The 60,948-nt window shown below is 40.4% G+C and overlaps 4 protein-coding genes across 6 annotated transcripts; 3 read left to right on the forward strand and 1 right to left on the reverse strand.

The window, feature by feature from the left end:
• Window positions 1-18,448: 18,448 nt before the first annotated feature.
• gemin7 (gem (nuclear organelle) associated protein 7) lies at window positions 18,449-20,607 on the reverse strand. Of its 2 annotated transcripts, none has more exons than XM_070829618.1 (2): window positions 20,541-20,607; window positions 18,449-19,503 (listed from the first exon to the last, which is right to left on the reverse strand). In XM_070829618.1, the coding sequence occupies exon 2, from the start codon at window positions 19,480-19,482 to the stop codon at window positions 19,096-19,098; it is 387 nt and encodes a 128-aa protein (XP_070685719.1). In that variant the 5' UTR covers window positions 19,483-19,503; window positions 20,541-20,607; the 3' UTR covers window positions 18,449-19,095. The 2 variants fall into 2 exon arrangements, with proteins under 2 accessions (XP_070685719.1, XP_070685718.1); XM_070829617.1 differs by having other exon boundaries at window positions 20,537-20,603.
• A 19,621-nt stretch (window positions 20,608-40,228) lies between these two features.
• Window positions 40,229-48,236, forward strand: LOC139200151 (galaxin-like). The gene is made up of 8 exons (XM_070829386.1): window positions 40,229-40,304; window positions 42,976-43,110; window positions 44,472-44,660; window positions 45,347-45,445; window positions 46,011-46,199; window positions 47,042-47,230; window positions 47,947-47,960; window positions 48,210-48,236. Exons 3-8 carry the CDS (start codon window positions 44,495-44,497, stop codon window positions 48,234-48,236), a joined length of 684 nt encoding a protein of 227 aa, XP_070685487.1. The 5' UTR covers window positions 40,229-40,304; window positions 42,976-43,110; window positions 44,472-44,494.
• LOC139200439 (galaxin-2-like) lies at window positions 48,145-53,046 on the forward strand. 2 transcript variants are annotated; one of them, XM_070829735.1, is made up of 8 exons: window positions 48,145-48,232; window positions 48,684-48,787; window positions 49,441-49,532; window positions 49,926-50,152; window positions 51,716-51,905; window positions 52,319-52,475; window positions 52,566-52,619; window positions 52,749-53,046. In XM_070829735.1, exons 4-8 carry the CDS (start codon window positions 49,938-49,940, stop codon window positions 53,003-53,005), a joined length of 873 nt encoding a protein of 290 aa, XP_070685836.1. In that variant the 5' UTR covers window positions 48,145-48,232; window positions 48,684-48,787; window positions 49,441-49,532; window positions 49,926-49,937; the 3' UTR covers window positions 53,006-53,046. The 2 variants fall into 2 exon arrangements, with proteins under 2 accessions (XP_070685836.1, XP_070685837.1); XM_070829736.1 differs by having other exon boundaries at window positions 51,716-51,839.
• Window positions 53,047-57,020: 3,974 nt separating this feature from the next.
• On the forward strand, window positions 57,021-60,727 carry LOC139200152 (potassium channel subfamily K member 13). The gene is made up of 2 exons (XM_070829387.1): window positions 57,021-57,357; window positions 59,961-60,727. Exons 1-2 carry the CDS (start codon window positions 57,021-57,023, stop codon window positions 60,725-60,727), a joined length of 1,104 nt encoding a protein of 367 aa, XP_070685488.1.
• Window positions 60,728-60,948: the final 221 nt, after the last annotated feature.

The raw sequence follows: 60,948 nt of genomic DNA on the forward strand, positions 1-60,948 counted from the left end.
ATTAAAAAGAAAGTACAGATAATTTTTGATGATATTTTTATGCTTGGTCCTGATTTGTTGCCAAGTCTGTTTTACACTGCTGGTATTGCAGCTAATATAACTTATGAACTGATAAGTCTTTTGCTAACACATATGATATTCAATCAATAAAATGTATTTCACTTTGATTTGGCCAAAAACTAAAGTGATTTACATGCATTTTTCATTATGGGCCAGTGTCAGACCTAAATGCAGTGCTTGAGTATAATGTTTAAATATGAGAGCTCAACAATGTGCGGTTGTCACGTTTAAACAAATGGTAGGCACTGAGCACCAAGTGATGAAATAATATAATAACTTACAAATGTACATGATTAGCAATTTTCTGCCAGCACTCCTCTCTTGCTTTCATAGCACTCTATTGTAGCGACATGTTCCACATGACTGAAACAGGAAGTGATCACTCCATTTTGTGCAGAGGTTGACTCAAAAGTCGAGCCAAATTCCACCTTTTATGGGAACGCATGTTGCGATACTTATATATGTGTACGATTGAGGTTTTAGGTGTTTTGGAGTCAAAACAAAGGAACCCTGGCCTCATAATACATCCTCTGCTCAGGTACGGTGGCAGGTCAAAACACAGGTACAGGCAACAGACAAGCAGGAACAGATACAGATCAGAGTTCGAGGTCAAATGGTTGGAAAGCAAAGACATAAGCAACTAGCTACGATCTGGCAAGTGACTGAAGAGGCTGGTATAAATATTGACAGGTCATTGGGGAATGAGGAACAGGTGGGCAGGCCGATGTGGGGGTCAGAAGATTGGGACAGGTGGAAAAGACTGAGGGCACCTGGTGGACAGGTAGAGAATGGCAATGAAGGGACAGAGAGGCAGAAAGTAACATAACTGTTTGCTTACATGTTTGCCATATTAACTTCATAAGGACAACCACAGTTTTTCAGTCAAATGCCAACGACCACATGGATTTGTAAAGACCACGCTGTAAAAACTTTTGTTCTTTACAGAGAGCAGCAGCTTTGGTTCCATAGTAATTTATCAGATGCATTTTTTGTCCTCAAGTTATTACGTCAGTACACAACCCTAAATGATAAAATGTTTAAATCTTCCTAAGTTTAAATGAATTAAAGCACATTCACTGCAGCTGGAAACTGTTGTCAAGTCACAAGTTCAAGTTCTCTGAATAATCAACTCCAGCTATTAAATCACCTAATGTAAATGTGTGTGAAAGGTTAAATGTCTGTGCTTTAAACCACAGAAACAGTTCAAATCAATTATTTGCAGTACCACTAAGTGTTTTGAGCATGTAAAGACTTTGAGTTACGGATGAGTTGGAAATACAACGTGGGCCATCACTGTTACAAAAATGAAACCAGTGACGTGACTCTGATAAATATCAACCTACTGTGAAGTGTTGTTTTGGAACTTGCGGACACAATGGGGCCTAATGACTTGGTCGTCTGCAGTCTTTTTCCAAAATCAAATTTTCCCGAGAAGAGCACGTAGCAGAGTGAGTCATGAGCATCAAGCTTCACGGCCCCCAAAATAAGCAAAGATTGATGTTCAAACACTTAACGTGATCGATGCCTCACCAGGAAGCAGCCTGAATGACAAACATCAAGTGCTGGGGAGTCATTTCTGCGATGACCTTACATTTACCTTCATTGTGTGGCTGTAATGAAGTTATACTGTTTTGCTTTTTCTAGATGCCTCTGATATGCAGCTATGAAAATGTTGGAGACTTCACAGAGAAAAAGATGTAAATTGTTCGTTGCTCATACCTTTTACATCAAGTTTGGATCTACTCCATTTTGTTTGCAGTAAATGCAACACAGTTTGGATTTTTACAAGGTTACATGGTTTGGATGAATTACCTTTGTGCAAACTTCCATTTCAAATTCAGATTTATTGAGTCTAAGACCAAACACAATTACAGAACAACGTTGTTTGTGAAGGGCCCTAATTTAGATTAAAATTTTGGCTCATCCGGCTATATTGGAAAGTGGTTGGTAGAATCATCACAAGTCTTGATTTGTAACTCATCTGCATTCAGGACAGATTAGTTAAGTATTAAGAATAAAGCTGCCGGTAGCTTCTGATTCTTCAGAGGTGCTTGTGGGATTGTTGAATAGCTTCAGAAAAAAGGTTTGCCTGTCTGATGTCAGAGACAGACACACACACTGACGTGATTTCTGACATGATCAGACAACACGTTTTACAAACCACTTCTATTCAAGCATAACCTACCACTGAGTTTATTAAGATGACCAACAGTCCCACTCCACTCATTTCACCACTGCAGACCTTTGGTTGCCATCTTGCCTTTCTGAGTCTTTCTGAGGTGATTCACATAAAACACAGGTGTCATAAACCACGAAAACATCACAAATACAATTTTTGCCTATCTGCTTTTTCTATGCTTGTTCACCCATCCAGTCCAAAGTGCTGAACTCTGTAAAGGTTAAAGGTCATGCATAGGTCAACTTTAATACACTGAAGGTGAATGATGTTTAAAATGATGAGAAAATGAGGAAACAGGATCTCTGCCAAAAATAAACAAAATTGTTGGCAGCAAACTTACTGTGATGGTTACTTGGCATTTTACTGACTTTTGTAGACTTTATTGGCCTACAAGAGTGAAGGGCAGCAGGTGACGTCCACTGAAGGTCGGAAAACCTACTTGGAGTTGCAACCTGTATAACTGTTGAAAAAAAACAGAACCAACCAACAAAAAACACTTTCACATGTATTGATTTTTTTTTTTATGTGTGCATGATGGTATTGTTATGGAGAATGATATTTTTCAATGATTGGTTTCCAGACACTGAATGACTCTGATCATATTTAACTATACATAGTGTCTTCTTTCACACTTTCACATACACATTATATACAGTATATACTGTCTATATATTCATTCTACTGTATATCATGTTTTTTTGTATTCCTCTATCACTACCTCACTGGTTCTGTACATTGGGCACTTTTGTGTTGCTAAACTGTTGTATGGGTATGCGCAATTACATAAAAACCCTAATGTAGAATTGAAAAATGCTGTTCCCACCTGGCTAATACGTGTAAAGACCTGCTATTACCCCAAATCTACTCTAGGTAATAATTTTGGTGCCAATTTGACCCAGACTGAAAGATTTCGATTTCAAGAGACAATGGATAAAGAACAAATTCAAGATAAATAGAAATCTTCTCTCTAAATTAAGGAACTCAACCACAGTTATGGTAATGACTGAACACCAACGAGACAAAAGTTGCTGACTACACTGTTATATTGCTCTGTCAAACACCAGAGTTTGTAGTAATGAGGTGAACACAGGCTGATAATAAATATAAGCAGATACTGTATATCTGCAACAGCTGAACCAGTAAGCACTGAGTGCATAAGTAAAAGACACAACAACATGATGAGAGAAGTGTTTAGATAGCTGGCTAGACGCTTCCAGTAAATACTTAGACACTTTTTGCTGTTTATAGACATTGAGTGGGCCTTAGAGGGGAATGACACTGCAAAAAAAGGTGGATGATTTGTGAGTGTTGTGTGCTGGGAAGGACAAGTGGATGTCAGAGCGAGCAGAGCAGAGAAACGAGAGGGAGACAGAGATGAGATTTCACTAGTTGTTCAAATGAAGGAGTCGACTCTACTGAAATGGCCACACATCCTGTACAAATGGACAGACAGACAGAACACACACACACACACACACTTACAGACAATACACACATACGGTCACACAAACAGGGCCTGACATTTTTCATTCACCGGCGAGGAATTCCAGCACGAGTTTTTGCAGCGATAAGATTTCATTCCTTCATCTTGAGGTCACTGTTTCTGGAGAGAGAGACTTGGGGAAGAAACATCTGTGTGTGTGTGTGTGTGTGTGTGTGTGTGTGTGTGTTTCATACCTCATGCCCCCTCTGCTGCCCACTGAGTCACTCAAACACATTCCTCCAGAAAGACAACATGGGACCGAGCTTTTCAAACTGCTAAAAAGAAAATTTAGATGTAGCTACTCGCAAACCAAAGAATAAAAGCTATTTATCAAATTTGTTTTGACTTTCCGCAGAGGTCTAATAAGCTGGTTAGAAGTGCCTGCTGTGTCTTAGATGGCTGCAGTACAGAGACATAGCACATTCTGTTTTGTGCTTTGGAGTAATCTTCATTGTTGCTTTTGGCTAAATTATATTTTGTATGTTTTTTTTTTTTAAATCTAAAGCACCTGTTCTACCAGGAGTAGACATTCATCCGGTTTGATTTTGTTTCAATCTCACAGAGATGAAAGCTAAAACAAAATCAATATTTTCTTTTTAAATGGACAGAAACAGGAATGATAATATACAGATAATCATTGACATATCACAGCATCACAGCAGCATAACAATGAATCAGAAATAAAAAGCAAACACAAGGTTAATGTGTATAAATGCAAATAAAATGAGGAATGAAAAGCACATGGAAACAGGAAGTTTCATGGTCACACTCCTCCTACAGAGCACATTTCAGTCATATTGTGTTTGCAGATGCTTAAGACAAGGTCATTGAAGAGGCAGTGATGGATCCATTGTGTGTGTGTGTGTGTGTGTGAGTGTGAGAGAGAGAGGGAGAGGGAGACAGAGAGAGAGAGAGAGAGAGAGAGAGAGAGAGAGAGAGAGAGAGAGAGCATCCTATAATCTGTTATGCATTCATTATCTCGCTCAAGGACATTCAAACAGGGATGGACTCGTCTTTCATTCAAACACCCACCTACACACTCCAGAAACTACTACTGCTGCTGCACAGATTCATTCAGTAATTCAGCGCCCACAGGGAGACGTGTACAAGTGCACACACACACACACACACACACACACACATACTGGTAGATCACACCTGTCAGAAAAAACTACATCTTAACTGGTGTAGACTGTACAAAGGTAACCTTGTGGATTCATGGGTGGGTAAACTCTCTTTTCTCTCTCTGTCCTCTTATTAACATTCATTTAAGAGCAACCTGTATATAAATAACCTGTATATAAATAGAGGAACTCACCTGAAACATACAGTAAACACAAACCAAGCCCTGTGCAGCAGTGGATGTTTACACTTCCTGCAGTCACAGCAGCAGCTGTGATTAAGGAAAACATTTAATTAGGGTGAATCATTTATAATTTCAGAGCTGTGTTCTCACGCGTGCTCCTGTGCAGTCTAAACCACATGCATCAGCTGCGCTGGTTTGCAGTGTATCATTTGCTAACTGTTATATTATTCCCAGCTGTCAAAACACAACCTTGTAGGTCATGTACCAAAGTAACCAAGATAACATTTGTGTCCTGTTTCGAATGTTTCAAAGGGTAATTTGAAGCATTTTTGTAATGTTCATAAATACTGTAAACTGATTAGATGATAACCAACATAAACCAAGTAAAAATGTTGGTACAAAACTGTTAAAGGCATCAAATGTGAGAGACTGACCACCGACCCCAGACAACAAATGTATTTAAACGGATAATGTTCTGATTCCAGTGTGATCATCATCAGTTCAAAATATTTTTTGTTTAGTTTATTAAGGGATTGCTTTTTGTACAATGACAATAAAGATTCTATTATATTCTACTTAAGAATCGCTACTTCAATCAGTTGTTAGACTCAGTCAGAAGTAAACCCTAATCCTAACCCTACACCTAAGGGCAATATATCACATGTCAAATATATCAAAAATACTGTTAATATCAACACAAAAACTACAAAAATGCCCACATAAGTAAAATATTTCACAGAAAATAGCAGTTAATAGATGGTTTAAATGCATTTTGAGTTTAGGAAATTAGTTTTAGTGAACAGTGGGACACTCAATTTTTCTTGAAAGTAAAAAAAAATAATAACGGCAAAAGTCTGAACCATCTGTTTCCAACTCTGTCTGGTACAGGTGAGCACTGTTGGCCCTCTGAGTACTGAGCAGCTGTTAAAAGACGTCCAACCCCTGTACCAGCGGATACACTATTAATATACTCAGTGTATGTTTTAGAAACCAGGTGCCAGCAAACACAGATGCCAGACCTGGTCTTCACTGGCATATTCAGGGTCACATACAGTTTAACACAGATGGCTTTGATCAGTAACGTTCACCTTATCCTGGAGCATACAACACAGTTATATTGTATCATGGAGACAAAAGTTAAACATCAACATTATGGAAGGGAAATAAGATGTTTTCTCTCTTTCTGATTGTCTCTTGAAGGTGGAGTTCATAAATGTGCGTAATGCACTGCAATCAATTACATAACTGACCTTAACACGACTAAAAAATGGTAATTTTATTTTTATTTCTCATTCAGTCTCAAACTTTTCACTGTTGACTTTTGCACGGCCTTATTATCAGCTTTGAATTGCACTAACCTGATTTAAGATCAGCTAATTGTACCATAAATATTTTTTTGTTACATGAGCTGTGCTGTGTAGAGAAACACACTTAAGGAGAGAATCTTTGTGGATGCGTCTTGCAGTCTGTTCCCCACTTTGTGCACATTTCTGCAAGTATATGCTTTCGTGTTCTTTGTCTAGGAGTGGAGCCGCATGTGTCTGTATGCACACGTACAGTACATATAGTACAGGTTTGTGTATGCATGTGTGTGTGAGTATGTGGTCAGTAATAACAGGAAGCTGGCCCTCTATGTTGACACAAACCTGCCCGGGTGATTGGCCATTTGATATAAATAAACAAACAAGTGAGTGGTCCACTCAACCCACATGCAGCAGAGCTCTCCCTGAGACTAAAAATAAGAAACGCTGAGTGCTCCGCGCTGTAAAACCCAAACAGGAACACCTGCAGCTCACTGTCGGCATGACAACCAATTGAACTGCATGCAAACAGTTTATAGTAGGATAAGGATGAGTGGGAGAGATTTCACAGATGCCAGAAGGCTTGAGTGAAGATAGCGGACGAGGTGCAGCTGAACACAGACTATAACATTAGAGGACAGGCGGAGGTTAAAATAAAGTCAAGGAGAGTGAGGAATGTGGTGAGAGGGACTCGCTGAGATAAAGGAGTGCAGAGAGAGAATGTGTGGTGACCAAAAACTGGGCATTTTAAAGAGAGAGACAGAGGTCCAGTCTGGGATGTGGTTTGAGTGGGAGTTGGTACTGGTTTCAGAGTCAGCTAGTGGCCACAAGACTGACAGAAGGAATGCGTGTGTATATGAACAGCAATCCTCCCTCAAATGTAAATATATAGCTGTGGGGTAAACGATGGCACGCCCTCTCGTCTGACTGGGAGAGAGATGATAACAAAGAGAATTAAAGGAAGAGGATAATGTTAGAGAAGAAGGATGGACTCCTGCACTCGTCGCCAAATGTCAGAACTATGATGCGTGTATCATTTGATATGATTGACCAAAGCATCAGCTGACATTTGCTAAACCCTCTCCCTGTCCAATCAAAGCTTAGCAGCCGTTACCAGGCATGGTGGGCCTGTCATGCCGCTCTCAGAGCACGTAGTAAGAAGAATGGGCTGCTCTGCATCTTGAGTTTGGACCAAAAAATAAAAGAGTGTGAGGAACGATGTGTTTGTCTGATCTATCATAAACTGCAAGTATTTGCAAGCCTGGCTAACTGGGATACGCAAACATGTACCTACAACAAGGTTACAGGTTACGTTCCCTGTTCAGGACAAACTCATCCACTGTTTGCAGGTCTCTCCTGCTCTTTATTTCAACTTCAGCCAACACTCTAACAGTGGTTTTGTGTTATTCTTAGCTCATGCTAGTTAGCTGACAGTTGTCATCGTTGGCTGGAAATAAGAGGCCTACTTTTTCACTGTCATGGTCAAAATGAGCAAACTCAGTCAGAGTCAGACACAGCGCTACCCCATTTAGCCTGCATGGTCTCATGTGCAAACCAGTACACAAGAATTTTGAGAGGATATGTAGATATTTACCTTTTTTAGCACTCATTTCAAAAAACGCCTCTAAGAAACACTTGACAGTTTCCAATTATGGTCTCAAATTTGCATCCTCACTGGACACGTACTGTTTCATCTGATGCCCAGTTATTCATTTAAAGCATTTCACATTACAGATGATTTTGCATCTATGAGTCGTCCCGGAGGGAGGCTCTGAGCTTTAATGTGGGATGTCTTGTCCTGCACCGCTAGTGGGCTCTTCTGGGAGGTTAAAATGCCCCTCAAACAGCTGCAGCACCTGCTCATATTTCTCTCAGAGGCAGTGTGATAAAACACAAGTCTCCTTTCATACATAAAATAAAAACGCAGGCTCACAACTCACGAGATGACAGGCTGCATCTGGCCCAAGTGTGTGTGTGATTAAATGATTTAACATAAATTTTGTCTTTCTGCATACGTGTGCTTTTAAAAACATGCATGAGAACGTATGCTTGTCCTTTGGTGCAGAAGCGTTTGCCTGTCTGCGTTTGCGTATTTCCCATGAAGAACATATTGTACATATGTGTGAGTGTTATTTATGCATCTCTCCGCTGTCTCTGAGTGTGTCAGCTCCAGATGTGCTGGGGTCAGAGCAGGGCTGCCCTCCCCGGTCCAGATGTGTTCAGGTGTGGCCTGCAGTGTCATGTCATGCATGCAGCCCAGACTCTTCTTAGACCCCGAAACAGGTTGTAAGGCCAGACACATTTCCAGATTCTCTGAATGTTTGAGAAGAACAAAATGTGAAAAATGAAAGAAAGTGAAAAAAAATTTCAAACATGTAATAAGCAACTGCATGTACTTCTGTGTGTCCAGTAAATTGATATGTCCTGTTGATGCACAGCTCTGTGGAGGTTTGTACCAAAATGAATGAACAGCTCTGGCTTCAATAAAGTAATCAAGTGATTCATCTTTCTGTTACTATCTTTGGCAGGATGTAGCTGTCTGTCCAGTCGGGACAGCTGTGTCCGTTGATATCTTCAGCAAGGAGAAAAGGACTGAGCTTAAGGACAGAGATCTGGCAATTTTACAACAGGAAAAGGGCACTCGAGCCTTACATTCTCTGGCACAGAGAAATGAGACGGCAGCAGAGAGAGAGAGAGAGAGAGAGAGAGACAGATAGAGATAGGTCTATGGGTTTAAAGAGACTTTAAATAAAGCTATTTCAGGGGGGAGATGTGAAAGAAGTGGAGGGAGGCATCAGAAGTTTGTGGTGGAGAACAGAAGAAGAGGAAGGAGGAGAAGAAGAAGGTGGATGTGCTCTCCTTGTTATCTTGCCACACTGTTTACTCAGATTCCCGCTCACAGATAGCATCAGCAAATAAGCTGCGGCCGAGTCAACGCATCGTTGGACCAAGCCAAAGCTGACCTTCTGCCCCTGTGAACACACACACACACACAACATATACACACACAATCCTGCTGTTCTCTACATTCTGCCCAGATGTAAACACCGAGCATTGAGGCTGAAGAAAACAAGACCCAGCTTCTCAGCAAGTTTAGTTTAATTGAGGAACATTAAGTTTCCATTTTGTTTTGTGAATCACTGTGGAAGTTTTCCTTGCCATTTTATTAAAGATGACAAACATGAATCCTTATGTATAGTCTAGAACTATAGGTCTTATATAGTCTTCAGAGTATAATATTTTTCTATATAAGTGGTATCTATCTATGAAGATCGTTTTGAGAAGAAGAGAAATAGTCTATTATTATCTATCTATCATTATCATTATTATTGTTATGTGGATCTCTGGGACATAGAATCGGGAAGGAGAAGATGCTGAATTTTTTACATATGAATGCGATTTTCAACCCAGTCATTCCCAGGAATTATGTTCATTGTAATCATGTTGCCAATTATGTCCAATAACATAAAGTGCCAATGCATTGTGGACTTTATGTAGCAAAGCAGAAAGAGATGGGACTGTAGATGAGTGTGGCGCATCTTACTTTCATGCAGGAGAATGGAGTTTATAAGACAAGTATGTTTTTTTGTTTTTGTTTTTTTTATTGTCTCTATGATTTTATTGTCACTATGATCTAGTTGCCTGACTGTAGAGGCCTTGCACAACCTTCAGTTCACCCAGACTGTTAATTTCAGTTACTTTTGCGGATCAGAGCCTATCCTACGACTGTGTGGGCTCATACAGACTTGAGTGACTCTCCAGTTAGCTTTGCTGCATCTGATAGGAATGGACGCTCTCTATTAAAGCATCTTCACGAGTCCTCATGTAATTCCAGCTCGGCCCCGCCTGCTAGTAAACCAGAAAATCTGAAAACAGCTATCAGGGTGTGTAAGACCACTAACCACACAGTGACCATAGTTTATTTGCAATAATCACGATTTTTCCGTAATCCTAACCATACTGTGGTTGCTATATGCGGATATAAGGAGGAACATAATCAGGGGATTTGCTGAATCTGCCAATATCATTGCTGTGCCACGGTTGGACTTTCCAAAGCTGTGAGCGCCACAAACAAAATTCCATTCATCTCCATTGTATTGGGGTGGCAGGAGAAGTCTTGAGAGCTTGAAAAAAATTGAGAGCTTGTGCACTGCTTTAAATATCTTGCTGTGGTTATGAATTGTAATGGCTCATTTACGACCGCCATTGAGGAACTGCATAAGTAAGCCTCCCGTGCTATGTTAGCCCTTTTTTATGAATATAAATAAGTTGACTTGCAGTAATATGGTCTATGGGTAGCTGGGAAGATGCCCACTCTGTGTCTCAGTTAAAAAGAGATTACGTGGGGAGGCTGTTAGAAGGTAAACTAAAGGAGCTGCAATATTTGTACTGACAACCGTTTGGGAGACGAGTGTCATATTTGGTTTGAATGTAAGAATATAAGCATAATGGATTATAAAGTATTTGCCAAACCGCCCATCTATGTTTAAATTCATTTTGTTATTACAACCAGATAAGTCGAAGGTTATTTGTAAATTAGGTTCCTTTTTAAAGAATATCCTTTGCTTAAGTAACACTTGTACTGTAGCCATGCCACATGCTATCATTTTGTTATTATTGTATGTTCTGTTTGTGCTCCATGCCATGTGATCATGGTGTTGAGCCACACAAAGCTTTGCCATAAACCATGGCAAAGGTATGGTTAGGGTTAAAAGTTAAACTAAGCACTAATTGCAGGTCTGTGATCAGACAAACTCCTGCATGATAGACATTGCTACATGTGCTGGATACTAAACATTAGCATTGGATGTGACTGTGAGATGCAGAATTGTCCAGTATGATCCCGGGGTGCCAATAGAGGCAAGTGAAGAACTCTACTATTTTGAAATTTAGGTGAATCCTTCAAACTGTTGCTCTTTGGACTTCACATTGAGAACTATTATGGTAGCCAATGCTTTACGTTAGAAACATGACAACATGTAGGAAAACAGCAAAAACGCTGCTGTAATATTAGGGTATAAGCTGCCCATCTCTCGTCTCCTTTCTGTCCTCCCTGTTCATGCAGTGAATGATAAGCCTACTAATGGAGAGAGTATATTATAACACTACGATGGCTGTTTGATGAAGAAAGAAAAAGATGATATTACTATGAACACATTGTACTGTATCTTTCGCAAGTCCCCGCTGCCCATAAAGCGCTACCTCCCTCATTCATATTCCACATCTCCCTCTATTTCTTTATTCCTCTCTTTGTGCGACAGAGTGATGTGACAGTAGAGAGCAGACAATGTCGGGTTACCCTGGTAATTTGGGAAGGAGGACGGAAGTATCCTGGGCGGGCAGCGTCCCTCCTCCCGGTGCGGCGCGAGTCCCACTGATGATTCACCAGCCTGCACGATGGAGGTTGGTGACCCCAATTTGAGTAAGGCAGGAGGAGGAGCGGCAGAAGAAGGCGGATGAGGAAGGGGGATAATAAGGAGGAGGGGATGGCGATGCCTACGTCAGTGGCACTTGCTAATAGGCAGATGTCCTTGTCCCTGACACAAGTAAATCATGTCTCTTGGGGGAAAGAATGAAAGAAAGAGAGGAGGAGAGGAAGGGAGGAAACAAGCACAAGTAAGGCAGAGATTGAGATTGGTGTCTGGAGGAGCGAGGCGGTGGGTTGGACGTGAGTGCGTGTCTAAATGAAATTATAAGCAATCAGTTCAGCCTCTGAGTCCACTGTAGAAACACTACTTTGATGAAGACAGAAAACAAGAGGTAGGGAAGCCGGAGAAGGTGAAATGACTCAGTTTAAGTGTTTTAAGCTGTTTAGGGTGAGTGGGCTGTATTTAAACCAGGGAGGGAAACAGGTGCTTTGAAGAGATGGAGAGGGAGCGGAAGAAAATGAACAAGGGAGAGAAGATGAGAGGTAGAGGTTGAGGCGGCGGCAGCTCAGGGAGTTGTCTTGGGAAATGGACCATGAGCGTGGATTGGTAGTTGGCCTATCACTATACCATCGCTCTCCACTTCCCATGTTAACAGGGCCTGTGTGTGTGTATGTGTTTTTGTATTTTGGCCTATGTGTGTACAGAAAAACTGAGTGAGAAAAGAATTTCCCTATTAGAGATTTAACAAACTAATTCTCCTGCCTATAAATATATAAAATGAATCAAATATGATACATTATAGTCCAGTCCTGCCTCTTGCCTTAATTCAGCGTGGATTGGCTCCAGCCCCCCTGTGATCCTTAACGATAAGCAGTACAGACAATAGATGGATGGATGGGAGATACACAGTAAAAATACTCAATTAGTAAGTTAAGTAAGATAAGTAACATTTTCTAAAGAGGTACAAGAGTATCACCAGAAAAAAAACATCTTAAAGTTTCACAAATAAAAATACTCATGCGCCCCATCAGATTATATAATTTGGCATTCAGCAACATCCCTTCATCCTTGTGGGAAGCACCTAAACTTTGCTGCAGTTGCGCTGTCCGCCAGACTCAGCTAATGGCCACAGGAAGATAAACTTTCACAAGTATGTGATCTTCCTCCTGATTAAATAGCTCTCGAGCAGACAACCGCCCCCTCTGCCAGGGCAGCTTCCCCTCTACAAACACCATCATCCAACCACCCTCACAAACACCACGAGCACATATCTTTAAAAGCAACATAGTCATTTAAGGTCAGCAAAACATTTCGACAGGAATGTCTGCTCACTGGAGCGCTACCATATGTTTTCCCACATAAGATGCTGATAATAATAATATGATCCGTTTTGAGAGTGGGCACACACTGCAGAAGTCGGGATTGGGTCTGTGCCTGCAGACAGTTCCAACGGGAAACCACTTCTCAAATACCACAGGACTACTTCCTATTTTTGTCTAATTAAAGGATAGTTGCACTGAAATGGAAACTGCTTCGATGGCAGGCACTGGCTGACCAGCATCTGTGCAACCTGTGATTCAAATCATTTTTGAGAAATGAGGCAGGAAGTGATTTGATGTTGAAGTTACTGCCTGGTCATTCAAAATATGAAGTGGCTTTTAATGAGCTGGACTCACCGCTGGACTTGAGATGAAACGAGATGAAATTTTAATGGTCCACTTGTGGGAAAACTGAACAGGATGGAGAAAAAGTGAATAACAATAGACCATGAACAAATATAAAGTGGGGCGCAGATTTCATATATACAGGTATATATATATATATATATGAGAATATGGGATTATTTAGAACAGCAACAGAATTAACCTGAGCCAACAAATATGAGCACAATCAGTGCATAACAAATATATGAATTAATTGGCCACATGTGTATAAACTGCATCAACAATGAGGCAGGTTATATATTGGGCATTTTTAAGGCATTGCAAAACCAAATTGAGTCTGTGAGTCTGTACTCAGACACAGGGTGCGTTGAGTTTAATGCTAACATAAGCATGCTAGCACGCTCACACTGACAAAGCTAACTTTTTAATGTTTAGCAGATGTGGTGTTTGCCATGTTCACCATCTTAGTTCACTGTGTTAGCATGCTAAAGTTTGCAGCTGAAGCTGATTTGAATGTTATTAGCTCTGAAGATATCAGGTCATAAACAAAAGTACTGACCTAATGATGGCACCACATAACAGGTAAAGGGAACTCAAACACTTCATCCTGAGGGGAACATGAATGTCTAAACCAAATATAATGGCAATGAGTCCAATAGTTTATATATTTTTCTCAAAACCACAATGATCAACCTCATGGTGGCACAAGAGGAAAAGTCAGGGTTCACCAAAGTCAATCCATCTACTTATTGTTGAAGTAGTGTTGGACCAATACCCAGTCTAAAACCATTAATGACTTATAAACTTATAAACTATAGATTATTCACTAGTCTTACATTTGCATGTGTAAAATACAAAACCTAAAGATAAGTATCTGCCACACTTTCACACAGTACTCGGTCTCACAAACCAGCCGGCAAAATGTCCACACTGCCACCTCTGATTGGCCAGGATTAATGGTCTCAGATGGTGAAGCTGTCCAATCAGTGCTCACATCAGTGGGTCCTCAGCATCACAGACACTAATTAGCAGCATCTTCCTGTGTTTACTCCTGTGGGAAAGGGAGTGGACCAAGATAGAGTGTACAGACTTATAGATAAATGAAGATAACTTTAATCTCCCTCTAATGAGCACTTCCCTTTCCTCCCACCTCCTCATATGTCTTCCTGTCTAGACTTTAGTTGAGCATATGTGTCCCCCTTTTCCCTACAGTGCTTTGGAAACATCTTGATCACATACAGAACTCCTGTGTCTCTTCATATTGGACATTTACAGCAGCATTAACTGACTTCACAGGGTTGCAGGTGATAATGTCTGGACTGACATATATGGTATTTGACAAAGAAGAGCAAACCATTGGTTTGATTTCTCTCATATGCCTAAAAGGACTCAAATGTAAAACCTGTTTTCAATTTAAACAACTGACAGCATCGTGTGAAAGCCAGCCAGCTGAACATGAAGCTGCATTCACCTTATATTCACCCTAAATGCTAATAAAATCAAATACTTCATAGCCTAAGGGTTTGTTTATGTTTGGGGCACAGGCAGCTGCTCAGTGGGGTCCAGCTGGCATGTTCCCCTGCCGGCTTCTTTATCTCCCTGGCCACTTGAGCCTGGGAAGTGAGGCTACCACACAGCGCCTGGCCTCACAATCATTGGAGCTCCTCCAACATTCCCCCACAGTGGCAACTTAAACAAACCTGCGACTGACTGTGACTCAGCCATTCCTCCTGTCTGGCTGCCTCCACAACAGCCCCAGGAGCACTTAATAGCACACATAACCATGTAGTCACACTCTGAGCAATGTATTCATCCACTTTGTACTGTAGGCTATGTGTTAATGCAGATGGAGTGTGGACTTATTGTGGTAACTGATGGCTATCAATAATGATTTTTAAGAAAAATAAGTGTTGTTACTGCCTATTGAAATGATAATAATAAAACAAAAATAAATTGTGGGGCTGTTAGTGGTTGTTTTTTCATAGTGCATAGATTCTGCACTTCAGGCAGCTAACTTCTGTTATGGATTTCTGTCGGGCTGTTATGAGAATTTCAACAATATCACAAAAACAGTTTCTAAAATAAGTTGCATATCCTAACTTTAAAACTGTGAATAACTCAATACACACACACACACGTTTACAAAAATATTGTTTAAAAGTGAAGTTAAAAAGAGTGAAATGATCAGTAGACAACCATACTGAGCCTTACAGTCACTGTTTTACTTTTGCTTTGTAATGAGCCAACAGAGACGAATGAGAGGCCGTCTCATCAGCCCGTCAGCTGGCTGTTAAATTATCTCCTGACTCATGTTTTGTGACAACGCACATGAGGCAAGTATGACACAATTAAACCTGAGCTGATACTTTTTGATGTTATCACGTCAATCATCCTCATCTTCATCTCCTCAGAAATGTTCGTAATGAAACATTAATTATTTTAGTCTGCTGGCTGAAGTTTTGGGCAAAAGAGTGATTAAGTGGTTTTGTAAGTTATCAGACACTTACCAGGAAGTGAGAGAGGACCACAAACAGGAAGGAGCGGAATGTACTTCCTGTTGGCCAGCAGCGGTATACAGTACAGGGCAGATTCCTCGTACCATCATAACTGACTGACACACACACACACACACACACACACACACACACACACACACACACACACACACACACACACACACACACACACACACACACACACACACACACACACACACACACACACACATGCATACTAAGAGGCAGGAATGTTTTTCCACTGAAATCAGGGAGAAGCAGACTGTCAGGAAAGACAAACAGTGAGAGTAGATAACATTGAGACAGCGTGTCCCTGTGCGCTGCTACCAATTCAAACTCCTATTCTTCAGAAGTGATCACCCTTATGGCCAAATCACTTTTGAAAAGTCACATATTCTCGTTCATATGTCAATGATGTGGTTTCTCATCGGTAATGACACAAAAGACACCCTTGATAGACTGCTTGACACCCACCAAATGGCCCATAAAAGCGGTCAGTAGTATTACATCTCTAGGAGTTGATTTTACAGGAAATACTGACTATATTTTAATACAGTCCATATAATCCATGCACACAAATTTGGTACAAATTAAATCCTTAATTAACTAATCTTGGCAGAAACAAGCCACTTTCTATACTGTTGGGCAACTTAATATTAACAATTAATCAAATTCTATTAGCTGGCCACGTGCTGTGTACATAAAATCTGCAAACTGACTAACTGTACAGATAATTGTAACGCAGTAAGAGCATAAAGTGGCATAAAATGGAAATGCATGTGTTTCTGTGGTGTGTGTGTGCGTGTGTGTGTGTGTGTTCCTGCCGATGTTATGGACACTCGTCACAGAGGTGAGTGAGAACTGACGGAGCTGAGGGCTGCTGGTCATAGAACAGCATGCCTGTGTATATAAAATTAACATTGGTTGTCCTTGAGGGCTTCCTGATTGAATCACGCAGGCTCGATGACGTCATGCGAGGTTTTAAGCCATATTTCAGATTAGGGAGGGCGAGTGAGGGAGAAAGAAAGGGAGAGAGAGAGGGAGGATGAGTCACTGCCTCATTGATGACTGTCTCCACTGAGTGGTCAGATAATTCAGGTACAAAAAGAGACACAGGCACAGCACGACCGCCTAATGGCACTCAAATAAAATGACTTATTGAGAACTCGCAAAATACACCTTTTAGGAAGATTAAATGGTATTGATGCCCCCTTCCTCCCTCTCCCCCGTGAGGCTGGTGCTAAACAACGACGAATCCTGCTCTTCTGTATCATAGTTATGACCAAATGACTAATTAATATCCGTGCAGCCATCAGACATGAGCTCAGTGTTGGCTATGTTTACTGAACCATTCAGAAAATCTGATACGCACCTGAACCATCCAAGACCTCAAGATATTTGAGGGCCTATTACTTTGCTTCAGGTTAATATCCCTCTATAAAGGTTTTGGATCTCTGTCTGAAAGCAACAAAATTAAATTACAGCTCATTTCAGTGTTTTTATGGTGTTTACTGGTTCAGATTTTACTGAAGTTTGCTATTCAAGGAGATTTATTGGTCGTTAGCATATATAAGGATTTCTTAAGTGTTTACTGATGTATAAAATATGTCAATTACAACATCTCATCCACTGAGACATATTTGGTATCATTAGGATGGTGTCATTCATTATCAGTTTATGTCCACTTATGTTGTAGATGCCTGCAGGAGGAGTTGGAGTTGTTAAATACATTAATGAGCATTTATATCAGCTTACTATTACAGTACCTCATCATCAATTCACTGTTTATTTAGTGTTAATACATGCTAAATAGGGGGACGTAAAGTGTCACCCAGCTGACTATATGCACAACAAGAGCTTCATTCACCTTTTAAGAAACACATTGTGAATTTCTTTCTCTATGGAATAATCTGCATAATCATAATTTAATCATTTAGGCTGTAAAACACAATATAACTGGGAAAAAAGTCAATTCAATTTCCTACAGTCCAAGGTTTTACCAACTATTTCAATGAGATTAAATTTGCTAAAATGGACGAGAAGCAGCAAATTCTCAGATTTGCAAACTTAAATCAAATATTTGCCCGTGCTTGAAAAGTGACTAAACGATTAATCAGTTATCAAAATAGTAGCATAATGTTCCATCAACTGACTTATCAATTAACCGCTGCAGCTGTAACTTTGAACCTGAGTGAGTTTGATGAAACAGACATAACGCTGTTGAAGTACTCCATCAGAGTTAAGGACAACTGTCTCCAAGAAGTGCACAGAGGAAAACTGGTAAACACCATTTGCTGTGGAAGTTAACTCCTGTTCTTTTTTTCATGTTTTTGAAATGAATATGAAATATGACAGTTTAAATGGGTGTGATGATGGGGGGGGGTTTCACACATCAATTATATATTAACATAATTATTCTTAAGAGGCATCCTTTTTTGTTTTATCAGAGATAAATCATTTCAGGTGGTATAATTTGCAAAAAACAAGTATATTTGTAACAAAGCCTTGGTCGTTTTTCCAAACAGAATACGAAATAGACATTCAAATACAAATGCTGTCAATTCAAAAGAACTGTTAAAGTGCAATGTTTCTGTTCCCTCAGTTAATAAAGAACCCTGATCGTCAGTACAGTGAAAAGCCCTTTTTACAGCTCATAAAAGGACGATGGCAGTGCTGATAGACTACAGAAAGTCTCATGTTGTAGAGCAGAAACTGAAAATCTTTGATTTCCTGGTCTTAAAGGCTGTGTTAACATTGGGTGTTATAATTGTCTGAACTAATAAGACTGTTCTAAACACGTTCTTGAGGGTAAACATATTCTGAAAGCACGAGCAGTCATCAGCAAAATATCACCATATTACCAATACTTTGCTCAAAATTAATCTGATATTTGATTCTCCATCATCTGCTCCAACCTCAAGTGCAAACATTAACAAGCTCACACATCAGGTTTTGGCATCTCTTGTGAAACAAAGGCGTATGACTCCCCCTTCTGCTGAAAAAGGGGCACTGCTTGTCAGGGCTGGATATTAAATGCAGTCCAACACGGCAATCTGATCAGCTCAGCAATGCAGTCAGGCTTTAAAACAGCAATGTACAGCCATGCTGTTTAGTTTACTTTTTTACAGAGTATGAAAATAGAAGTCACTAGCAACAACAAATGACATTCCCACGTGCCGCTTATCCCAAATAAACAGTTTGAAATCACCTCAGTAGTTCATACATCAAAAGTGAATGAAATCACATCCTGACACCTGATCAGTGCCTCTTTTTGCACCCCGATGGGAGTGTGCAGGTCCGACACCTGAAAGTTCAGCACGTCGATGTCAGACGCTCCAAACGTGGCCTCCACCTTCACCTTTTCATACATGTGAAACTGCACCTTCTTGTTGGTCACGGAGAGGAGGCATCGGAGGAAACTCTCTCTCAGTGCAGATCGTGCGTGCTGCTCTTTCTGCAGCTGCTCAGTGTCAGTCTCTGATCCAGCCGAGGTGGGAATGGAGGTACGACAGAGGGCGATGAAGCGGGGCGATTTGGGGTCAAATCCGCGGCTGTTGGGGTCGGGTCCTCTTGGCAAGCGGAGCACAGACACCGGCGTTGCCATGTTGAGTTTTTCTGTTAATACCTATTAAAGGAAAAACAAAAATCATTAACACTAGCTAGACAATATCATGAGGAAAAACTACTACATGCCGTTAGATCTGTTTATCTATGGACTTTTTAGTCAAAACGTCGAGTGTTTCCTAATGAAGATGTAATGGTGAAGCATCATAATTGCACATAATAAATTGTCTTTTGGGGAGCATCTGTTCCACTTTTTCTCTCGAGATCGTTTCCGTTTCTGCATCTTGTCTCATGTTGGGGTGAGCATACACTACGTCAAAGCACTCAAAATAGATAAACATTTAATCAGTCGGTTGACAGAAAAGTGATTTACAACCCAGTTGATACATTGTCGAGTAAAAAATGCAAATGAGTTATTGTCCAGCTTCTTACATGTAAGGTTTTACTGTTTCCTGTGTTTTATATGAATAGAGTAATGTAGAGTTTTTAGCCGTTATGCAGACAAAATAAGTAATTCAAAGATGTCACTTTGGGAACGTGTGATGGACGTTTTTCACTTTTTTCTTCTTCTTAGACTCTAAAAACCAGCCTTTAATCATGCAGCCCCAGAAAATAAAACGTCCAACAGCATCAGAAAACATTGATAACTCAGATTTAACGTTAATGCAAATGTGTATTTGTTGATAACATTTCATGATTGCGTTTTATCCCTGTAATACGATCTTGGTGTAAGACATAAGCCATAGTAAGCTTCCCGTAGCTACATGTTATTAATGAAATTATCAGGAATAAATTAGCTTGAGCTGCTGTTTCAAGAGGTGGGAACAGCTGACCTGCGATGTGACATAACCAATATCAAATGTATCTGCCTACAAAGCTTCAGGAAGAGTCGTCCTACAAAGCAAACACATATTTCACTTTATATCACTTCATGTTTAAAGTTGATTGTTAGCAACTTGGTGCGAGCGCGATGCTGCCGCTCAGATAAAAGCTGGTAAAAATGACAAAGACTTGACACAACAGAAGCTAATTTAGTAAGTAAAAGATGCACTAGTGTTTCACCAAACCCCACTGTTGTTTACTTGTGCACTTACTCACTGTTTCCTCCTGTTTTTAGCAGCTACAGACGAAGGGAAGTTCAACCACACATGTCTGTAGCATGGACGCTGCGGCTTCTTCTTCGTTGGGTTTATTGGCGCTCACAGGCTCGTTGGCGCCGCCCGGTGGACTGGAGGGTGAAAACTGCAGGATGGCAGTTAAAAAAAACAGTTTCACGCCACTTTCTTACTTACTCACTTCTTCTTACTCACTTGTTTTTTACTCCACTACAGTTATCTGATAGCTTCAGTCAGATAAAATGGGATTTTTGTTCCATAAAGAACTTATACTATGTAAAGTTTTGTTAAAAATGTAACTATCCAACGAGCAAAGCTGAAACAATTAGTCGATTAGGCTGTCAACTGCTAATTAGATAATGTAATATAACAAATGTGATGTAATAATAAATAATGTGTCATATTTCATGTAAAACATTAAATTCGCACAGCTTCACAAATATGAGAATTTACTGCTTTTCTTTTTAATTATTTGTTTAATTGTGGGGCAGCATGGTGGTGCTGTGGTTAGCACTGTTGCCTCACAGCAAGAAGGTCTGGGGTTCAAATCGCGGTTTGAACCTGGGGTCTTTCTGTGTGGAGTTTGCATGTTCTCCCCATGCTAGTGTGGGTTCTCTCCGGGTACTCCAGCTTCCTCCCACAATTCAAAGACATGCACATTAGGTTAATTGGTAAGTGAGTGAGTGAGAGAGTGAATGGTTGTCTGTATGTGGCCCTGCAATTAGCTGGCGACCAGTCCAGGGTGTACCCCGCCTCTTGCCTGAAGTCAGCTGAGATAGGCTCCAGCTCCCCCCGCAAACTGATAAGCAGTATAGAAAATGGATGAATGGATGATTAACTGTCTATCACTTGTTTGCTGTCCTGCTCCTGGAGGCACTCACACTAAATACAAACCATAAACATACCTTATACCTTAAAATAGTCACAGACACACTATTTATTCCTGCTTGAGTTTGTTGACTTTGTTTGATAAAAACTATAGTGCCCAGCGGTTATATCACCCCGCATTATTCTTGTAACCGTGGGGTGTTAAGATGTTGTTTGGCTACGTGGTTTGCCTTATCTGTCATGGAGGGGTGACACTGATGTAAGGAGGATGGTGAATTTACAGAGGAAGCAGATGGTTTGGCTGTTTTGATCTTTTTGGCTTTCTCTCCCGGGAATGTTTTCAGTCTGTCATTTTTTAATCACATTCCTCCCATTCAAACTGAAGCTTCAGCTGCTGTAGGGAGGCTAAAACATTTTCATAACTGTTCATGTTTGACATCACAAGTTCACTGAAAACCAGAGTGAAGCATCAAGGGGCTGTCTGAACTAGCTTGTATATTTCACTTAAGCGAGTCCATGTTTTGTCCTCACATTCACCTCATCCCCAAATACTTGTGAAATGACAACATGGGTGGATCCATGTTGATTTTGCGGCTGGCTGAGATGCGTCATTTCTCCAAAGCCATACGGACACCAACACATTTTTACTTTCTGCTAGCCAGACTGCCTATATTAAAACCGGGCAACTCGGTTTGTGGAGCAGGCCTGGCATCAGTTTGTCGGTTTGCTCTGTTCTGAATTATCTCTATCATCTCTGCCTGTTTTTGCTCATCTGTCTGCATATTCCAGTTTTTGTGTTAGTTACCCTCACTCACTGCCTAACTGCTACAATGATTTTACCACGCTAACAGCATGGTGGCAATTTCAAGACTGAAATATTTTGGTTGCATTGATTGAAATGCAATCTGGTACAGACATTCATGATCCTCAGAGGATGAATCCTTATGACTTTGCTGATCCTCTGACTTTTCCTTTTCATCCACAATGTAACTTTGGGGAGAAAAGAATCGTGTTCTCACATGTTGCGCTCAACACCACACCAATAAATATTGGTGCATTGTACCATTTCTGGAGTAATTAAAAATAATAATCATACTGATTAAAGATAGCTAATTTAACTGATTCTGACTCATAAAAAAACATATCAATGTGGTATTATGATTAATAATCAAATCACTATAAAATATCAAATAACTATAACCAAATTACCATATTGATTTCTAGCTGAAGGATTTCAGAGTTCTTCACAGGGTAGAGGTTGGCAGTATTCACTAAAACATTAATTAAAACATTTATTAAAACATAAAAGTCAAACATACAAACTAAGTGTGACTAGCTAACAACAATAGTGTGTGTGTGTGTGTGTGTGTGTGTGTGTGTGTGTACATAGGCAAAGGAATGTAGCATGGAGGGCTACAAAAGTTGGGAGAACCAATTGGTGACTCCCTATAAAATGGCCACCAGATCATTCACTGTGTGGGTCAGAGGCAGACAAATGGATGATTAGTTGCATGCAAGAGCCTGCATCTGTGTGAGCAAACTAACTTCAGCTTAACTTTATGGCTGCACAGTAAACTACAACACATCACAATAATCTAACCATTGCCTGGCCTTGTATACAGTTATCCATCCATCCATCCATCCATCCATTATCCATCCATCCATCCATCGTCTATACCGCTTATCCGTCAGGGTCACAGGGGAGCTGGAGCCAATCCTAGCTGACTTTGGGTGAGAGGCGGGGTACACCCTGGACTGGTCACCACTCAATCACAGAGCCTATATACAGTTATTCTATGCAATATATGAAATATTCTATATGCTATATGAAACTTGGTACAGGCTGTTATGACCCAGATATTGGGGGATATTTTTCTGTTGTGTTTCCTCCCTACCTGAGGGTGGTGCTGCCCTGCTTGTCCGGTATCTGACTTGCAGGTGGTGCCTCCGGATTGGCTGAGGACCTGATGGCGTCCATCTTAAGAGGGGCACCTGTTGAGACCATCCCCCACTCCTTTTTCCTTCTCAGCTCTCAATTAGACCCTGCCGAATCAACTCTTGAGTTGATGTCTGATGTGCACTTCAAGTAGTAAAAAGTGGTTGTAGGTGTAGTATCTGATATGTTATGTGTATCTGCTATGTTGTAAGTGTGTGTTCTCTCTGTGTGGATGTCTAGGTAAGAGGCCAGAGTAGGTATGGAATGTATAAAAGATAAGGCTATGGTGTTGTAGAGTGACTCCCTAAGAGAGTCATTTTCTATGCATCCCTCCATATTTGGGCACCCCTTTGGGTTCTGGTACTGAGGGGAACCATAGGATGAGGTCAGCCTTTTTACAGGTATAAAAGATGGTGAAAAGAGGAGCTCGGGGAAGACGTTAATTTGGCTAGGGGATACTCTGTCTGTATGAGACATATAATTGAGTTATGTCTTTCCAGGCAACCATGGAGCCTGTTGGACAACTAATCTTTTTGTAATAAATCTATTTTTATGCAACAAGTCGTTGTTAGCGGATGTTTTCCTTTCATCATCTGTACATCATAGGTATCAGAGAAGACACAACAAATTTGGCGTTGTCGGCAGGTTTCCAGATGTGGCTCCTGTTGTCTACAGACTTCAGTAGACAGTAGAACTCTTGCTCCGTATTGACGTCAGGTGAGCGCTGGTTTGTTCGTTGAAGCTGTTGTGTTGCTGCTGGATGGCTGCACTGTAAACTTATTTGCATGGACATGTCATGATGTGTTGATGTTGGGAGTGATGCTCCGTCTAAATTGGGGTTTATTGTGTCATTAAAAGACACAAAAAGGGGAACTAATATAAAGTTAAAGAAATAAAAAAAGTTGAAGTTAAAGAAGTAAAGAGAAATGAAAGAGTTTAAGTGTAGAATAGCAGATACACATAACATATCAGATACTACATAGGTGTGAGAGGCCTCTTTCCTTTTGATTCCTTTTCCCCCTTGTTTTTCTGTTAGGCAGATAGGTAAGAGGCCTGTATTTTCTTTTCTTTTCTTCGGTTAGGTAATTTTGTTGATGTATTTAATAAGATGTTTTGTTTGTTTTGGCTGGATCTCACCCTGAAGCTACTCACTAAAAACCACTCTGTTTGGACTGCATCTGTTGTGGCATGGGTCATAAGATAAGATAAGTCTTTGTTTATCCCACAGTGGGGAAATTCACGTCAGCAGCAGTTCACACATACACTAGGTAAAAGTATAAATATATAAAAATATAAAAAATAGGATATAAAAAAAAAGGAAAAACAGTACAGTATATACAAAAAAAGTGTAATTATATGGGGAGTGAGAGAAAAAAAAGAAAGGCTATTGCACATAACAATATAGAAAATATATTTGAAATATTGCACTTGTTTTTTTCTTTATGTTGGTCTACTGGGAGCAGCAGCAGACTTGGTTGTACAGTCTGACAGCAGCAGGGAGGAAGGACCTGCGATGCCTCTCTTTGATGCTCTCATCCTTGGGAGCAGGGAAAGAGGGAAGTCCTCTTCCTTGTGTTGCTCCCAGGTTTCCCCTCAGCCAGGTGTAACACAGGCCACACTGAGGCTGGGGCTGGAAGAAGAAGTTTCTGGCCTGTGAATGGGCCATCAGGGGCCCATGTGAGACAAGGTGCAAGACATGAGCTGCTCTGCAGCAGAGCCAAAGGTGAAACAGAGCTGGACCCTCAGAGGTTTACTGACCTGAGGTTGTAGGTTCACGTGTCACACATTGACCAATGATGGTTGTAAATCTGGTTCCAGGGGTGCATTTAGCGCGTGTGTGTGAAAGCAAAGAACTCAAAGGACGGTCCATTGTTCAAAAGACAAAGAAACATGTAGTCCTCACCATTCTGATGGGCCCAATACACACAATGTGAGAAAGTACTGCGAGTCCAAATTAGCCAAAGAATTTGTGATGAAACTCCTTCACACTGAAATATAAGACACTTGAATATTAAAGAGCTGAATGTTGCTCGTGACAGTTGCTACTGATGGATAGTGAGCTTGAGTGGGAGGAACTAGAGCAGCATCAGTAAACATGAGTAACTAAATCTCAGCCTATCCTATTTCAAACAGTTGGCTGTTAGGTTGGTTATTTACAGACAACACTAAGCCTAATTCTACCTGGTTATTCAGTTGAATATGTATGGATGTCCAGAAAAGCAATGTCTGGCCACCATGTTGGGTCATTGATCTGATCATTTATCAGAGTAGTCGATGGCAAACTCTCAGCTTCAGGCAAGGTAGCAAGATAATTATTGGATGTGTCTAGAAAGAAAGAAGAAAACTTGTAATGTAATGTTTTGATGCTGTAACCAGGCCACACATCAAATTGCACTGAAATCTACAGAATCTTCCCTTTTCCATCTGCCAAAGAGGCACGGCTATGTTGCTCTGCAAAGTTATTTTACAAAAATGACATGTGGTCTGACGTGCGTATGTGCCGGTCTAACCAATGCACCAGTTTGTGTATTTGTGACATCAGTTTTGTTCCCACAGTTTGGGGGGAAAGTATATTCAGTGCTTTCATTGTGCAAAAATAAACACTACAATATTTTGATAGTAAATACAAAACCTATTCTATCTTGCCAAGTCCATCAAATACAAATTACACATAACAATATTTATACAATTTAGTAAAGGCCTAATTTGTACAAACCTAATAATACTAACCTTTAAAAGTTATAGTTGTAAAGTTTCAAAGTGTTTTACATGGTTGAACTTGGATTCAAACACTTAATGACTGCAATGAGGCAAATAAAATCAGACAATAGTACAAAATTAAAATGAGGTCTAAGTCAATCGAGACAAACGGGGGAGAGCCAGTTAAGATTGTGTCATGTCTCGTCGTGTGTGTTAAGTTGTCTATGTTCACTTGTGTCTAGTCTTGTCGCCCACTTCCTGTTTTTATTTTGAAACCCAAACTCTCCTCTCATTTCAGGCAATTGACTTCCTGCCCTTGTGTGTTTCCCACCTGTGTGAACGTCTGCCCCGCACTGATTGGTTCCACCTGTTCCCCATTACCTCATGTATAAATAGTCTGCGTCTCCCTTTGTCTTGTGCCAGATCGTCTTGTCATGTCTCAGTGTTGAAAGCTTCTGTATTCAAGTTAAGTCTTTTGTTTCCATGTTCCATGCTGTAAGTATTGTTTGTCTTTGTTAAGTAAAGAGTGTCACCTGTCCGAAAGTCTCAGTGGTCGTGCATTTGAGTCCATCCTGTTTCTGAACCTAGTCTAATAGATTGGCTGTTGCTTTATGGTCTGAATGGGAGAACAGCCAATCATATAACTGTTTCTGCTGTTTGTCTTGATTGAAACGTATTGAAGAAAAAGATTTGATGAATTTTTGACTTCTCCTTCCACCTTATAATAAAGGATACTGTATCAGAGCCTTTAAGTCTGACTCCCACAACAATTCCACACTGAGTCACTGAGAGTCCAGATTGAGGTTTACCAAGATGGATGCACTGAAACAGGATTTATCCACCACTACACACCAAGCCACTAAAAGTCGACCAAAAGTGCACCATGAAGGTCACACTTCAAAGGGATGATTTCCAATGGATGAATCTGCAGTTTCCAGTTCATACAACATGTTTAAATAAGTGATCAACTCATGACTCCCATTAACAAAATTGTCTAAAATCAAAAATAGATTAAAAAGATCGAACCATGTACCCTGGTAATCAACCTACGGCTTGATTTCCAAACCAAATGGCAAGATGTTGTGATGAGTGTTTAATCTCACTGGTACTATTTCTTCTGCAGGTTAGGCTTAATGTGGCTGCCTGTCCTCGACTCTTTGTTGACAGGTTCTGCTCTTTAAGGTAATGTGGCATGTATAGATGACAGGTGAGTGTTCCCTTCCTGATACTGTCTGTTTGTATGTGATCAGTTGTTATTGATTCTTTTCTTGGTCTTTACTGCTTTTTCCCCACTTGTGATAGTGAGGAGTATGTCATCATTGATGTCTATTTAACACTTTGATCCAGAGTATGATATTGTGGTGAGTACTGGCTGGTACTGTAAACACTGAAAATTGTACTCTGATCACATTATTGATTGGACAGGTAACAGTATATGACTGTAAACATCCCTTCATTACATAACATAAATGTATACGTTTCCAATGCTGCATCTGAATTTATACATTTACCCACATTTATTGTTAGGTTTGTGTTCCATGCCTTCTCATCTGCTGTGATGCATATTTCAGTCAGTTTTAATGAACTGCAGCATAGATGGTACATTGTGTTAGCTGAGATAAAAGTGCCATTGTGACTTTTTCCACACTGCTTATTAATGGAACCAAGCCAACAGGAATTCCAGTGACCATCAATGCTGCGGACATCACCAGTGAAACGTCAAGACTGAGCAAGCCATACACTGCCATCCATTTAAGATAAGATAACATAAGATGCACCTTTATTTATCCCCCAAGGGGGAAATTCTTCTTGCACAACACCTACATCAGAATTGAAGAAAAGGAGATAAAAAATTGAAAAGTAAAAATAAATATAAGTATAATGCAAATGTACATGTATGTAATATAGTGCAATATGCAATCTAAAAGAAATATACAAAGTGTCCACAGGAAGTCCAAATGTACCATATGTATATGCAAAATGGCAAAGCTATTGGTGGTTTAATGAACCATGATAAAGTCTCTGTGGTCAGGAGGTGCTGGGTGCTGCGGTGTTGTGCAGGCTGATGGTATGAAGGAGCCCCCCAGTCGCTTGGAGGCGCTTGGTTGGAGGAGTCTGTGGCTGAACGTGCTCCTGAGTTTCCTCAGCTCGGCATGGAGGGGATGAGAGGAATTGTCCATGATCGCCTTCAGCTTTCCTCTCATCCTCTTCTCCGTCACTGCCTCCACACTGTCCAGTTCCATCCCCACCACAGAGCTGGCCTTCCTGACAAGCTTGTTCAGTTTGTTAGTGCCACAGCTCCCGATGCCACCCCCCAGCACACAGCGGCAAAGAAGATGACACTGGCCACTACAGACTGGTAGAACATCTGTAGCAGCCTGGTGTTCACGTCGAAGGACCTGAGCCTCCTCAGAAAGAACAGCCTGCTCTGTCCCCTCCTGTAGAGGGCATCAATGTTGTCCGACCAGTCCAGTTTGTTATTTAGTTTCACCCCGAGAAAATTGTAAGTGTCCACCATCTCCACCCCCTCCCCATTCATCACCACCAGGGTGTGGGGCCTCCTTCTGCGCTGGAAATCCACCACCAGCTCCACGGTTTTTCCTATGTTGAGCTGTAGGTGGTTCCTGTTGCTCCATCCGACAAAGTTCTCAATCAGGTCTCGGTGCTCCTCGTCCCTGTTGTCAGTGATGGAGCCAACGATGGAGGAGTCATCTGAGAATTTAAAGTGATAGCTCATTTTTAATAGAAGGCATCTGACTGACAAGGAACACAGGGGTGGCTGTGGCTCATCCATTATTCGGAAGATTGGTTCACTTGATCGGCTTGATCCCTAGCTCCTCTAAGTCAGCATGTTGAAGTGTCCTTGAGCTACTAAACCTTGAGATACTAAATTCCAACTTGCTCCTGAAGCATAGCTTCAGTGTATACATGTGTGGGAAAGAGTAGTCTCCTCCAAATTAGATTCCTCCTGTATGAATGATGTGTGAATGGGTGAATGAGGATGTGATGTAGAAGCACTTTTAGTTGTCAAAGTGACTAGAAGGGCGCTATACAAATACAGACCATTTACTTAAATCTGATTTTAATGCAAAAAATTCTGAACACCCAATTAAAATGCATCTAAATCTGCCCAGTTTTAGATCTGATGCAACCAAAGCCAAAAACCAAAAAAGATTTACAAGTATCATCATGTTTGTGCACTGTAAAACATCACAGCCCTTTTTAGTTATGTCAATTTACATTTTCTCTTTAACTCAAAGTGCTCTGATAAGTTTTAGATTTTGAACTTAGCTATTCTAGTTTTTGTAGGTTAAATTTACATTTATTCATTGTCTTGACTAATTGAACATTTTGTCAAATTGACTGAACTTGCTTTATCAAGTTATCAGTTGAAAAAACAAAGGGGAGGATTCTGTTAATGATCCTGAGGCATCACCTTCATATTGTGGCATCGGCAGGGCAGCGCCGCAAGGACTTATGGGCAGGGTTAATGTGTTTTGGGGAGAACCACAAGTTAGGTGGCCATTGGGTTCAATAACATGATGTGATTTGTTCTGTTAAGTATGTTCAATAATAAATGATTTTCTGAAGCAATACTTGTTGTGATTGCCTAAGAGGTCAGCAACTTCTGCTGTCTGTGACCCAGACGGTTGCTGCAATATGATTCTGGTGCTGAATTTCCTCTTGGAAATGGAGAGGCGATTAAAAACCAGCTGGCATCTTTATTTCTCTGCATTCAAACCATTTTACATGTTTCTAATTCAGCAATACAGGAATGAGTTACTTGACATTGGAGAACTTGCTGGTCAAAATATTAAGGAAATTATACAGAAAGTCTTGGAGGAAAGCAACTGTTAATTGTGATTAATAAATCAAGCAAACTTGCACTATCCTCTTAACTTGAAATGGCAAGTTATATAAATACTGAACTTGAAAGTGTGAGTTATAACAATATCAAAATGTGAGTTTGTTTGACTAGGTAAATGAGGTTTTCTTGCACTGATAATGTAAGGTTAGTTGTTTTAACTCTAACTCTGAGTTGAAACAAAGGTCTTCTTCAAGTTGAGTTAATTTGTGTTTTCAAGGCAGCAGGTGAACTTTCATTTGCAAGTTGAAATAACATGAAATGTCTTACGGTGTGGGGGGACTTACAAACTTTGCATAATCATGGATCAGGAAATGATCCATAAACAAATTAAAATAAAACATTTTTCCCACACATTTCTGGGTGTGTGCCTTTTAAAATAGCAAATATACACGCCAGCGGCTGAGGTATCTAAATACCACACATGCCATTTTGGGCTACATCATTTAAACACATTTTTTGCGTGGGCTATTAGTAATCATAGTGATATCTTCAACCTGGTTGGGCTCATTATATAAAGTGGACCTTTTTTGACCGTAAAGAGTTCTACAGGTGACGAAGTGAAAAACAAACTCAACAAACCCAGTGATCATGGCACACTCTTGCGGTTTGCCTTGAGGGTTAGAGAATGACTGTGCGGGATCTAGACCAATGACATGCTGTCATACAGGAAAAACAAATTCTTCCTCAGCTGGGACTCCTTACAACTGTTGCTGCTACTGGAGGCCCATGTTTTGACAGGAAGATCACAAGATCACACAACAGGTCATGCGAGCTGAAGTTAACATTGAGTCAGCTAAAAACGTAACTGTCAGGTGTTGCTCACACAAATTGCCATAGGAACATTACTAACCGTTCCTGCAGTATGTGTGTGCTGCCTTTAATGTCAATATTTTGAAATAAAAATCTGTTAGATAAGTTAAAACTGTGGAAAGAATAAGCTTTTAGAAATGCTGAACCATACTGATGCATGTGTATGGATTCCAAGATGATATGATCAAACGGTTATTCAGTGAGAAAGTATTCAAAACCAACAGGACAGACATCATATAACATGGCAAGGCCTTGTTTATGGTGATCACATGATTTTTTTGGCACTTTTATACATTTTACCACAACATTTTAACTAAATGGTCAATACAGTGTTGGGTATTTTGTTATACACTACATCGTGCAGTTTGCTTTATGCTTGTGGAATCAAAATGCATGTATTATATGCAACCTGGAACAGCGCTAGGCTGTGACGCAATTTTGGCGTTGTGGTTCTTATTATAGCATCACATGATGCACACTGGCCGAAAAAGATCTGTTTGCGTGCAAAATCTTAAAGTGAATGGGTGTAAAACAATGAATATGTTTCTCTGAGCATCACAGAAGCCAAATGAGGCTCAAAAAACTTTTTAGTGAAACAATAAAACAGACAGGATTATAGTCACACATGATGTCTACTGGAGCTCGGACTCTAAACACGCTCCTTGCCACCATCAAGTTGGAGACACTCAAGGAACCACAGCAAAGCAATCGTCATTTGGCTATTTTTGGGTTTCCTCTCCAGCTAAACTATTTCTATTCATTCCATAACAAGGTCAGTGCTAACAGATTAATTTGCCTGCCTTTACAAGCCCAGCCACCCTCTTCTCTGACTCAGACCTTGCTCAATGTTCCTCCCCTACAATGGGCGCTTGTTCTCGGTATACAGATAAATCAGTTAATTACACATGTAATGCAAAAGGCATCCTCTTTCTCTTTCTCCAGCCACTTAACCCTTTAATGCCTGAACCATGAAATAATTGCCAGAAAATTAAATTCTTTTTAAACTGGAGTGTTTAAAAAGTCTTAATTTGTATAATCTTATACAACTATACACTTGGCATTAAAGGATTAAGGACTGATGAATCAACATGCGGAAACTTTAATAGTGCTCCTTTAATCTTTGCCGACTAGTATCCACTTGTTGCATATTCCTACAACAAGTGTGTTTGGACGGCCAGAATACCTGTGTGGCTACTGAAGGAGCGGTCCAGCATGCTGACTGCTTTGCAGTGGAAGTATTTGTATGAAATGTTGTGCTCCTTCCAGCAAAACACACACAATGATTCCTTGGAACAATATTGAGATAACTTTCACATGAGCAGTGACTTTCAAAGGGTGCAATAACTGCCCGATATGCTACACCTGTCGTCACACACGCATCAGATCGTCCAGCCAAAACACAGATTACAGTAAGGCTTTGTTCTGGGTGGTATTTGAGGATACCGAGTTTAGGCACTGACTTCTCTGCTGCATCAGTATTGGCAAAATCATCCATTATTGTAGAAAGATCAGCAGGTTGGTAATTAGCAGACATGTCACCATATGTAAGGGTTAAGTGCACTGTGTATAATCTGTCATTGATGAGTAGGTTATAGGCTCATTAGGGTCACGGCTGAACTGGTGACTCTTCAACTGGTGGAAATGATGAATGGATGAAAAAAGTTTATTCGGAGAATGCACGGCGTTAATCAGAAACCCTGATTGAGAAATTTCCTTTTTTCCCTCCAATTGATAAAGTTCAAAGTTAAGGGTAAGGTAAAGTTAGGGTCAGACTCAGAGTCAGCAGTGTGGTAGGGGAGGGGGTGTTTAGTGCTCCTGTAGTTTGGGAGGTCAATATACAGTGGGACAAAAAAAGTATTTAGTCATCCACCAATTGTGCAAGTTCTCCCACTTAAAAAGATGAGAGAGGCCTGTAATTTTCATCATAGGTACATTTCAATTATGAGAGACAGAATGGGGGGAAAAAATCCAGGAAATCACATTGTAGGATTTGTAATGAATTAATTGGTAAATTCCTCTGTAAAATAAGTATTTGGTCACCTACAAACAAGCAAGATTTCTGGCTCTCACAGACCTGTAACTTCTTCTTTAAGAGGCTCCTCTGTCCTCCACTCGTTACCTGTATTAATGGCACTTGTTTGAACTCCTTATCAGTATAAAAGACACCTGTCCACAACCTCAAACAGTCACACTCCAAACTCCACTATGGCCAAGACCAAAGAGCTGTCAAAGGACACCAGAAACAAAATTGTAGACCTGCACCAGGCTGGGAAGACTGAATCTGCAATAGGTAAGCAGCTTGGTGTGAAGAAATTAACTGTGGGAGCAATTATTAGAAAATGGAAGACATACAAGACCACTGATAATCTCCCTCGATCTGGGGCTCCCCGCAAGATCTCACCCCGTGGGGTCAAAATTATCACAAGAACGGTGAGCAAAAATCCCAGAACCACACGGGGGGACCTAGTGAATGACCTGCAGAGAGCTGGGACCAAAGTAACAAAGGCTACCATCAGTAACACACTACGCCGCCAGGGACTCAGATCCTGCAGTGCCAGACGTGTCCCCCTGCTTAAGCCAGTACATGTCCAGGCCCGTCTGAAGTTTGCTAGAGAGCATTTGGATGATCCAGAAGAGGATTGGGAGAATGCCATATGGTCAGATGAAACCAAAATAGAACTTTTTGGTAAAAACTCAACTTGTCGTGTTTGGAGGAGAAAGAATGCTGAGTTGCATCCAAAGAACACCATACCTACTGTGAAGCATGGGGGTGGAAACATCATGCTTTGGGGCTGTTTTTCTGCAAAGGGACCAGGACGACTGATCCGTGTAAAGGAAAGAATGAATGGGGCCATGTATCGTGAGATTTTGAGTGAAAACCTCCTTCCATCAGCAAGGGCATTGAAGATGAAACGTGGCTGGGTCTTTCAGCATGACAATGATCCCAAACACACCGCCCGGGCAACGAAGGAGTGGCTTCGTAAGAAGCATTTCAAGGTCCTGGAGTGGCCTAGCCAGTCTCCAGATCTCAACCCCATAGAAAATCTTTGGAGGGAGTTGAAAGTCCGTGTTTCCCAGCGACAGCCCCAAAACATCACTGCTCTAGAGGAGATCTGCATGGAGGAATGGGCCAAAATACCAGCAACAGTGTGTGAAAACCTTGTGAAGACTTACAGAAAACGTTTGACATCTGTCATTGCCAACAAAGGGTATATAACAAAGTACTGAGATTAACTTTTGTTATTGACCAAATACTTATTTTCCACCATAATTTGCAAATAAATTCTTTAAAAATCAGACAATGTGATTTTCTGGATTTTTTTTTCTCACTTTGTCTCTCATAGTTGAAGTGTACCTATGATGAAAATTACAGGCCTCTCATCTTTTTAAGTGAGAGAACTTGCACAATTGGTGGCTGACTAAATACTTTTTTGCCCCACTGTATAATTAGCATATGCTCACAAGTTATACTCTCCTCTAGCATCTGCTGTACTTGATAGAAAATTAGACAAGCCCTTATTTGTCAATTTAGTGCTCCATTAGCTTGTTCAGGATAAAACTCGGAGAAGCCTGTGAGTTTCTGATCTTCTTATGTTTCTACTATTCCTAGTCAGGGAAGGGGTTTTTCTACGTGGAGTCTGCATGTTCTGTCTGTGTCGAGTGTGTTTCCTGTGGGTGCTTTTGCTCCCTCTCGTCAAAAATGTATGTGGTAATTTCCCTCTTGTCACTATCCTGGTCCTAATGCTTAACATGGGTGATGCGCAGAAATTGGATTTCACTTCCTTGTGTTGTGTATGATTATATATGATAATAAATTTGTTTTGATTTGATTTCACCCAATCAAGTTTTTCCTGCCACTGTTGCCTAATATCTGATGCTTGCTCATGTGGGGATTCTTGAATCTATGGCTGTTGAATCTATTGGCTGTTGAGTTTTTGAGCGACACGGCTGTGACCCGGAGGTTGTTCCCCTGTTTACTTGAATTGACTCCTGGGGATCTATAAAGTTTTTTGAACTTTTTCTTATCACCAAGCGGGAGAAAGAATCTTTCATTCGCCATGCAAGGCATGCATGAAGAGGAAGCATAGGGGGGCATACAAGCAACTGCTTCAAGATTAAAGTAAGTACTAATCACTGTATGTAGTTTTTTAAAAAACTTAATAGATCCCCAGGAGTCAATTCAAGCAAACAGGGGAACAACCTCCGGGTCACAGCCAATAGGAACGCGCCCTTGAAAGAGCCCGCCCATGCGATAGGTTTGTGTCAAAACTCAAACAAAGAATCTGGCAGCGCAAACGAAAAAGCCAGAAGCGTAACCAAAAGAAAGAGAGGGCGAGAGCAAAACTACATCCTTGAACAAAATAAAAGACAGAGTTATTTGTTTTCAAGAGACATTTTTTATTTTGAAGGTTATAATGTTTTGCTTGAGTTAATTTTTCTCTCTCTCAAATCCATTTATTTTGATTGACTTTTAATAAGTTTTGCTTGAAACTTTTGAAACAAATCTGATTCCATATGAATCCTTAATTTTGAATCCTGAATCATTGGGTCTCTCTCTTAATTAACGAGTTTGGTCTAGATCTGCTCTTTATGGAAAGTGTCTTGAGATAACGCTGTTATGAATTGGCGCTCTGTGAATATTGATTGATTGAGTTTGTTGGCCCTGCGACAGACCGCTGACCAGTCCAGGCTGCACTCTTGCCCAGAGTTTAACACGAGCATGCTCTCAACAATCGAAACCAGAGCTGGCAAAATTCCGACAGTATTCAGAAGAATATCTTTTAATGGGATTTACGTCCACGAGTTGCAACCCACCCAAAGCCCTGTGTTTTTTCTGTGGGGAGAAATTAGCCAACAGTGGCATGAAGCCGGCACATCTTCAGTAGAGCTGGTCGGTTCCTGAAACACTTAATGAGTCGAATCTTCGTACTGAATCAGCAATCACGAGACAGAGGTCTTCATTAACCCGGATCCTATGTGTCCACTGGCTGCTGCTAAGTACACGAGGCGAGTTAGCGGACTCACTGGAAACACTCAGGTCATTCGGTTCACTGACTTCACTCCAGCCAGTGACTCAAGTGAACTGACTGGTTTGTGGATCGCGGTTTTGATGCTTTATAATGTACTTCCCTTTTATTTCTTTGAAGTGCTACATCAATAAAGCCCTTAATACTTCCAAGTAATCTTTACTGAGTGTTTAGTTTCTAATGTCTCTGATGTGGAAGAAAAATGCTGTTATTTAATGCTGTTAAAACCACAATAGAAATTCAACCCACGTTTTCATGTCCTGTTTCTAATGGAAGGTATGCATGAGTGGTTGGTGAGCACTCACTAGTCCCTAAAAATAAGCTGCAACACCTCCTGTCTACACAGGAAGGTCCACCAGCGTCTCTACTTTGCTGGTGGTGCTCTGTCGACCCGAACACGAACACTTAACACAAACTCAAGTAGGACAAAGTGGGGGACATGGAGGGAAGAGGCGATTTGATAAGCCTTTTTATCTGTCTTCTGTAAACATTCATTCAATTCCATTCATTTGTGTCGTGGTGAGCACTTTAAGTGCACAGCAGTACTTTTACTGGAATAGAAGTTTGAATGCAGAACCTTTGCTTTTATTTTGTTTTATTACGCTATATTATACATTAAATTATCATAATTAGATTATTATATTGCTTTTCCATTAAGATACAAATATAATAATAATAATAATTCTGAAATAGAAGAAGCACTGATGTCTAATATACACAGCAGTGCCCTATTTGTCCAGTGTGGTAACAATTTGCGTTGGCTGCTGGTTTGTCACATTGAATGGAAGCTACTGAAAAGAAATCCTAGCCAATATTTTTCCATTAAAATATGAATTTGAAGTAGAAGCAGTAAAAAATAAAATCCAACAAATAAAGAGGTGTGTTCTGTGTGTCCTGTGTAATATATAATCTGTGGTGTTGATTTGGAGTCGTATTACACCGAAGCTTTTGATGAAAAATCCATTATTTTTATTATAATTTGTATGTAGGCCGTGGCTAAAATAAATGAATTAGTCTCCATTCAAAATGTGTAGACCAATTTACCAATTTAGTATAATTATTATTATTATTTTTTTTTTTACTGATATTGTCAAGTATTAAAATAACATTGTTTTTTTAATTAATTTTTTTTTAATGATTATAGAGTAATCTTTAATTTATTGATGGTTGACAATGGGTGACACTGAGTAAGAAGTCTGTCTTATTTCCTACTTTAAATTTACTTCGGTCCATTTTCTTTGCCACACAGTAGACTTCCCAGCATGCCCTTGTGATTTCAGGTTTTGGCCTGTTTGTGGAAGAGGGACGTTTTGTAGAGGTGTTACATGTGTCACATGATATTGAGTGTTTTTTGGAAAAAAATGTTTTTTTGAAAGCCTGGAATAAAAATACAATAATACAATAAACCAGCATCTATTTTAAGTGCAACAATGAAAACAAACAAACACTAAAAATAATACTTGAATATTTAACTTCACAGTCACAGTATATTATAAAGCAGTAGCACACTTATATATAATATATATAAAATACACACTAAACTTCATAAAGTAATCAAGTAATCCTAAAGTAACGTCAAGTGGCAAATATCTGACAGACAACTTCCTCTGGACGATGGCACAGCAGACATCTGCCCAACAACAACACACCCTCCCTCCAGTCCGTCAGTCCGTCAGTCAATCAATCAGTCCGTCAGTCAACATTTATCCGAGGCTAGCTGAGCTAGCTAGCATGACAAATAACAAACTTGCTAAAAACTCGGCGCTCCGCATGAGATAGCTACAGATAAAGACAGGTAATTTTATTAATTAACTCCCCAGATGAGACTGAACGTGCAGCGTTGGGGCCCCCTGGTGGTTCAGGGGCCCTGTTCGTTTGCATAGTCCGCATATAGCAAGAAGGACTGTGGAGGGACAGGCAGTGAAAGTCCAGGCGGCGGATTGAGATGCGTCTCTGATTTGATCTGATCTATCCCAACTGAGTGGAGCAAAGCAGTGAAGCCGATAAATGATTTGTGATAAACACGTAGCAAAACAATGTTAGATTTCTATGAAGCCTTTAAGAGCATATTTCATTCATCAAGTTTTTGTTTGTCTCACATTTTTATGCACGTGCACAGTTGGGCGTTCTGTTGCTTGCACGCGTCACTGGACCTTGGCTCCACAAATGTATAAGTGTCATATCCTTAAGGGGAGGTGTGGCTAATTGGCACTGTTTAGATTTATCTACTTGCATCTAGTTGTCATCTGACTGCAGGCTGTCAGATGGTGCCGAAGGGCTCTGAGATGTCACCGCTTTGGTCTCCCGCATTAGGTAGGGTGCAGGCACATCGTTGCGCAAATGTATTTGGATTTGCATGGGTGATTGTTTGTAACCAATATAATCATGCTTCTGCTTGTTTCAGTTTTGCTGATTTGCGGCCTCAGCACTGTTTGTGGTAAGTAGCTACTGATAATTGATGTCCCTCTATTGAGTGAGCAAGTGACCACTGGGGTCAACGAGTCTCCCAGAACACAACTAGTGTGGTATTCAGGTGTGTTTGATCAGTATTTATCTGTGTCTGACACAGTTCTGATCAGACATTGCATCACTGTCAATGGTGCAAGGCGTGGGAGGACTGTTAGTAGACTAAACGTTTTTTAAACTGATGTTTATCCAGTCTTGTTGTGGTGGAGAGCAGGCAGTCAGTGGAATGTCTTAGATTGGTCGATTCCACATTTAAGAACATTTAAAGATTTGAAAACTCCAGCTCTCTGACTCTGACCCCAGTGAAGATGCAGAGGGAAATTTCGCATCCAGTTTGTGAAAAGTAAGTTTAACAGAAAATTGGTTTCTTTCATGCATTTTTGTCATTATCTTTTGAAAATCTGGCATTTATTCTACTTTTTATGTGTTATTGTGTGTTGGAAACACCCCAAATCGGAGAGGTTGGGTGATGGCCAAGACATTTGCCTGGTAATAGTACAGCATTTTTACAGTAGGAAAGTTAAAGAATGGTGAGATAGCTGGTTTGATGATGTGGAGGGTGTGATAGTCTGAGTGAAACGTCTGGCTGTGTGAAGGAATGTTTGTGTCTGACTGACCTGAAATACTTGTGGTGCAATTAATGACTGGTTAATGAATGATATGTTGATAAGAAATGTGGCCCAGGTGTCACTGCGTTTTAGGAAGACTAGGAAGCTTTAAGTGCAGTTTTATCGTTGCCAGTTTAACACATTTTAATTGCATCTCCAATAACTTATAAATGGAAAGTTTTGTGTTTGATGACAGAGTCTGCCATGGGTGCAAATGCAGCCTCCAAAAACCACAAACACCGGTGAGTTTGTTTTCCTCTTCTTTCCTGTGTGTGTGTCTTTGAGTGTGTCCTTGTGTGTTTCAGTGTAAGTGCCTGTTACCTCTGTTTCTTGGCTTTGCACTGCTGTGTGTGTTTTGTGTGTGTGAGTTTGTGTTACTGTGGCTGTGTGTATTTTGGCTGGCCCTTAAAAGACTAAGGCTATGGTTTAGTGACTACAGAATGAATCGTGTCTTTGTAGTTTCTTACAAGCATACAGGTACAAACATGTGTAGTAGCAGGAGCTGATAAGGCTGATAAGGAGAGATAATTTGGCTACACACAGAATACGCCCATGTTCATCGATATTAAGCTGACACTAAAGACGGATGGTTTCCATCTCAGACAATACTGATGATAGTCCTAGAAGAAATCCTGCATCAATCAGATTATGAAACATGTTTGTGTGGACATATGTTGCCAGTGACTGTAAACTGTGGTCACGTATTCACGATCTCCAGAGGATTATTATTATTGGGGCCATGACATCTTAAAAGCTGATTTCTGGATAGCTGTAAAATTTAGCCTGTTAATGGTTTCCAAGGGGTCCATCCAAATGTTTCCTGTGAAGAATTAGAAACATTCCTGTTGTGCATCATCAGGCTAAAATGTCCGCTTGGGCAAAATAACTCACTGTAATGGGCAGCTTGTCATTTCATTCACTTACACATTCATGATGAATAATTAATGGCCAAATAAGGTAAATGATTAAAGAAACCATGGCCTTTCTGCAGTGCCATCCTCATTTTAGCATCTCTATTGATGCGCCTCTGAGAATAGCAACATGTCATTATAACAAGAGTAACTTTTGCTGTTTTTTTGCTGTTGAAAAGTCAGAAGACGGCTGTTCAGTCCTTTTGAAAACCAAACCCTTCCCTGCTGTAACTGTAAATGTGATCCATTAGGTCACATTTTTTCCCATGTAATATGCTTGCAGCAAGGGTGGAAATATGTATATGTACCATTATGGGTACCTGCGTGACTGCTGTAGTTAAGACGACCATCAGAGGGCAGTATTGCAGAAGATTAGAGTGGAATATACAGTACATAGGCATGGTGAGGGGGCCATGTTTATCTGTAAAATAACTGTATTTTCTGCATATTTACTGTGTTGTCTCACAGAAAAACCTGCAGTGCTGTGTGCGGTGAGAATCGATGTTTTCATGGGCTTTCATGCTGTGGAAAGCTGCCTTTCAACCCTGCCAATGCGACATGTTGTAAAGTACAACATGAATGCAACATAACAGGTATTGACCACACTTTTACGACGCCTGTTGAATGAAGTTGAATGAAGTGAAATAATGTAAAAAAATAAATAAAGGCACATAATGGCACGAATAACACAAACTTGCTTTGAGTGGCATGTACCCAACAATGCATCTGTAAATATAAAACAGCAGTAAGATGCTCACATTGTCAGTAAGGGGTACTGAATACATGAGCCTCTTGCATTTAAACACTTGATCATGTTACACTAGTGATAAAGATATTTATGTATTTATATACAAGAGCAGGCACTAGTACAAGATCAATATACAGTGGGTATGGAAAGTATTCAGACCCCTTCACTTTTTCCACATTTTGTTATGTTACAGCCTTATTCCAAAATGGATTAAATTCTTTTTTTTCCTCATCAATCTACACACAATACCCCATAATGACAAAGTGAACAAAAGGTTTTTAGAAATTTTTGCAAATGTATTAAAAATAAAAAACTGAAATATCACATGTACATAAGTATTCACACCCTTTGCTATGACACTCAAAACTGAGCTCAGGTGCATCCTGTTTCCACTGATCATCCTTGAGATGTTTCTACAACTTGACTGGAGTCCACCTGTGGTAAATTCAATTGATTGGACTTGATTTGGAAAGGCACACACCTGTCTATATATGGTCCCACAGCTGACAGTGCATGTCAGAGCAGAAACCAAGCCATGAAGTCAAAGGAATTGTCTGTAGACCTCCGAGACAGGATTGTATCGAGGCACAGATCTGGGGAAGGGTACAGAAAAATTTCTGCAGCATTGAAGGTCCCGAAGAGCACAGTGGCCTCCATCATTCGTAAATGGAAGAAGTTCAGAACCACCAGGACTCTTCCTAGAGCTGGCCGCCCGTCCAAACTGAGCAATCGGGGGAGAAGGGCCTTGGTCAGGGAGGTGACCAAGAACCCGATGGTCACTCTGACAGAGCTCCAGCGTTACTCTGAGGAAATGGGAGAACCTTCCAGAAGGACAACCATCTCTGCAGCACTCCACCAATCAGGCCTTTATGGTAGAGTGGAAGACGGAAGCCTCTCCTCAGTAAAAGGCACATGACAGCCCGCTTGGAGTTTGCCAAAAGGCACCTAAACGACTCTCAGACCATGAGAAACAAGATTCTCTGGTCTGATGAAACCAAGATCGAACCATTTGGCCTGAATGCCAAGCGTCACGTCTGGAGGAAACCAGGCACCGCTCATCACCTGGCAAATGCCATCCCTACGGTGAAGCATGGTGGTGGCAGCATCATGCTGTGGGGATGTTTTTCAGGGGCAGGAACTGGGAGACTAGTCAGGATAGAGGGAAAGATGAATGCAGCAAAGTACAGAGACATCCTGGATGAAAACCTGCTCTAGAGCGCTCAGGATCTCAGACTGGGGCGACGGTTCACCTTCCAACAGGACAATGACCCGAAGCACACAGCCAAGATAACGAAGGAGTGGCTTCGGGACAAGTCTGTGAATGTCCTTGAGTGACCCAGCCAGAGCCCAGACTTGAACCCCATTGAACATCTCTGGAAAGACCTGAAAATAGCTGTGCAGCGACGCTCCCCATCTAACCTGACAGAGCTTGAGAGGATCTGCAGAGAAGAATGGGAAAAACACCCCAAATGCAGGTGTGCCAAGCTTGTAGCATCATACCCAAGAAGACTTGAGGCTGTAATCGCTGCCAAAGGTGCCTCAACAAAGTACTGAATAAAGGGTGTGAATACTTATGTACATATGATATTTCAGTTTTTTATTTTTAATACATTTGCAAAAATTTCTAAAAAACTTTTTTCTCTTTGTCATTATGGGGTATTGTGTGTAGATTGATGAGGGAAAAAAAGAATTTAATCCATTTTGGAATAAGGCTGTAACATAACAAAATGTGGAAAAAGTGAAGGGGTCTGAATACTTTCCGTACCCACTGTAGGTGGGGGTCTACCACAACGACAGGACCCGAGGTGCAGGCTGTGCAAATATGCTCCTGAAACAGTCTGGCACATAATAGCAGGGTGTGAGGTGCAGGTAGGAACGGCAGGTTATGGGACACCATAACCAAGTTGCAGGATAGTATAATGTACAGGAACATCTGCACTGAGTCTGGGCTGCAAGTCCAGAGGTCAGAATGGACAACACCTCCCAAAGTGGTTGAGAATGACTGAACTAAGATCCTGTGGGACGTCCAGATCCAGTCTAACAAATTAGTGATGGCTAACCAACTTGACATTGTGTTCATTGACTACCTATGCTATCAAAAATCTGTATAATATTTACTGCAATATTTGCTACATATACTCAATATAAAAATCATAGTAGCTTCTCTACTGCTAACATGTTATGCCTTGTGGCATGAATATACTTTCTGGCTAATCTATAATAAATGATCATTGTTCATATGACATACCTTTTTTTTTTTAGTGGCGTGTTGAATTTTATTATGAATTATTTTCCATAACACACAAAGTCAGAAGATGAGTCACATCTCGTGCCAGACTGTAACCTTCCTTCCAGAAAACACTAACTCATTGTATGTTTTTGGCGTCTCTGTGAACTTGGAACCTACTCAGCACAGACTTATTGTGATACAAAGCACTTCCAGCTGTTAATGACGTTATGGTGTCTGTAATGTGACGGTATCCTTGTTTGTATGTTGACTTGATCTGTCTTTACAGCTCACGTTACTCACGGACTGAGCAAGGAGGTGTCAGCGTGCTGTGGCCTGTTGGCTTACAACCCACTGAATGAACTATGCTGTCAGTCAACCGTCCTAGCCAAACCTGCACCAAAGGCCCAATGTTGTGGTAATGGTAAGTAGAGCTGACACAACTGATGGATGTAAAACATCATTCAAGCATACAGTACACTCAAAATTGATTCTGATTGGCTGGTATGTGTCCATTCATTTTTAACTGACCTGCATCATTTCTTACTTAGAGAGAGCGCACACACAGCGAGGTACAGAATTGTGTGAGTTTTAGTTCAAGTCCATTATGATTAAAGAAGGTTGTGCAACTCTTCTCCAGTACACCATGATTTGTTCCTCAGACATTTTCAGCTGTCTTGCCTTCATTAGGATGGTGCCTGAGACTCACACCTCTAACACCTTGATATACAATAACAGTATATCGACAAAGTTACCATGAATGCAAAACTTTACAGTCATCTTTACAAGCATTTGGTTATAATAACCCTTTGATACACAAGGAATCTAAACCCTGCAACATATTCATGTCCTATGGTACTTCATACATGGCTGAGTTTTTTTTCAGTATCTTCAGAAATTTCAAATTTCATTATTTAATATTCAAGGTATTCATTAAATAACTTGTTTTTAATTACCACAAATCATCAATCATCATCAATTTATGAACACAATTGTGTAAGTATTAACAAATCAATGCTTAATCAATGCTTATTTTGTGTAAATGACTTAACAATAATACATTTCATATCTGAAATATGTTTATTTGTCACTTTGTTGCATATAACACTGAATATCACTGATAACCGAAAACACTCACTGATATTGAACTGGGGCCTCATTACAGTCCCATCTCATTTTAGGATCGGGTTTTAGCTATTACAGAATCGTCCTATGCAAATGATTGCGTAAAATAGGCGGAATGATATCATGAATTAATATAACTGAATAAAAGAAAAGAAAATTGATGAAATAAACTCAAATGGGTACATGTGAACTGTTGTCAACAGTAAATATGTTGCAAAGTGCAAACATTTCCAAGTATGAAATGTTCCTATAAAATTCCAGAGTGAGTACTATGGGCCATATTTGACCACAAAGGAAATTTTTCTTCATTCAAAAAGTAATAAAATGAAAATGAGGATTTGTGATGGTAAAAAACAAGTTAATTGAAGAATACCTGGAACATGAGTGATAAAATGAATTTTTTGCAAAGATATAGAAACCTTGACCTTTGACCCATATTGGGGGTCAAAAGGTCAATCATCCACTTTTACAGACCAATTGGACCTGTACTGTAAGGGCTGTCCACTGTAATAGTTTAGGAAAATTCGGGCACCACTTCTATTGTATTTTCTGTTGTATTCTATCCAGATGTGCGTGGTCTGCAGGATAAGCAGTGTCTAGTCGTTATGGCTGAGATATAAGTGATGCAGCTCAAAAAATCATGCTGATTTCTTTTCGCAGATGTGTTTGACCAGGACAAGCAGATGTGCTGCGGTCCGCTTGACAACAGGACGATCCTGCTGAGACAATCCAATCATCACCAGTGTTGTGGACATGACCAGTACAACACTGAGACTCAGTGCTGCTGTTGGCCGAATGAATCATCTGAGGTTCATCCTAGAAACTCTACTTGCTGTGTGGAGGGGTCAGGTGTGTTTGAATGTCAACTCTTAAGGCCTCTATACATTGTGGTTTAACAGCTATCTTACAAGTTTATTGTATGTCACACTCAGTGTGATGGCGCTTATGAAATCTTGGTTGAAATCTTGCATCAGACCGTGTCATACAAACCTTGAGGCATGTGAGATTGAGCAATGAATGCCCGTTGAATCATAACTCTTTGGTGTAAATGAAAACCAAAAAATGCAAGCAGCGAAATGTCAATAAACACCACTGTCATATTTAGAAAATACTGCAGAAAACAAGCTTTGGTTTTTGTGCTGGTGCTGTTTTGTCTTACTGAATTCATATATGGTGCTTAGAGAAGATACAATGTTGAGTACACATGCCAATGGGATGTTTGCCTGTATACACAGTACATCTATGGGTGCTTACAGTGTAGCTTTGGCCAGTGTATTCTGTGTCATTTCACGCCATATTCTGATTGGTTGGTTTGTAGATGGCACATTGCAGGAATTTCCTGCTCTCCATTTTCCACTCATAACAAAGGATCTGATCTTATTTCTCTTGTTTGTCCATTTTTATCGCAGACACAGAAATATCACTGCATATGAGGGCTTTCACACAATCTGATTGTTATAGCACCAGGGCCGAGGAAGGTCATGTTAATTAAGATGTGTGGTGACAGTGTGTTGACTTTATCTTTGCCTTTACAGCTTTCTGTGGACTGTCAACCTACAACCCACTCAGTGAATTATGCTGTCTATTAACCATTGCAGCCAAACCTGTACCAAATGCCCAATGCTGTGGTAAAGGTGGGTAGAGCTGAACACATCCAGTCGATGTAAAATAGATATGCAGTATACACTTATAAAATACAATTACAGTATTTTAAATTTTCATGCTGTTTGTATCATTCCCAGTAAAAATTCTCAATTCTGATTGGCTGGCAGGTGTCCACTAATTTTGTAACGGGACAGTAAAGCCAGACGCCTATGATGCAGATGCTTGTTCACATAATGCTAAATTCTGTGTAAAGGCAACAATAGTGATGCTTAGCTAAAGAGCTTACTGCCTGTATTATTTGTATCACCACAAAATACAAATACATACAACTTGTCACTTATTCCTTACATATAAATATTCTCATCTTCTGATACAAAAGTACTGAAGTAAATTACAACAAAAAAAGTCTTGATTCTGCTAATGTTGTAACTGTTTCACCTCAGTCTTACACACCTGTACACATTATCTTTACTCTGTGCTTTTCTGTTGTATTCTATCCAGATGTGCGTGGTCTGCAGGATAAGCAGTGTCTAGTCGTTATGGCTGAGATATAAGTGATACAGTTTAAAAAATCATGCTGATTCTTTTTCACAGAGGCGTTTGACCAGGATGAGCAGATGTGCTGCGGTTCGCTTGACAACAGGACGATCCTGCTGAGACAATCCAATCATCACCAGTGTTGTGGACATGACCAGTACAACACTAAGACTCAGTGCTGCTGTTGGATGAACGAATCATCTGAGGTTCATCCTAGAAACTCTGCTTGCTGTGTGGAGGGGTCAGGTGTGTTTTTAACGTCAACTCTTAAGGCCTCTATACATTGTGGTATAACAGCTATCTTACAAGTTTATTGTATGTCACACTCAGTGTGATGGCGCATCAGACCGTGTCATACAAACCTTGAGGCATGAGATTGAGCCATAAATGCCCGTTGAATCATAACTCAACATACAACTCAACAACAAACATTATCTCACTGAAGCGAACCCAGTACGGGAGAAATATGATCGCTTCTCTTAGTTCACATCAGTACGCGAGCAGCAGCATTCTGGAGCGGCTGTAGAGACTTTACAGACTTAATGGGGCAACCTGATAATAAGGACTTGCAGTAATCCAGCCTGGAAGTGACAAATGTGTGGACTGAGACAAGATGGGCCAGATTTTTGCAATGTTCCACCTGTGAAAAAAAGCAGTCTTTGAAATTAGTTGAATCTGGGTGTTAAAGGACATCCATTCATCCATTGTCTATACATCTTATCTTTAAGGGTTGCGGGGGCGCTAGAGCCAGTCTCAGCTGATATTTGACGAGAGGCGGGGTACACCCTGGACTGGTCGCCAGTCAATCACAGGCCCGACACATAGGGACAGACAACCATTCACACTGACACCTACGGGCAATTTAGAGTAATAAATTAAGCTAACCTGCATGTGGGAGGAAGCCAGAGTACCTGGAGAGAACCCACGCAAGCATGGGGAGAACATGCAAACTCTACATAGAAAGGTTCAAGGTCCAAGGTCAAGCTATATTATTAGAAAATAGCATATTAGTGAAAAAACATCAGACAGCTGTGTTGGGGCTGGGATAAAAGTGATACACTTAAGAATCACCCTGATCTTTTTCACAGATGTGTTTGACCAGGACGAGCAGATGTACTGCGGTCCGCTTGACAACAGGACGATCCTGCTGAGAAAATCCAGTCATCACCAGTGTTGTGGACATGACCAGTACAACACTAAGACTCAGTGCTGCTGTTGGCCGAATGAATTATCTGAGATAAATCCTATAAACTCTACTTGCTGTGTGGAGGAGTCAGGTGCGTCTCAATGTTGTCCCTTATCCATGCAAATCTTTGTAATCTGTTTGATTGAAGACTGAAGATACTGCAGTTCCCCCTTATGAAATAAGAAAACAATAACTTTAAATTATTACATAGACATGTTGATGATAGCAGACCCCACTTGAATTGATTTTGAAATTTCTTTTTCTTTTATTTAATTTAGGTGAAATTATTGCATTTTACTCTGATGGCATATCCAACAGGCTCTCCATCTCATAACTACATCAACATTTAAACTGCAATACTTATACATTATTTACAGCACATTGCAGAACGTTTTGTACTTTTTTTCTGTATCTAGAACACTTTTTCCCCAACTACAACATAGCCTGCCAAAGACCTACCAAAGATTTCAAGTGTGATGTGCAACAACTGGCTGGGGGAGAAAAGAGGAGGATAAGAGAGGAAGAGAAATATACATATGTACAATAGAACATACTATGTACAGCATATAAATACTATTGCATAAAAACAGTTTTGCTCAGCAGCGTTAAAAGTATTGCTTGTTTTCTGCAGTATGCTGTCTCGTTTTCAGACTTTCCAGTAACCAAACACTAATGAGATCAAATGTCTGAACATGCAGGATGAGTCAGACGCGCTTCTTAGTTTTGAATGAATGGAAAACTTAAACACTGTCTGTTTTGGTTTTTTTTACCCACGGGCACTCATTTCTTAATGCTTTATGTCCACAGGTATGCATCAACAGGTGAGAGACAAACTATTGTCTTCATTTTATGATATTCACCTCTGAGAAACAACAACCAGTCTGCTGTCTGCTGCCCAAAATTGTACGGACCACAGCAATAACACACACATGTGCAGTACAATATGATATAGAACAGAAACACCTGAAAAGATAATGCAGTCCCCCTCATTAGTTCTGCACTAAAGCTAACCTTTGTAAGTCTCCCAACGCCTCTCAGATATTTACATTTTTGTGTTTTATTGGTTTTAGAAACACAGACCTCAACCCACCTGGTAAGTCAACCAAAGGTTTTAACTATCATAATGAGACTTTGCCACACACTGACAACCATCAATCGTCCTTCACTGTAAAATTCCAGTGTTTAAATATTTACCCAGCTTGGGTCAATTTAGTGTTGATCTAATACTTGATTGACTTTGCCCAGTAACAATGATATGTATAATATAAGAGTAATAACTTCATTCAGTGGAATAGTGTGAAACCACTGGCAGGAATAGGTGTCACATCACCAGTGTGAAAGTGTTTCTAGCACTGCCTGAGGTGATAAACTCTGCAGGTAACCTGTATTACCTGGTAACGACTTCAACAGAATCAGAGTCATGCGCACGTTTTGTAATTTTGCTGTACAAAGAACTGTGTGTGAATGCTTTGTGTTGTATTATAGTGGTCATGTGACGGTGACTTCTTTTGTGTTTATTCTTACTTATCTTTGCACGCCCACAGCACTGAGCTACCCACAAGTCTTTGCGGGTCATCGTTGTACAATCCAAATGAATTTCGCTGCTGTGAGAGAAACCAGACCAAGTCTCATTGGTGCTGCGCTCCAGGTACGACATTGGATGTGTTAGTTTGGGTGGCCAGTTATTATCTGATGAGACATCATGGTGGTACCTCTCCTCTACAATAAACATGACATTAAAAAAATATTTGTGTTCCAACAAGGCGGTTGGAGCTGAGTGAGCATTCAGAGGATGTTTATGTTTATCTTGTCTCGGTATATGTATGTCTGGTAGATGCATAACTAGATGACTACTGAGTGACGACAAGCACAGCTTTGTTAAAGGAATAGTCTGATTTTAATGTACCATATCAGTTTCAAGGCATGTCAGCTTGTGTGATGAATGCTTATTATGGCTCCACAAGTGCTGTTGCTAGATGATAGTGTCAATTTAACTTTGCACAATTGATCTCAGGGATGATGTGTGCGGGATAACTTGTGATAATGGTTGTTGCAAAAAGCCCTGACATGTATCAAAGGGAGTATTGTCTTGAGAAGTAAACACCCTAAACACCTGCCAGTTTTTCTCACACTTTTAAATTCTGGAAATTCTTGTTCTCTCTTGTCTCTTCTCATGTTGAGATCACCTGAATCACTTTTTCCAGTTATGCCCACACCTTCTGCCTGATAAACCCATGCTATTTTTCTTGTTCTACAGTAACTGGCCTGCCCTGTATCCACCCCCACCCCTCCTCTGTTTAGGTCATTGTAATGCCACCCCCACTGTGTATGACCCACACACACAGGTCTGCTGCGATGGGTGTGTATCTGGGAGGAAACCTTGGATCGATCAAGTAATTCTTCCTTTTTTGGGAACGTTTTTTTTTCCAGTGACTCTTTTCTTTAAAAAGGCAAACAATAAAAAGTTGAATAAAAAACGAAAAAAACTTTTTAAAAACTTAAAAATATATATTTTTCATTTGAGGGGAAAAAAACAACAAATTTCTGTATGACAATCTATGCAAAGAATTATTTGAGTTTGAGATAATAAAAAAAAAAAACTCTGCTGTTTTGGGGCAGCTTCATTGAGAGAGCTCGGAGCTCCACCCAGCTCTTTTATACAGCAAATGTATCAGTATTTTTTCTTCAATTGTCATGAATCCTTATGTGCATTTGCATATGTGTATGACTGTGCCTGCTTGTGTCTATTCCTGTACACTTTACTATGTTTTCTCTGATTCTTCAAGTGCTGCGGAGAGATGCCATACGGCTTAGCACAACGTGGAGTTCTTTGTTGTAACAACACCTTGTACAAGAACAGAGCAGATGGGGAGCGATGTTCAGAAAACAATATTCCTTACAACCCGGCTGAGGGGACCATATGTCGATCTCAGTTTCATGGCTCACCTGGACAACACTGCTGTGGGACGGACGTCTATCAGCCTCATACTGAAATCTGCTGTAATGGACACAGGTAATTAAGTGTGTTTATTCTTATTCAATAAAACAGGAAGACCTTTTATTAATCACCTTGGTATTACAGTAATGTCTGGTATGTGGGTTGCCGTTTCGTCAGAGGTCCCTGTGTGGGAAGCAACGTGTGCTTCCCACACAGGGACCTCTGCCAAGGAAGGAGACTGTCTGGTTTTGGGGTCTTTTTTTGCGCAGTTAGAGTGCGTAAGGACATAGATAAACTCAGACAGGAGTTGTGAGGAAAAATTCTCTGGAGTGGGCAGACATTCCTGCTGCTATATTGGCTCTATGCTCCTTGACACCTTTCCAACATACCCAGTCAATTGAGCCATGGAATGTTTTTCTCTGTCTTTAGTGTGTCTGTAAAGGATTTGCAAAACTATAATAGGGCTCTGACATTATAGAGTTTTAGCTTTTTGGATAAAGCTGCATTAAGCAATCTTTGGGAACAATGAAAATCAGTCTGTGGTGGTTATTAACCCAGTGAGAATGAATTGGCTCAATCCCAGCCACTTCTCATTAATCCTGCTTGTTAGTTAGTTCTTTTGCCTCCAAGCGGGCAAAAATGACCTAATGATTAACAGGTTTCACAGGAGGCTTTTCAGCTGTATTTTTCAGTCACATTTGTCTGATGGAGGAGATGCTCTTCTGTTTGAATCAATACCACTATCCACACTGACCACAGTGTTTTACTTGGGTTTTACGCATGTGCTGCACCACAAAGCGCCTTTCGGGCTTCAAGCCTATGTCATTATTTCTACAATAAACGTGCTTGCAAACTGTACTGTGGTTGGACACATCCTGTGACGGAGGGATTATGCTGCAGCAGCTCTGCTGCTGAGACCTCACAGCCTGTATAGACTCTGGGTTGAAGAAGTTATCTTCCAATCTGACATCCTGCAAATTTAACACCCAGAGGAAGCGTATTCTAATTGTCAGGAAATTATTTCTATAAGACAAGAACTGTATTTTCGCTGTTAGTTCGTACCACAAAATTTCCCAACACACAAGATAAACTCTCAGAGACAGAGATCTCAGTTCAAAGTTTTACTTGCAACAAGCAAGGAGTACAGGCAAAGATCTACATCTGCACTGAGCGGTCTCAGTGTCTTTCAAGCATATATGTAACATGTATAAGCAAAGTTCCTCCTCTCAGCAGTCCTCCGCCGCACCCTGCTCCCTCTCCTCCTTGCAGGGGCGGTTGGTGGGAAGCGCAGGTACGCTGACTTCTCACTGTTCAAGGCCTTCTCGAACTCTTCTTTATCTCAAGAATACAAGCACAGTCTGATACATCCTACACCAACACACATCTCTTTGGTCTGTGTAAAGGTCACAGCAACTATCACACAGTCCTGCATCAGGCTAAAACTTCATGATAATAAAGCATAAATGTATTAACATAAAAATGTATTAACATAAGCGTGCCTGCACATTTTCTATTTCCTAACACTAATCCATGCTCTTCTGACTGTAAAGTTATCTGTCTTAAGAACCTAATTGTAATAATATCTACTATCTCACTTAACTGTTTGATATTAACTATGGGCTCTGTTTCTCCATCCAGACATCCCAAAGGAAGAAACACTCAATGCTGTGGCGTTCAAGCCTACAGCATTAAAGACCCAAAACTAAAGTGCTGCGCTGGGACATTGTACAGCCTGACTTCATTAGGCCGGCTTGGACATGAGGCGCAGTGCTGTGGATCACTTCTGCAAAATCCACTTAAGCTTGTATTGGATAATGCACTTGACCGTGTATGTATGTGTGTGTATCTGTCTGTCTGTCTGCAGCTAAACCAAATGACCTCTTGCAGTTGCAGTGATTTCCAAGTTTTGATTAATGACTGTTTTATACCATCATTGACCGCTGACTCCTCACACCTCTTTACCAACAATTATATCTGTACATTTAAGAAGAATTATACCTAAAATTAACCTTTGTTAGAATAATACCAAAACTCAGCCATGTGGTTTGGTGCACCAGTCACAGAACCTCTGCCCTTAACCCTGGTGAGATCCATAACTTTGTGTCCTGGATTTGTTTACTGCACATCTGTGGACCACTTACTCCATGTTGTGGACACATACAGTGATATCAATCTCATCAAATTCAGAAACCAAACTCTCCAATTGTTCATAAAAATACTGTATATTTACTTTGCAACCAGGATGTTTGCTGCTCCAGTGGAGACAAGGAGGTGCTCTACTCTGCCAAGGCAGGATTCAGGTGCTGCGGTCACTTCTATTACAACACCTCTCTGTGGTCATGCTGTGCCGAGAAGTTGAGTCCAGCACACCAACAACATCAGCACAAGGAGATTAAAGGTCAGTTGCGCGCTGCTTGTATGTTGCCTCACACAATAGTACTTAGTTTCTGCATCTTAGCACTAATATGGGTATAATGCACTTTTTCAGAATCCAGACTTCGGTCACTGAACAATCTGAGTGAAAAAGATCTTTGCAAAGAACGTAAGATATCAGTTTATATTTTTGATTGTATCGATGTTTTCATATTTCTTTGTGAACACTGTTTATGAAATCACATTTTTATAGATGTAGATTTGTAATTTTAATGTATTTGTTTATGTCCCTGTTTAGTGCAAATAGGGATTGTGGAAAGCGTGTCTGTGCACAGCATCGTGTTTCACAGTGTGCTGAAGATCTGTGGAAGATCAGCCACTGTGAAACCTCTGTCCTCACCTCACATCCTGGAAACACCTGATCGCTGCACCTCCCCTAAACTGATCCCTGGGAAGACCTACGTCTTTAATCAAGTTCATGTCTTCACTGATTTCAACCATGACTCTATTCTCCAGTCACTCCATTTCATTATTGCCAAGTGTTCTCATTTTTAGGTCACCACTAGTTATCTATCTATCTATCTATCTATCTATCTATCTATTCAAGAACTAGAGGACATGGCAGAAAATATTATGGCTGTGAACGTTACCCCTGAACTGGCTCTTAAGAGAGAGTTACCAAGCAAAGATCATAAAGGAAAGTTTTAGATTTTTTCAAGTTTATCGTAAAACAATAAGGAAAGAGAATAAATACATTGACTCTGTCTAGGTACATATGTGAGTATTGCATTAAGATAAGCTTGATAAAAATCTTAATAACCGATTACTCATGCAGAGGGCTAGTCCCCAACCCCAGGTAGATCATTGTCTTGTTTAAATAATTCTTTCTATGATTTCAGTTCAGTCTCTTAAAATAATAACATGACAATCATTATATCTCCTGTAAAAGAGGGCAAAGACCCAGCTGACCGCTTAAAAATCTGCCTTGCCTCAAGCAATGTAAGTCTTCTCAATAACGCTGAATCCTGTGACTCCCCTGAAATGCCATTTTTTCTCTCTCAGCGCAAGAAAACTTTCTGAGTGTTTTGAGTTGCAGTATTATGTTGTGTATATATATTACGTACGTATTTCATAGCAGTGATTCAAATACTGGGCAAACCCCAGTGCAATGGGTTTGGGGAACATTCACTTCAGATAACTCCTTGTCTCATAGGTATTTTGAGACAATTTTACAACGTAAATATATGAACAAACAGCACAACCCAGTCATTCATTGTAATGAGGGCGCTTTCTCTCACCTTGTCAAAGCTCATGACTTAAGGTTGTGTGGTGTCATTATAAATGATGAATAGCTTGCCATACTATTGTTTATACTGTAATATCAACCTATATGCATTTGACTCCTTTATTGTTAATGATATGATATACCAAGAAATAAAAGCTGTTTGAGGCTCTTGTTTGATATCTGTTTTGCTTGTCAGATTGTATTCATTCTTCCTTTGAACACCCAAATGGCTGCTTTCCTAGGAGATTTTTAAAAGGGCGTTCCTTTTAAAAATATAAACATGTCTATTTTATGAATTCAAGAGCATGCCCTTCTTCCCAGGCTTAACCTAAGGTTTTGTTTGCCCCCCAAAAAATCAATAATAATGTTCACCATATTAATAATAGTAAGTACTCCTCACTTAAAAAACATGTAAAAGTATACAGACTAGTTATCAACAGATAAGAGTGATAAAAAAAACATTGTTCAGCACTAATTAGACTATGTAAAAATGGTCTAAACAATTATGAAGGTACTAAGCCCCTCTCATCAAAGTGCTGTATGTTACGTGTACCCATAACTACACAGTCATTTCCTTATTGAAATCCAAAGCATTTCACCCAGTGTTTTTGACACTAATGTTTTCCTGATCAACTTAAAATGTGGATATGTGTGGGAGAGCTGAAAATACTTGATGATGATGATGATTCAAGGGATGTGGATGTGGTTTTTAACAGTTGTTTCCTTCCTTTCTCCTTCCCTTGACCAGGCAGTAACTTGCTAGCTTATCTCCTGATTTGTTTTGTTCCACAACACTCAACCATAAATTCTTTAGGAACGTGTTTCAATGTTGAAGACTGGAATTTGTAAACAAAAAAGGGATGTGCCAATAAAAGAGAAATATCAGACATACAGTACAGGCCAAAAGTTTGGGCACACCTTCTCATTCAATGCGTTTTCTTTATTTTCATGACTATTTACATTGTAGATTCTCACTGAAGGCATCAAAACTATGAATGAACACGTGGAATTATGTACTTAACAAAAAAGTTTGAAATAACTGAAAACATGTCTTATATTCTAGTTTCTTCAAAGTGGCCACCCTTTGCTCTGATTACTGCTTTGCACACTCTCAGCATTCTCTTGATGAGCTTCAAGAGGTAGTCACCTGAAATGGTTTTCACTTCACAGGTGTGCCTTGTCAGGGTTACTTAGTGGAATTTCTTGCCTTATTATAATTCATATTATGGCAAGAACCAATCAGCTAAGTAAAGAGAAACGAGTGGCCATCATTACTTTAAGAAATGAAGGTCAGTCAGTCTGGAAAATTGCAAAAACTTTGAATGTGTCCCCAAGTGCAGTCGCAAAAACCATCAACGCTACAACGAAGCTAGCTCACATGAGGACCGCCCCAGGAAAGGAAGACCAAGAGTCACCTCTGCTGCTGAGGATAAGTTCATCCGAGTCACCAGCCTCAGAAATCGCAAGTTAACAACAGCTCAGATTAGAGACCAGATGAATGCCACACAGGGCTCTAGCAGCAGACACATCTCTAGAACAACTGTTAAGAGGAGACTGCGCGAATCAGGCCTTCATGGTCAAATAGCTGCTAGGAAACCCCTGCTAAGGAGAGGCAACAAGCAGAAGAGATTTGTTTGGGCCAAGAAACACAAGGAATGGACATTAGACCAGTGGAAATCTGTGCTTTGGTCTGATGAGTCCAAATTTGAGATCTTTGGTTCCAACCGCTGTGTCTTTGTGTGACGCAGAAAAGGTGAACGGATGGATTCTACATGCCTGGTTCCCACCGTGAAGCATGGAGGAGGAGGTGTGATGGTGTGGGGGTGCTTTGCTGGTGACACTGTTGGGGATTTATTCAAAATTGAAGGCATACTGAACCAGCATGGCTACCACAGCATCCTGCAGCAACATGCCATCCCATCCGGTTTGCGTTTAGTTGGACCATCATTTATTTTTCAACAGGACAATGACCCCAAACACACCTCCAGGCTGTGTAAGGGCTATTTGACCAAGAAGGAGAGTGATGGAGTGCTGCGCCAGATGACCTGGCCTTCACAGTCACCGGACCTGAACCCAATCGAGATGGTTTGGGATGAGCTGGACCGCAGAGTGAAGGCAAAAGGGCCAACAAGTGCTAAGCATCTCTGGGAACTCCTTCAAGACTATTGGAAAACCATTTCAGGTGACTACCTCTTGAAGCTCATCAAGAGAATGCCAAGAGTGTGCAAAGCAGTAATCAGAGCAAAGGGTGGCCACTTTGAAGAAACTAGAATATAAGACATGTTTTCAGTTATTTCACACTTTTTTGTTAAGTACATAATTCCACATGTGTTCATTCATAGTTTTGATGCCTTCAGTGAGAATCTACAATGTAAATAGTCATGAAAATAAAGAAAACGCATTGAATGAGAAGGTGTGTCCAAACTTTTGGCCTGTACTGTACATGATGCAGCTGCTGTTATGGAAAACACAAAATATCTAACATGCCGCTATGGACCTGATCATTTACAAGTAGCCATAACAAATTTGATGGCCCTTATGTTTTGTGTTTGATGTTGGCAACAAGTAACCTGGATATGTGACATTTATCGACATCCGTCAGACAGACTTGGCCAAAACGGGCCATAAAACTACTCGAGGAACGCAGCTTTAAGGAGCTTACCAGGTTTGAGGTTCACATTACCAAACACAAGACAATTTTCAAACAAACTTATCTTAGATATTGTATGAAATTCTCTTATTAGCTAAGAAATAAGAGGAATGACTTGACGCAGTGAAAATAGTGACCTGAGGGCAAAATAATCAGAATGAGCAATCTCAGGCAGTAGGCTCACATATTGTCTATTTAATGTTAGTCTGCTTACATTGACCAAAAAAGACTAAGGGAGAGCAGGAGTGCATATGTTTGTGTATGTTTGTGTGGCTCATAAAGGGAGAGTAAAGATGGATTATTGAGCTGGTGATAAGCAGTAGCCATACACAGACCATTAAAGCCACAGCTAAAGCCACCTGCACACCCAGAAGCAACAGTCACCAACACACTTTCGGATGGGGAAACTGTTGTTTTGTAAGTAGTGTTAATTGCATTGAATTTGATAGAACTGCACACACAAACTCTATAAAAACAGAGAGAAGAGCTACCCGGAGTAACTCCTGTAGCACCTGTACACTGATGGTATCAAACAACTGAGCAAATATCATTTGTCTTGTTGCTGTTGCTTGGCACATTCATCTGTTTTTCAGCACACAAAGAAGAAACACTGCCTGCAGCCTTTACAAGTGACAATGCAGAAAGCTTTATCATGCCGCTGCCCATCCTTGATCCCCAGCAGGGAAACTGCTCGTTTCTACCTACTCTGTGTGCTCATTGCTCTTTACATGCTGGCTGGTGCTGCCATATTTTCTTGTTTGGAACGACCAGTGGAGCTACAGACTCACCAGCTCTGGGAAAAGAGGCTAAGGGATTTCAGTCGTGCGCATAACACCAGCTGTGAAGACCTGAAATTGCTGCTGCGCCACTACGAAGAGGCCAGGACTGCAGGCATCCGAACAGAACGAGGCAGAGCCCTATGGGACATCCCAGGCGCTTTCTACTTTGTGGGAACTGTAGTCTCCACCATCGGTGAGTCCAGTAGAATGGCACACTGCAGATACTGTAGAAACTGTAGCATATGCTGATAAATCTACAAACAAGTACTAAAAGTGAAACATACAACAGAATATACTTTCAGTTCTTGGATTGGCCTCAAGATATCATGGTTATTTTAGGGTTATTTTCATCAAATCATCATTTTCTTCAACTTGAATTATAACTTTGATTCTGATCAGTATTTTCACAAACTATGTAAGGCATATCCCATTCCTGTGATTGTTGCAGCCAAAATGTTATGCCACGCACACTAACAGGTATAAAGAGATTAGGATGTTCAGCATGTCCAGATGTAGAGAGGATCCTTTTATGACATATCAATAACATGTTCAAGTAACACCAATCTATAACAACTACACACAGTTCGGCCCATCATATGAACTTAATTAGACAGGCTATATGAAGCCATATTGATTTGAGGAGGCCCACAAGGGAGAGGTGCTTCTATCTTCACCATGATCCATCAAAATCAATATTTCACCTGAACCTATAGAGGACAAACAAGATAAAATCAAACAAGCCTCATATCCGAGAATCAATTTACAGCCTTCCCGTTGTATCTACTATCTTTAAGCTCTCTGTCACTGTGGAAACTGAGCCCGGATCAATTTCCTTTTAACAACAACTTCCATAATTACTGACTGCAATCATGTCATGATGCATTACATCTGGGATGTGTAACTCCTAAAGAGTCAACCCAATGAATTGTTGTTCCTCCAGGCCAAACATTTAACATTTCTCACTGACAATGACTCACAGTAGCAATTGTATTTTCTCTTTGTTGTGGTACCTTTCCTTCCTGCCCTTTAGCACACAGTCCCAAAACGTAACTCTCTTTGGGATATGCAGGAAAACAGGAAAGGAAACATATGTGATATAATTTTTCAGGGAATGTCAATAAAAGTGCAAGTCTAAAGGGTTGACTTTGTTGATCTCTATTACCTTAGTATGAAGGAAATAATCTAAAGATAAATTGTGTATATCTAAATGGAACTGAATATGATTTAATATGAGAAATCTCCAAAGATCATATTTATTAAATCAGTTATTTGCTACTGCTTTGTCTGATTCACCTGGCAACAGTTTTGAATTATAATGGCTGCAGTAATTAAAACAAGAGTATAGCCAGCTGTGCTTAGGCGCAGCAGTGTTTCAGGCTAAATGGCAACAAGCTCACAATGGCACTGCTAACATGTTTAGAAAGTCTACTGTTTGCTAATTAATTCATAACACAAAGTGCATCTTAGGGTAATGGGAATGTGAAAGTGATAATGAGAAAATGTGGGACTGATTAAATACATCAAATGTTAAAGGATCACCAGTGCTATTAGAGTTTATAGACACATTAGTGTAGTCATTGTTTATGGTTATCCATCCAATAGAAATTTCTGTCATCCTCTGTGAGCCTAAAGTGTCCACACAATATTTTGTACTCATCACTGAGTTGGTGTCGAGATATTTCACAGAGTATGTGAAAACTCAGGCCTGCAAGTGGCACCACAGGAAAGGTCAAGAGGTCACCAAAGTCATTCGGATTCATCCTCTGGGCAACTGTACAGCTGGCAGCCGTAGTGCCGCCCAGCTCACATGGTGAAAGAGTTTTGGTTATCGTGGCACTGCAGTAGTGATCAGTCCCTGTGAGTGTGAATCAATGAGTGGATTTCTGACATTTATTGCTGATTAATGAGATCTTATCATATGAATATAGGAGAGAAAACATAAATCACTGTGTGACCTCTGCTCTATATTAATGTCATCCAGACTTGGCAAAGCTGACGTCACAACATCAACCTGGGATCTGATCCAGTTCCACTGATACTCACATATTTTGAAAGAGGATAGAGTGGGTGGGAAAGTAACCACTACATAAAAACATACCAAAGGAAGGAAGAAAGCAAGAGCTAATTTCCTCAAGCTATAATCAGCTGATGGAAAGGTTTCACAAGGCCAATTCTGAGTCTCATGTTCCGATGTCTGCTCAGCTTCCTTGTCCCTCTTTGGATATGTTTGTCTGTTCCTCTTTGCCTGTCTGGTTTTAACTTTTTCCTGTTCCCATTCGCAAGTACATGTGAATTTAATTTAGTCATGGTTTTCTCTGAGTTGTTCTTCTTGGTTCAAACACTACAACTTGTTGTGTATAGTTCAGGAAAGCCACACTAACTAAATCATATATTATGGAGCAGATACAGAAATAAATGTCTCTGAAAATAAGCAAATATTGATATATCAATTTTATTTTTCTTGGTTATCCATTGATTATTTATGGATTTTGGATCACTTTTTGATTCATTTATTAATGACTTCTCTTTTCATAAATGTTCCTTTTGTATTTGTTTTGCATCTGTTCTCCATCTCGTCTAGCTTAATATATATTAATGGAAGTCATTTTTAGCTATGAAAGTACTCGGTTAAACTTTTAACATCTCCAAAAGGCATGAAAAATGTTCACTCATCATACACTCTAAGCCTTGGTGTTAGAATTAAATGAAATTCATTTTGGCAGCAGTAAAATCCTATGTGTGATGATATCGTCTATAACCGCAGATGTGACCTTTAACCTCAAGTGTTTCCCACAGGATTTGGAGTTTCGGCCCCATCCACTGTGACGGGGAAGGTCTTGCTTGTTTTCTATGGGTTGGTGGGCTGCTCAGCTACCATACTCTTCTTCAATCTCTTCCTGGAGAGAGTCATAACGTTACTAAGCTTCGTCATATTCTGGTGCCACAGATGGAGAACTGGACACAGCGGACTGGAGGACAGAGCCAGTGAAGGAAATGAAGAATGGAAACCATCTGTTTACCAAGTCACACTCGTCCTTTTTGTTGCTGTCCTGCTGGTTTCATGTGGGGCTGCCGCCCTCTACTCAGCCATGGAGGGCTGGACTTACTTGGAGTCCCTCTATTTTTGCTTTGTGGCGTTCAGCACAGTTGGCTTTGGAGACTTTGTTAGTGGCCAGAGAAAGCACCATGAGGACACTTGGGCGTACCAGGTTGCAAACTGTCTCCTGATGCTGTTGGGAGTGTTCTGCACTTATTCCCTCTTCAACACCATCTCAGTGATCATCAAACAGGGACTGAACTGGATGCTGAGGACACTGACCTGGATGTATAGTGGTGTCCGCCGCTATAGGCTGAGACCGCTGTTTAAACTCTGTTTATCTGATTCTGAGCTGCCGATATGTTACTGTGAAGATGACACTCTGCATAGAGTTTCCAGTTCATGCCAAGGCATGCTGTGGAGCTCCTATGTTCCCAATGCTATTGGTAAATGCCTTTGTGATGAGGCTCAAGTGGAAACAGTGTGCAACCGAAACACAGATGGAGAAACCTCTGAAAAACAATAATGAAATAAAAGAATGTGCCAGATCACAGCCTGCTTGGCTAAAGTAAAATGCTGTGCTGTGTGTGAATAAGTTGCGGGATGTGACGTACTTTGCTTTGTGTTGTCTTCAAAAGCCTAAATTCAGATTAAAATATATTGAAGTCATTTCATTTCATGCACTTTTGATTGGACAATTATCACAATTATACCAATGACAGCAACACCATCCGGCCGGTAGCGCAG

This window comes from Pempheris klunzingeri, chromosome 4, assembly GCF_042242105.1.
Source record: "Pempheris klunzingeri isolate RE-2024b chromosome 4, fPemKlu1.hap1, whole genome shotgun sequence".
Lineage (NCBI taxonomy): Eukaryota > Metazoa > Chordata > Actinopteri > Acropomatiformes > Pempheridae > Pempheris > Pempheris klunzingeri.

Coding starts and splice junctions, on each gene's coding strand:
- LOC139200152 (XM_070829387.1), top strand. CDS start 57,021: ATGCAGAAAGCTTTATCATGCCGCTGCCCATCCTTGATCCCCAGCAGG. Junction 57,358..59,960: donor AACTGTAGTCTCCACCATCG/GTGAGTCCAGTA, acceptor TGTTTCCCACAG/GATTTGGAGTTTCGGCCCCA.
- LOC139200151 (XM_070829386.1), top strand. CDS start 44,495: ATGTGCTGCGGTCCGCTTGACAACAGGACGATCCTGCTGAGACAATCC. Junction 44,661..45,346: donor TTGCTGTGTGGAGGGGTCAG/GTGTGTTTGAAT, acceptor TTGCCTTTACAG/CTTTCTGTGGACTGTCAACC. Junction 46,200..47,041: donor TTGCTGTGTGGAGGGGTCAG/GTGTGTTTTTAA, acceptor TCTTTTTCACAG/ATGTGTTTGACCAGGACGAG.
- gemin7 (XM_070829618.1), bottom strand. CDS start 19,482: ATGGCAACGCCGGTGTCTGTGCTCCGCTTGCCAAGAGGACCCGACCCC.
- LOC139200439 (XM_070829735.1), top strand. CDS start 49,938: ATGCCATACGGCTTAGCACAACGTGGAGTTCTTTGTTGTAACAACACC. Junction 50,153..51,715: donor ATCTGCTGTAATGGACACAG/GTAATTAAGTGT, acceptor TTCTCCATCCAG/ACATCCCAAAGGAAGAAACA. Junction 51,906..52,318: donor TGGATAATGCACTTGACCGT/GTATGTATGTGT, acceptor CTTTGCAACCAG/GATGTTTGCTGCTCCAGTGG.